This window comes from Urtica dioica, chromosome 7 (assembly GCF_054948205.1).
Source record: "Urtica dioica subsp. dioica isolate 48M chromosome 7, U.dioica_male_clone48M_v1_H2, whole genome shotgun sequence".
Classification (NCBI taxonomy): Eukaryota; Viridiplantae; Streptophyta; class Magnoliopsida; order Rosales; family Urticaceae; genus Urtica; species Urtica dioica.
In genome coordinates, this window is record NC_142762.1 from 40,194,852 (window position 1) to 40,266,940 (window position 72,089).

At 34.9% G+C, this 72,089-nt stretch overlaps 4 protein-coding genes, 1 long non-coding RNA gene and 1 pseudogene across 9 annotated transcripts; 4 read left to right on the forward strand and 2 right to left on the reverse strand.

Moving 5' to 3' along the window:
- Nucleotides 1-14,125: 14,125 nt before the first annotated feature.
- LOC149391561 (ethylene-responsive transcription factor SHINE 2-like) lies at nt 14,126-14,922 on the reverse strand. Its single transcript, XM_089620312.1, has 2 exons — nt 14,755-14,922; nt 14,126-14,670 (listed from the first exon to the last, which is right to left on the reverse strand). Exons 1-2 carry the CDS (start codon nt 14,832-14,834, stop codon nt 14,217-14,219), a joined length of 534 nt encoding a protein of 177 aa, XP_089476438.1. The 5' UTR covers nt 14,835-14,922; the 3' UTR covers nt 14,126-14,216.
- Nucleotides 14,923-18,691: 3,769 nt separating this feature from the next.
- On the forward strand, nt 18,692-20,269 carry LOC149391562 (uncharacterized). The gene is made up of 3 exons (XR_016300303.1): nt 18,692-18,895; nt 19,571-19,611; nt 19,971-20,269. It is a non-coding gene; the product is annotated as an uncharacterized LOC149391562 (long non-coding RNA).
- Nucleotides 20,270-20,327: 58 nt separating this feature from the next.
- LOC149391563 (phospholipase D alpha 1-like) lies at nt 20,328-25,018 on the forward strand. 3 transcript variants are annotated; one of them, XM_089619391.1, is made up of 5 exons: nt 20,328-20,761; nt 21,466-21,579; nt 21,722-21,775; nt 21,852-23,724; nt 24,409-25,018. In XM_089619391.1, the coding sequence occupies exons 2-5, from the start codon at nt 21,487-21,489 to the stop codon at nt 24,849-24,851; spliced, it is 2,463 nt and encodes an 820-aa protein (XP_089475517.1). In that variant the 5' UTR covers nt 20,328-20,761; nt 21,466-21,486; the 3' UTR covers nt 24,852-25,018. The 3 variants fall into 3 exon arrangements, with proteins under 3 accessions (XP_089475517.1, XP_089475518.1, XP_089475516.1); XM_089619392.1 differs by lacking the exon at nt 20,328-20,761 and adding an exon at nt 20,779-21,308; XM_089619390.1 differs by lacking the exon at nt 20,328-20,761 and having other exon boundaries at nt 20,779-21,579.
- A 5,234-nt stretch (nt 25,019-30,252) lies between these two features.
- LOC149391564 (uncharacterized) lies at nt 30,253-33,630 on the forward strand. Of its 3 annotated transcripts, none has more exons than XM_089619670.1 (5): nt 30,253-30,738; nt 31,932-32,199; nt 32,669-32,756; nt 33,033-33,099; nt 33,234-33,630. In XM_089619670.1, the coding sequence occupies exons 2-5, from the start codon at nt 32,067-32,069 to the stop codon at nt 33,285-33,287; spliced, it is 342 nt and encodes a 113-aa protein (XP_089475796.1). In that variant the 5' UTR covers nt 30,253-30,738; nt 31,932-32,066; the 3' UTR covers nt 33,288-33,630. The 3 variants fall into 3 exon arrangements, with proteins under 3 accessions (XP_089475796.1, XP_089475795.1, XP_089475794.1); XM_089619669.1 differs by having other exon boundaries at nt 31,937-32,199; XM_089619668.1 differs by lacking the exon at nt 30,253-30,738 and adding an exon at nt 30,763-31,494.
- A 20,954-nt stretch (nt 33,631-54,584) lies between these two features.
- On the reverse strand, nt 54,585-55,298 carry LOC149391565 (ethylene-responsive transcription factor 3-like; annotated as a pseudogene).
- Nucleotides 55,299-58,928: 3,630 nt separating this feature from the next.
- EBF1 (EIN3-binding F box protein 1) lies at nt 58,929-62,485 on the forward strand. The gene is made up of 2 exons (XM_089619011.1): nt 58,929-59,234; nt 59,784-62,485. The coding sequence occupies exons 1-2, from the start codon at nt 59,204-59,206 to the stop codon at nt 61,682-61,684; spliced, it is 1,932 nt and encodes a 643-aa protein (XP_089475137.1). The 5' UTR covers nt 58,929-59,203; the 3' UTR covers nt 61,685-62,485.
- Nucleotides 62,486-72,089: the final 9,604 nt, after the last annotated feature.

Genomic DNA, 72,089 nt, shown 5'->3' on the forward strand with positions numbered 1-72,089 from the left:
TATTATCTGAAAAACTCGTGTTTAATTCTTTGCTTTGGTTTCTTTAGTTTTGTGAATCGTCTTAAAATCCCACCTTTTCTTGGAATCAATTCGCTACAAGTTAGAGTAAATCGTTATAAATTGTTAGTCTTCTTGAGTTCGATATTCGTACTTTGTGTACACTATATTACTTGGGCGACACGTACGCTTGCGTGTGTGATTTATTTTGCAACAATTGATTGCCATTATAATATATTCGTAATTCTGGAAAAAATAATTACGTACAAGCTCGAAATTTCTCTAAATATTTTTTTTATTTTAGATCAAATGGTTATACGTATATATTGTATTTATCAAATTTATATTCGTTGTTTTAAGAAAAGTACATGCAAGATTTTTTTGTTTGATCAGATTAATTAAAAGTACACGAAGTATATAGCCCACCTTTGGTTAATTTCTTGTAAATAACCAAGTAAACTTATTAACAAATTAATAAAAGCCTTATTTAACACAACCAAACATATATTTTAGGTAGTTAATTGGCTGCCACGTATGCAAGTTGGCTATTTACAAATTATTTACCAAAGGTTGGCTAATTTACAATTCCTATAGTAAATGTGGCTTACGTAACCAATTTTTTGTAAAATGTATGTACATCGTAACTTGCACGTATGTCGTAATGAGTTTGTCTTATTAATTAATGGGGAAATGGTGGCAAAAATACTCAAAGTTTAGATAAAACATTACTTATATACTCATTTTTTTTCCTTGGACAAAAATACTCAAAGTTTCAAATTTAGTTACACGTAAATACTTTGCCGTTAATATTTTTGTTTGAAGTTAACGGTCCAAGTAGTAACGAACCCACTATAAGGTAACATGTGGTATTTTTGTCAAAGAAAAAGAACTTTGATTATATAAGTAGTATTTTGATCAAACATTGAGTATTATTGCCACCATTTCCCCTTAATTAATTGATACACATATTAATATTGTAAAGGTTGGATACGTGACTTATATATGGCTGTCCACTTTCCACTAAACATAATTGAACTCGCTTGAGCTATTAATATTTTCCAAAAGAAATGAAAACCAAACTTATCTATCGAGTTATCTTATTCATGGAAATGACATCATGAAAACCTTAAGTTTATTGTATTTTGTGAATAATGCATTATAACTTATAATTATGTGTATATATACGCTGAGAGAACCTGCTATAACTTTGACAAAAAGACGACATATAAAGAAGTAGAAGAAAAAAAATCTTTATATAGATATTTTTTTCCTCATAAAAAATAAAATCAATATTTTGAGTCTAATCCCACCGACAGTATAATTAGATGGTAAACCAAAAATCATTTAACATATCTATGTTTAGTAATAGTCTAGTAGAGTATGTAGATACAAACATGAAACATCTACCTGGAATACATTCAATAATATCTAACCTGATTGCATTCTATGCTTACAAAACTAACTAAAAGGGCAAACTTGCAACGTAGCCTTTTTGAAACTTGGTATTTAAGATCTAGCACATGTTTGGTAAATTTTGTAATCTAATCGTTTACTGAAATTTACGACTATGAAATATCGAATATACCATTGTGTGGTTTAAATGAGTGAAAATAAAACAGTAGCCAACGTTTGAGTCTTACTGATAAGAAAATCAACAACATTATCAGACTTAATACACGCTTGGATTCAAATTTGAATATTTAAAAGGAAAATCATTAATGAATATAATATAAAAAAAAACAAACTAAATATTGATTAAAATAAGTAACTTGTGAATCGTCAATAAATTTTCGTTAATTTTTAATTATGTGTAATAAATAAACGAAAATAAACCAAAATAAATAGTTGAGATATTCAGCCGACTTTTAAACAAAAGATAAACATGTAAATTGTTAAACGACTAATAAAAACCACATTATGAATTGTGACTATGTTTGAGACTTAACTGAAACATTGGTTAGATTGCAATTTTCACATTTCAAGTGGCTTAGTCCATATAATTTTTCTAAAAATGTGCATGCTAGTTAGTGATCAGGATATATGTCGTCACTTCACTACCTCACTGAAAATATCAAATTAAATTTGTATGGATATATTATTTATTTGAGATCTGAAAAAGACTTATCAACGTTGCAATTAGGTAAAACATCCGTCTCTCATTTAGTGCAGATATAACCAAGCAAGGCCAAAAAAAAAAGAGATTTATTAGTAACTAGCCTAGTTAGGGAGAGGGATTTAAAATTATAGCCAATCTATTCATTTATTTAAAACAATAGCCAACATAAAATTCGGTTACCCAAAATGCCCTCACAACCCTCGTCAAAACTCCTTGAGCCTATCTGAAGCTCTCCTCCGCTCCAAAATCGCCGCCTTCCTCGCCTCCGACACCTCCGCCGCCGATCTCCTCGCCGACTCCATTTCCGCCGTGATCCGCGCCCTAATCCTCCCCAACCCTCCCTCTTCCTCATCTCCACCACTATCGCCGTCAATTTCACCGCTCGGAGCCCGATTTTCACCGTCGATCCCGTCGGCACCTTCATCGGTGGCGCCAAAAATCGTTGAAATTACCTCCTCCTCTTGCCGATCGCCGTCGATTTCACCGCTACAAGGTCGATCATCGTCGTCGTCCTCGTCGGCGGCGACGGAGGATGAGTTACGGCCATAACCGATCCTCAACAAAGCTCTCTTCTTCTTGTGTCAAATCTGCCTGGAATACGCGGTGGGGCTGGGTTCGGCAATGACGATCGTGTGGTCGGAGAAGAGGCTCTCATCGACTGGGTCGGAGGATTCCGTGTCCAGAGTGGTCGAAGGAGATTCTTCGACGGCGACGACGGGACTAGGATCGACCTTGTCAAGATCACGAGGATCCCTCAGTTTTCTTGGTTATTAAAGTTCGATTTTGTTTTTGTGATGATTTTCAACAAAATGTTCAGAGAATTGAGCGATGAAGATGATAAACCAGCTTCTTCAGAGGCTCAGACTCTGCTCCGTCAATTCAACATAATATATTTCTTCTTTTCTCTTTTCAATTTTTTTTAATACTTTCGGTTTGGAACTTTTTTTTTTCTTTGAGGAACTTCTTGGAAGTTGGTAATAATTATTATCAATTAAATCATAAAAAATTTGTTCAATTTTGGTACCCATGTATATCGTACTTTCCCTTAAATGTTACAAATTAATCTAAAAAAAACTTTATATTTACTAATAATCTGTAATTATGATTTACTGTCCTCGATTGCTCACCGAAATAATTAGTAAATCGTATTTACTGTTAGATTAACTAGTCCTCATCTCTGATATGTTTTCTGTTAGATTAACTAGAAAATATTATGGTTAATCGTGTTTACTATTGTTCTTGTTACGATAAATAAGATTTACTATTGTTCTTGTTATGGTAAATAAGATTTATTTTTGTTCTTGTTACGGTAAATAAGATTTATTAGTGTTCTTGTTACGGTAAATAAGATTTACGTTTGTTCTTGTTATGGTAAATAAGATTTATTGTTGTTCTTGTTACGGTAAATAAGATTTATTGTTGTTCTTGTTACCGTAAATAAGATTTATTGTTTTCTTGTTATGGTAAATAAGATTTACTCTTGTTCTTGTTACGGTAAAAAAAATTTACAGTTATTCTTGTTACAACAAATAAGATTTGCTAATTTTTTTTTGTTATGGATGATATTATTTACTATAATAGTTAATAATATTAACCTAAGGGTATTATTGGAATATTGAAATATTGTCATGATAAATTGACTATTTTCCTAAATATGTTAATAGTTGGGCTATAATTTTAAAATAGGGGTGTTGTTTTGGCTACTTGTTTAGCCGGCCCAAAAAAAAACTGCCAATTGACGCTAAAACGCAACGCAAGTTAATTACTGTATCAATACTATCTCTCTTTCCAAATTAGGAAACTAAATCATGCATGTCAGGAAGGCTATAAAGAAAGGATATTGTTGTGAAAAACAGGAATTCACAATAAAGGATTTTGGATGTAAGAAACAAAAAGAAAAAAGAAGAGAATCATCCAAGAACCACTACTACAGAAAACCTTACAACAAATACAGAAACAAGAAGTACCGGAGTTTCAAGAAATACTCCACAGAAAGATACAAAAAGGATTTCAACAATTCGTATAGAAAACCCCAATTCAGGAAGAAATTCTTTAGGAGAAGGCCTGAATGGAAGAAAAAACCCCCATGCCCGAAAGGAAAGGGAAAGGACTGCAAATGTTGGCTCTGTAATGAGCAAGGACATTACGCAAATGAATGCCCGGTAAGAGCAACCCGGCACGACAATCAAAACTGGAAGAATAGGGTAAAATATCTAGAAGACTTAAGAATGCTAGACATATACCCTATAGAAGATAATATAATAGAGGATAAAGAAGAAATTCTCTACATAGATTATTCCGAGTCAGAAGAAGAAACTACAGAGGAAGAAATTAGAATCAGTCAGGAATCCACAGAATCCTCTTCACAAGAAAGCGAAGAAGATGAATAGAATCCATAGTATGCACAACATCACGAACCCTATTGAGGATCTAATAACCTCTACGTTTTTGTTTATCCTTTCTATATTTCTCCTAAGGTCTTCTGTCCTAAAGGGTTCTATTTCTATGTTTCTTTCTATGTGATTTTCAGGTGTTGAGGTAGAGAATTGTGGATCAAGAAAATACAAATAGCATGAGATTAATCACCAAGAAGGAGATTAATGACGTTTTCAATCAGATTGATAAAAAGAAAAGAAATAGTATAAAATTCCTACATGTAGGAGGAATAGAAATTCTCATAGAAGCCCTTTTTAGAGAAGGCTTAGACACACCCATAGGAGTGACTGTCAGAGATGGGAGAATCAGAAACTATGACGAAAGTATACTAGGAAAAATATCGGGAAACCTATGCTACAAGAAAATAGGGTTCACGGTATATCCAGGATATTCCATAGCTATTACAGACAGAAACATACAGGATGTTTTAATCCTAGATTACAACTTCCAAAAGAAAAACCTTATGAAAGAAGGCAATGCACCCATAACCATAAAATACGTCATGGGCATAACACTTAGCAACCAATCAGGTCTAGACATTAAGAAAGATCATGACCATTTAGAAATAAACGACATCTTTAGGGATATCACAGAAAAAACCCTACCTAATAGAACCTTCATAGAAGAGGAACAAATAAGAGAAACCAATAGGGAGCTCTTAGAGGAACTTAGACAAAGAAACACTAGACGGCCAACACTAGAAAGAGCCAGTTCTAGCAGACAAATTAGGTATAATCCTAGAGATCGTGCACTAGAAAGCCAACCAGCTAGATTCTCTACCTCAACACCTGAAAATCACATAGAAAGAAACATAGAAATAGAACCCTTTAGGACAGAAGACCTTAGGAGAAATATAGAAAGGATAAAAAAAAACGTAGAGGTTATTAGATTCGTCTATTCTAGTAGCGTATTCTTTCGTGATGATGTTATAATAAACGTGTCTTTGTCTTAAGTGTAGAGTTTTACTTAATTTCGTGAAAACTCCTGGTTGAAAAGTAAGTTCTTTCTTCTCGAACTTATGTTTGATTATCTCTTTAAATTTATCTTCAGTGAAGACCATACTTAAAGAGTATTCGTTCTGATTATCAATTTCCTCTGTGAATTGATTATCACTATTCTTGGTTATGTTTAGTAATTCTGTTTCCATGGCTCTGATACCAAAAATTCGGGTTCGGCGGATTATTTTCGTTTGAAGATAGTGTCGTCTTTTTCTTTGATAATTTCTTTTCTTATCTGTAAGATGTTTTGTATCATTTTTCTGAAAAATTCAATTTTCCTCTCTGTTAACATGTTTTGATATTTTAGTTCTTCTTTTGTCCAAATGTGTCGGACTTCGTTCTCAAAATTTTCTTGTTTAATTTTTATGGTTTCAATTCCTCTTCTTAAAACCTGTTCAAATTCTTCGTTTATTTCAAGGTTGTCCTCGAAATCAACATCGTTTAGTTTGTCAAAAACTGTTTCCATTATGAGGTTCGTATTATATACCTGAGACAATCTTCGTAGTTAAGAAACTAGAAGTCTAATTCTCGAAGGTATCCTCTTATATATTTTTGAAAATAGTTCAGTTTTGTTTTAAATTATTTTCCTTAATTGTTTCCAAAACTTTCATCATTTTGGTTATTAAGTATAATTTCCATGCTAAGTTTTCTTCTTCTTTTTCTCTAATAACTCCTGTTATTTTGTATGTCTTAATAAGTTCCCTTAAGTTACTTATTAGGGGTTGTTTAACTAAGTGTAATTCAGATTTGAACATCCTGTTGGTGTTCATGTTTGATTCAAAATCTATTTCACATATTTTTTGTACGACTATCATTATTTCTTCATACATGTTTTCTATCAATATATTCTAGAAGTAAAGATTCAAGATACTTACGGTATGTAGTTCGAAGCTTCTTCCCCTCTGGTACTTTATGCTTCTGTACTTTCCTGGTATCCTCCATAATTTTACTTCCTCCTGGGTTGATTGATTTGTATGATTCGAGTATATTTCGGTGTGATCTCAAGGATCTGGGTGGCTAAATGCTAGAACTTATATCTTTATTTCTTAAGAGAATATTACAGGGATTATTTTTCTTGAGTTGGCTTGTTCAAGAGAGCGGTGCCTAACTCTGAGAAATGAACTCGCTTTTATAGGCGAGGGATTGGAATCAAATAATTGAAGGGTCAAGTGTCCCTTCGGAAAAGTAAAGGCCATACTTGGCTCTTCGAGAAAGTAAAAGGTAAAAGGTGAAAGGCCTAAACAAAGTGGCCGACAAAAATAAATGGGCGTGGGCCCTTACAATAATTTACATTTAGTTTTACATCTTATGCGGATGCTTTTTATCGTGGTGTGGTCCACGTTGAGGATAAGATTTCATACCTTATCTTTTCCTTTGTCGTTCTTCTTTTCACCGACTGGTGGGGTTGGTGATGACGTTTCTTCTTCGTCACTAGCTGACGTTGTTGACGTCGATTCGTGTACCCTGATGCAGTAGAGGCACCGGTGGTCCATGGGCGGACTGTTCATGTCGTCCATGTCGTTCAACTTTACACATAGTAAGGCGCGTGTGAAAGTTCCTCCCATTCTCTGGTTGTTGCTGAGTATGAGGTCTTGAAATTCGGATATCTGTTCAATGGATGTTTCCTCTATCTTCTCTTTGCTTCCTATGGTCATCAGAATGTTTTCTGATACCAACTCGGCTCTGAGCTTTGTGTCGAGGTTGATCCTGGAGATTGCTCTGAGAATGTTGATGGCGGCTGAGGCTCTGAGTTCAGTCACCGATTCTGGTTTGAGATCTCCTTTTGGTTCGTTTGAGGCGGCGAGGGCCGCTGATGGTCGAATTTTGACGTAGAATACTGGTTCGATGTATTCATTGTCTTGATTGTTCCAGTCTGCGATGGTAGACATGATGTCCAGTACGCATTCCTTTCTTCGTGTGACTCTGAGAAACTTCTGGACATTTCTGATTATGCCCTCCGGTAGAAGTTGTATTTCCTTTGCGTTCTCCGAAACCTGAATCATCGTGATAAGACCGATGTCAAAGAATCTTCGGACTATAGTCGGGTCGACTCCTACACGGGTCTTAAGTCTGGATATGTCAGCTCCGTCTGTTGTTTGGACCGTTGCTGTTTCTCCGTTCGTTAGCTTCCGGATGCTGTTGGCGTCTTCGAAGAAGCTGTGGATTGTTGGTTTGGCTATTTGGATTTTTGGTTCTCTTTTTTCTTCTAGGTTCATCCTGTGAAGATCAATGAGTTGTTTGTTTCGGTTTCCTGGCCTAAGGCTTAGTCTTGGTCTAAGGCTTGGTTCTTCCTTGGGTTTAGGCTTTTCTAGTGCCTGTTTGTAGTCTCGTTCTTCTTCTATGATCTTCGAGAGACTGGTAATCTTCCTAACTTGGTTTACCTGTTTCTGGAAATCGTTTGGGGTAAGTAGTGTCATAGGTTTGACGGGTGTTGGAGTAGGCTCTTTCTGGTCTACTGGCTTTTTCTGGTCTGAGGTGGTTTGTTTTGTGTTTGAGGTAGTGCTTGATTTTCCTCCTCCTTCCTGGGGAATTTCAAACATCCTGAAAACTGTTGGGGTAATCCCCACCTTTCTTTCTAGGCGATGAACCTTCTGGATCAACGCTTGTCTTTTGCTGTTTGCGTCTATCATGAATTCTTCATATTCTTCTATAGCTCGTTCCAACTTTTGTTTAAGTTCGTCCATGTTCATTGTCTGTTTCCTGCGTTTAGCAATTGTACCTGTGTTAATCTCCTTCTCATCATAGCGTGAGATGATTCTCGACCAATTTTCATTTGTATCGAGGGTTTTTATAGACTTATCCTTGTCCTGTTTTATACCGTTTTCTCGGTGAATCGTATACGATCTCTTTTTATATGTATATTTGGGTTTATTAATACCCATAATTATTTGGACATTGTTGGTTATTATAAACCTAGTCCCCTGGTTTCCACTCGCGTGTTAGACAATCCGGTAGAGAATTGTCAGTACCTGCAATGTGGTTAATTTCGTATTGATACTCGGCTAGTTCGAGTTGCCATCGTATCCATCTGGACCTGGATCTTGCAGATCTTTTGTCAAACTTCATTTTCTTAAAATAAGTTAGGTTGTTATTATCTGTCCTTATTAAGAAAGGTTTTTGAATTATGTGTATTTCGAATTTTTTAACCGTCTTTAAAATGGCTAATAATTCTTTTTCATTCGAATGATAATTCAAGGTGGCTCCAGAGAAGGATCCACTTGTGTATTTGCACAACTGTTCTTCTTTGTGTATTTTTCCCTTTGAACTTTTTAATTCTTCAAAAGTTTTTTCTCCTGTGTAAGCTTTTAGACATCCGGCCCAGTATTGGTCCGAAGCATCTGTCTCAATGATCATAATGTCATTGGGTTTTGGGAAGTGTAGATTTGGTATATTTTTCAGAATCTTTATTTTGACTCCGTCAATATACCTGGTATCGGATTCTTTCCAATTCCATTTGTAGTCTTCTTTCAACATTGTTTGTAAAGGTTTTCTTATTTCTGAAAGATTCTTAATATATCCCTCAGCATAAGTAAGAATTCCTAAAAATCTTTGTAATTGTTTTTTATCACTAATCTTACTTGGAAATTCAGATATCTTTGTAAGAATGTGTGGTTGTAAGGTGTAATTTCCCTGTTTGATGGTTAGTCCTAAGTAATCAATTTCCTGTTTGATGAAAACTGATTTTTTCTTACTAAGGATAATTCCATCTTTTTCACAAAGGTGTAAAACGAATTTTACGTCTTTGTAGTGTTGTTCTAATGTATCAGAATAGATTAACACATCGTCTATATACACGCAACAGAATTGGGTGTAAGGTTTAAAGGTTTCGTCCATGAACCTTTGGAAAATACCTGGTGCTTGCTTTAATCCAAATGGTAATACATTCCATTGGAATAATCCTTGTGGGCAGCTGAATGCTGTGACTTCTCTTGAATCGGGGTGCAGTTGTATTTGCCAGAATCCTGACTTGCAGTCGATTGATGAGAAATGTTGTTTGCCTCCAATGTAGCTTAGTAGATCTTCCTTATGCGGGATCTTGTAAGCGTCCATTTTGGTTTTTTCGTTAACTTCTCTATAGTCTATGACCAGTCTTTTGTCTGTCGTATCCTTTTTTGCGACGTAAAAGGCTGGTGAACTATGTCGTCCTTTTGATACTTCTATCAATCCTTGGGATAAAAGTTTGTCAATTTCTTTTTTGAAGATTTCTGTATCTTCCTGGTTGACTCGCCTTGGTGGTTGGTCAATCGTGTCATCTTCTTCCTTTAGCTCAATCTTGGCTTGAAATCTCTTTCGTTTGATTGATTGATCTTGAGGGTTTTCCGAACAAAGTTTCTCGAATAGCTCCTCAATCTCATTTTCTTCTTGGCATTTGTTAAGGAACAAATGACATTCTTCATCAAATGCGTCCCAAAAACTGTTGTCGTTGTCGTTTTCTTCTAAAACGGCAATGTTTTCAGTTTTTACATTCTTGTTTTTCCTGTAGTCTTTAAGAAAATCTTGTCGTCCGATTTTCTTAGCTTCTCTGACTTTAGGTATGCATATCCTTGACTTGTCTTTTGTCAAGATAAAATGATCATTCGTCTGAATGGTAGGTTGGTGTTTTAATAGGAAGTTGTTTCCTACTATAAAATCCAATCCTGATTCAAATTGATATATCGTATCAATCGTGAATTCCATTCCCTGTATTTCAACCGTTTGGTTTACAATACATTTTGTGATCGCTATGCTTTCTCCATTGGCAATTTTTGCCACTAAAGTCTTCTTAGTGTCTTGCCAGGCTGATTCCGGAAATATGTGCTTTGATGCTATGCATAAAGATGCTCCTGTATCTATCAGGGCATGCACATGAAATTTCTTGTGTCCTTTGTGTTTCAATCCTACTGGTATGTAGATTGAGTTTGGGTTCGTGATGTTGTGCATACTATGGATTCTATTCATCTTCTTCGCTTTCTTGTGAAGAGGATTCTGTGGATTCCTGACTGATTCTAATTTCTTCCTCTGTAGTTTCTTCTTCTGACTCGGAATAATCTATGTAGAGAATTTCTTCTTTATCCTCTATTATATTATCTTCTATAGGGTATATGTCTAGCATTTTTAAGTCTTCTAGATATTTTACCCTATTCTTCCAGTTTTGATTGTCGTGCCGGGTTGCTCTTACCGGGCATTCATTTGCGTAATGTCCTTGCTCATTACAGAGCCAACATTTGCAGTCCTTTCCCTTTTCCTTTCGGGCATGGGGTTTTTTTCTTCCATTCAGGCCTTCTCCTAAAGAATTTCTTCCTGAATTGGGGTTTTCTATACGAATTGTTGAAATCCTTTTTGTATCTTTCTGTGGAGTATTTCTTGAAACTCCGGTACTTCTTGTTTCTGTATTTGTTGTAAGGTTTTCTGTAGTAGTGGTTCTTGGATGATTCTCTTCTTTTTTCTTTTTGTTTCTTACATCCAAAATCCTTTATTGTGAATTCCTGTTTTTCACAACAATATCCTTTCTTTATAGCCTTCCTGACTTTCTTCTTTTCCGTTATTTCTTTACAGGTCATGAGAAGTTTTCCTCTTATCGCTCTAATGGCTCCTCCAATTGTTTGGGGATAGGTCGAATTTGGGAAACTTGCCTTTAGGTCTATTCCAAAACCGTGTGGCATCTTATCAAATATAAGATCTTTATACCTGGGTTGTAGCGTTCGATCGCTTACTTTGTAGTAGTTCTTCAGGTATTCGCATATAAATGCTTCTAGCTCACAGAGGTTACAGAGCCTCATGTTGTCTAGTCTGAAGATTGCTTCCTGCTGTTCGATGCTATTTGTTTCCTCGAGAAAAGCATTATGATCTTTTCCTAGATTGTGGACCTAAAGGTTATTAGATCCTCAATAGGGTTCGTGATGTTGTGCATACTATTGCTTCCTGCTGTTCGATGCTATTTGTTTCCTCCATTACTATTCTAACCCTATTGAGGATCTAATAACCTCTACGTTTTTTTTTATCCTTTCTATATTTCTCCTAAGGTCTTCTGTCCTAAAGGGTTCTATTTCTATGTTTCTTTCTATGTGATTTTCAGGTGTTGAGGTAGAGAATCTAGCTGGTTGGCTTTCTAGTGCACGATCTCTAGGATTATACCTAATTTGTCTGCTAGAACTGGCTCTTTCTAGTGTTGGCCGTCTAGTGTTTCTTTGTCTAAGTTCCTCTAAGAGCTCCCTATTGGTTTCTCTTATTTGTTCCTCTTCTATGAAGGTTCTATTAGGTAGGGTTTTTTCTGTGATATCCCTAAAGATGTCGTTTATTTCTAAATGGTCATGATCTTTCTTAATGTCTAGACCTGATTGGTTGCTAAGTGTTATGCCCATGACGTATTTTATGGTTATGGGTGCATTGCCTTCTTTCATAAGGTTTTTCTTTTGGAAGTTGTAATCTAGGATTAAAACATCCTGTATGTTTCTGTCTGTAATAGCTATGGAATATCCTGGATATACCGTGAACCCTATTTTCTTGTAGCATAGGTTTCCCGATATTTTTCCTAGTATACTTTCGTCATAGTTTCTGATTCTCCCATCTCTGACAGTCACTCCTATGGGTGTGTCTAAGCCTTCTCTAAAAAGGGCTTCTATGAGAATTTCTATTCCTCCTACATGTAGGAATTTTATACTATTTCTTTTCTTTTTATCAATCTGATTGAAAACGTCATTAATCTCCTTCTTGGTGATTAATCTCATGCTATTAGATTCGTCTATTCTAGTAGCGTATTCTTTCGTGATGATGTTATAATAAACGTGTCTTTGTCTTAAGTGTAGAGTTTTACTTAATTTCGTGAAAACTCCTGGTTGAAAAGTAAGTTCTTTCTTCTCGAACTTATGTTTGATTATCTCTTTAAATTTATCTTCAGTGAAGACCATACTTAAAGAGTATTCGTTCTGATTATCAATTTCCTCTGTGAATTGATTATCACTATTCTTGGTTATGTTTAGTAATTCTGTTTCCATGGCTCTGATACCAAAAATTCCTAGGAAAAGATCATAATGCTTTTCTCGAGGAAACAAATAGCATCGAACAGCAGGAAGCAATCTTCAGACTAGACAACATGAGGCTCTGTAACCTCTGTGAGCTAGAAGCATTTATATGCGAATACCTGAAGAACTACTACAAAGTAAGCGATCGAACGCTACAACCCAGGTATAAAGATCTTATATTTGATAAGATGCCACACGGTTTTGGAATAGACCTAAAGGCAAGTTTCCCAAATTCGACCTATCCCCAAACAATTGGAGGAGCCATTAGAGCGATAAGAGGAAAACTTCTCAGGACCTGTAAAGAAATAACGGAAAAGAAGAAAGTCAGGAAGGCTATAAAGAAAGGATATTGTTGTGAAAAACAGGAATTCACAATAAAGGATTTTGGATGTAAGAAACAAAAAGAAAAAAGAAGAGGTTATTAGATTCGTCTATTCTAGTAGCGTATTCTTTTACTGTTAGATTAACTAGTCCTCATCTCTGATATGTTTTCTGTTAGATTAACTAGAAAATATTATGGTTAATCGTGTTTACTATTGTTCTTGTTACGATAAATAAGATTTACTATTGTTCTTGTTATGGTAAATAAGATTTATTTTTGTTCTTGTTACGGTAAATAAGATTTATTAGTGTTCTTGTTACGGTAAATAAGATTTACGTTTGTTCTTGTTATGGTAAATAAGATTTATTGTTGTTCTTGTTACGGTAAATAAGATTTATTGTTGTTCTTGTTACCGTAAATAAGATTTATTGTTTTCTTGTTATGGTAAATAAGATTTACTCTTGTTCTTGTTACGGTAAAAAAAATTTACAGTTATTCTTGTTACAACAAATAAGATTTGCTAATTTTTTTTTTTGTTATGGATGATATTATTTACTATAATAGTTAATAATATTAACCTAAGGGTATTATTGGAATATTGAAATATTGTCATGATAAATTGACTATTTTCCTAAATATGTTAATAGTTGGGCTATAATTTTAAAATAGGGGTGTTGTTTTGGCTACTTGTTTAGCCGGCCCAAAAAAAAACTGCCAATTGACGCTAAAACGCAACGCAAGTTAATTACTGTATCAATACTATCTCTCTTTCCAAATTAGGAAACTAAATCATGCATATAATATGTAGATTAAATCAAAATCACGGTTGCTTTACAACAATTAAAAAGAAGAACATGTAGAGTGAGGAGTTTTATCTCAAAATTAATTGGTATAAAAGACATGACTATATAGAACTTTGTTAGTTCGGGATTCCTAGCCTCACAGCTAAAATGAGACAAAAAAAAAAAAAAAAAACAGATGTAGAATATTAATCTCTATTCATGAGATGCATCATCAAACATCATGGTATACTTTAAACTTATAAATATTTTAGCGTGGTTATTATTTATCCCAGTTTCTGATCGATAGTCCAATAAATTTATGGTGTCACAAAAATTATAACATTGCAATAGCTTCTTCAGATCTCAATCGGTCATCGATGGCTGTTGAATTCAAGCTCTATATATATATATATATATATATATATATATATAAATAGCAAGTTATCATTACGAACAAATTAGATTTATTTGTTGATAAAAAAAAAAATTACATTTGTAATTAGGAAACGGGTATACAATATATACTGTAAAGTGTAAACACACGCGAATATTACCCCTAGCTAGCTAGAGACTAGAGTTCCAGGTGAGCAATTCCTCGATCATCTGCATTGCGATTCTGTCCTCGTCGTCGTCGATCTTAGCCGTCGGATAATGATCGCGCGGTGCTGACGAGGGTTGCAGATGAGCCGCAGTGGGCCGGGGAGCAGCAGATACAGAGAGGTCGATGCGCATGAGCCAGTGGGAGAGAGCGCGTGGGCCAGCGCGTTTCTGCCAGACGCCGATTCGCGAGCTGTCGTTGTCCAGTCGCAGACACGTCAGCGACGGCGCGCACCGCCTCCTCAGCTTCACGCTCAGCATCTCCGACATCGCCGATTTAATATTAACATTATTATTATTATTATTATGAATCGGGAAATTGGTCTTGGCGCTCTGACCGTTCATCACAATGGCCGCTTGGTCGTACGCCCTCGCCGCAGCCTCCGCCGTCTCAAATGTCCCCAGCCACACTCTTCTCTTCCTATATAATTAATATATATATATATATATATATATGATATTAATTATTAATAAATTAGGAGAGCTGTGTGTGAGCGTGACTCACAGTAATGGGTGGCGAATTTCTGACACCCAGGAGCCCCACTGTCGCTGCCTTACTCCTCTGAACTTCTTTGATTCTACCATTTTTATTTATTATAGGATCAGAGTGGTCTAGAGAGAGAGATGGAGAGAGTGGGAGAGAGAGAGAGAGAGCTCTCAATGTTTAGTGTTTGCATTTATGTTTAGTGTCCCGTGTTATAAATGATTTATTGTTTTGGTAGTCTTAAATGTTGAACGTGCGAGTTGTACGTACGATGTTGTCGTGCCCAATAATATTTTATGGAGAAGCAATATACGTACGTTATAAAGTTCATTACAATATTTATTACATGCATACGTACATGTTACAATACTCTCCTGTCTACTGTGCGAATATGACAAAATTACAATCAAAATTATGGTAACTTTAAAGACACTGGTTATATTCATTTTCGAAGGGTGATTTCGTTTGCTATATACGTATCAATAAGTGTAATAAATTGTGTTTTGATTAAAATATTCATAAATACGCCCACTCTCTTAATGATTTATTTTTTCCTTTCTCATCTCCGATGGCAGAGCTAGAACTTGTAGCAGGCTTTTCTAAATTCTCTAACAGGCGTGTAAGAAAAAATATTTATTTAGGAGAGGTAAATATGAAAAAATTATAAGGGCAATTAGGTCATTAATCTAATAATTCACCCTAAATTTGAAAAATAGTCAAAGTTTCATTTTATAAAAAAAAAGTCCATCTGAACGAAGTTAATTAATTAACTGATTTAATTAATTTAATTTACTTCGAAAAATAGCCTATCAGACTTAAGTAAATTAAATTTACTCGTTTAGTTAATTAATTAACTTCTGTTTAATGGGAAATTTTCTTAATAAAATAAAACTTTGACTAAAATCTTAAAAGAAACTTGAGAATTGGATGGTTACAATAAATTTTTCAAAATTATACAAGTTTTGGCTAAAAATGTAAAATTTTATGGTAAATTTTGTAAATTTATAAACGGTATGTAAGAAAAGAAAATTCAGGCAAATATATAAAATTATTATATACTTTTTGGCTAAAAATATAAAATATTGGGGTAAAAAAAATTTAGGGATAAAAATTTAATTTTAAAACTTTAGGGGGAGGGGGAGAGGGCATCCACCCTGAGTCTAAGCTGTCTCCGCCTTTGCTCATCTCCCTTCTCATTCTTCCTCTATATCTCATTCTCTCTAGTACAGAAGACCCCAAAATCAAATTTAAACATGAAGATCTATGGGTAATTAAGTTTGTTGATTTTGATCTTTCAAACATGAATATATATTCTGTGAAAAAAGAGCAAAAATATAAAGATTCCATAAATTTTGATGGTCACTATCAAAACATGAATACATATGTTAATGGTTCTATTTTAATATTTTAAAACTAATATAAATATAATCGAACAACAATGTTTAACAAGGAAAAAATCTGATTTAGTTGACACATTTTTATTCGATTGTAGTTTATTATATTCAATCTCTTCTTCTTCGATAGTTGTAAATAATTTCATAAGTGAAAGTAATAAATATTGGAAATATAAATTATATTTTTTTTCTTCTAAACGATATGGAAGATTGGTAAGTTAATTTTTTTTAGCTTTTGAATTTTAAATTCATTTATAAAATTAAAAAGTGGTAACTAGTTTAATCTAGTGGTAATTCTACACTACCTCAAAAGCAGAGGTTTTTGGTTTAATCCCCACCAACTGCAAATACTCTTAAAAAAATAGAAAAATTTGAAATATAGAGAGGGCAAAACTGAAAATACGCATTACAAATGAGTATTCTTAGAATTAAACTAGCTAACTAGATATTTTTGGAATAAGAATGAAAAATTTGGTAGTATAGTACAATCAAGCAGGCTTGGTCCATAAAGCATGTGGTTGTTTGTGAAATTTGTGTGATATGTGTTTTTTAAATTTATGGCCAGAGTAATGTCTAAATATTTTATTATTATATTTTAAATTGTAAATATTTTTTTTGTTGATGTTTATGATTTTTTAAAATTATTGATTTTAGTTTTGAGCCCTATTTAACATGGTATATAATTTAAAAATATTATACTTTAAAACACTTAATTTTTTTGGGGCGTAGTACCTCAATAGCTCATTTAAAAAAAAAAAAAAATCAAAGTTTTATTTTATTAAGAAAAGAGAAAATATCAACATTATCCCATGTGTTTAATTAAAATGCGAGATTCATCTCTTATGTTTTTAGAAATATCATATATCTCAATTCTGTTTAATATAAATGACACATACCTCCCTTAAACATAAATAATATCTCAAATATCAGCCTTTTCGTTTATTTAAAAAAAAAATTAAAATTTAAACTTCCCAAAATGCTCTTAACGAAAAAACTCTTTAGTTTTATATTTTTTCATATAAAAAAATTAAATCAGAATCAGAATATTTTTTTATAAAAAATTAAGGGCTATTTTGCTAACTACCCCAATCAACCTACTAATATTAAGAGAATAGCCAAAGTTTCATTTAATTAAGTTAATAGCCCATATTTTGTACACTACTTAAATTACCCTTGAAATCTCACTCACCCAACCCAACTTCTCTCTCTCTCTCTCTCTCTCTCTCTCACGATGTCGTCTACTTCTTCAACTATCTCTCCGCCGGCGAACGACACATCTCCGCAACCTCCGGAAGTGCCGGCCACGTCGAACGTGACTCAGAAGATTTTGTCGCCTCCGCCGCCACACCGCCGGCGAACGACATGTCTCTGCAGCCTTTGGAGGCTCCGCTGGAGGCGCCGGCCACGTCGAATGCGACTCGGAAGATTTCGTCGCCTCTACCGCCGCAAACGACAGTGATGGTCGACTCACTGCCTCCACCGACTCAAACGACGATGCCGGTAGATTTTCCGCCTCCACTGCCTCGCGTTTCACGCAGCGATCGAGCCTCCGACAGAGTTTCCGACGATGATTAGAGGTTTTCTAGGGTTTTCTGTTTTAAATTGTGGCTCGGGTTCGCTGGAGGTGGAGAAGAAGAAGAGGATTCGCCAATTGTGTTGATTCACTGTAAATTCGCGAATCAGTTAATTTAATTAACGTAATGGAGTGAGTTAGGTTAAATAATTAACTTATTGGTTGAATATTAGCTTAGGTTTTGATTTTTTGTGAGTAAAGTTAATTTACTAAATGATTGAATTAGTAATTATATTAATTAATTGAATGTTTTGAATATCAATTGACTTAAGTTCTGATTTTTGTAAATTTTTTGTGAATTTCAAATCCTTTACGAATCAGTTAATTAATTAACCTAACTCACTCCAGTACGTTAATTAATTAACTGATTCGTGAAGGAAGCAAGGGCATTAATATGGTCTGAGTCGAAAATATGAGCTATTTGCTTAATAAAATGAAACTTAACCTATTGTCCCAATAAGAATAGCAAACTTTGCTAGTTACAACAAATTTCACAAAAATTAAGGGTTTTTGTTTAAAGAGAGGTATTGATTTTTTATTTATATAATAATAAATAAATATTTATTTTATTAAGAGTATTTTGGGGAGTTCAAATTTTATTTTTGTAAAAATAAAAGAAAATTATTGTATTTGCAATATAACATATTTTTATGGGAGATATTTTTCATTTATATTAAATTGAATGAAGATGTCTAATTTTTTTTAAAATTGAGTGAATAAATATCGCATTTCGATTAAACACATGAGATAACGTTGATATTTTCTCTTAAAAAAATAGCCCATCAGAAAGAATTAAATTAAATTAATTGTTTTAATTAATTTAATTTATTTTTGTCTAATTGATTATTTTTTTAATAAAATAAAATTTTGATTATTTAAAAAAAATTAAATAATTGATTACTTGCAATAATTTATTTATTTTTAAATTTTCCAGAAAAAGTTCGAAAACCCAATAGAGAGTGTTAATTAAAAAAGGGCTCTATTTGAAGAAAATAAAAACAAAAGGGGCTATTGTCCGAATCTCAACCAGCCCGATTGTTTTCCATGTCTGAGCGCGCGAATAAACGTCCAAAGCGTTTTGCAGGGACGAAAGAAATGAATCAACGAAGGAAGATCGCAATTGATGTAGCACAAACTAAACGAAGGCGAACGCGAAATTATCGATCAAGAAAACACTCGCTAACATGGAGTCACTGTAAATTCCTTCCTTTCAATTCACTCACCTTCTACGTTTTTTATTTGTCTTCATAGAGATTGAATTTAGATGGTTTCTTGTCCTCTACGCCTTTCTGTTTTTTTTAGGTATCATCGAGTTTTTGGTTGGAGCTAGGTTTTCCTTTACGTTTGTAATTTCATTACGGCTACAGAGATGGGAATTGGTTTCATGTACCCAAACTTTTTGCATTGTCTCTACCTTTTCGGTTTCTGGATATTTACCATATCATCATTCTTTGCAAACAAATTACCCATAAATTACGAACTTGTTAGTGGGAATTCTTCTAAATGGCACTTGTGTTCTATAAAGTGTGAATTTCGAATTATTCTGATAATGAACGGGAAATTTTGGATGTTTCTGAAGTTTATAAGGTACACTTTCTTAAATTCGTATTAGAGCAGATACTGGTACTACTATTATCTAAAAAGTTCACATAAGAACTTCACGATCCTGATATTTTTGCTTGTTACTTCTTAAGATAGCTATGCCAAGTTCATATGCAGCAGTGGCTCATAGAAATTTTGCTTGAATTTAATTGATTTCGTGGTTTAATCTTTGGTGTGATTCAGATGCAAAATGCCTTGGCAAGATCGGCACACTTCTTATCTTCTGAGAACTGCTCTTGTTTGAATTTAAAATTACGGGTTGTTACAGGTTAAGAGTTTGAACCGGTTTACCCTATGAAAAATTTAGAGGTACATACAGAAAAACTCTGATAGCATGATGCTATTTGCTTGAATATGTTCCAATGTTGATAAGACATAAAACCCAAATCACAGGAGAATGGTGCGATATAATGCGGGTTAAATGGTATAAGAATATAATGAATGCAGTAAACGTTTCTAAGTATATTGTTGCTATCAATCACATAATCTTTCTAAAGGTGTATGTGGGTTAACAAATACAATTACTTCCCGACTTTTTATTTGCAATTTGGATTTTATATCAATTGTAGTAGAGAAGAAAGAGGTGATGTCTCTCAAATTCTTGCATTTCTATTCATTAAACTAAGCATGTTTTTCTTCATCTTCTTCTTATTTGTCTTTTCTTAAAGGTCATGTATACAGTTCTATGCTCGCGCAGTCTCGCTTTCTAACCATGCCAAACGATTCAGTGCAATGTCTCTGAATTTGATGTTATAAGCTGTAAGTGTCACATCAAGTCTAGTGATTTATATCTTCTAAGTTGTTTTAAAAGGAATTTCAGGTCGCCAGATTAATTGAGAGGGATTAAACTGCAATAACGTTGTGTACAATGCCTGCCAAAAAATATTGTTTCAGCAGATTCAGTTCTATCTACAGGACTGGGAAGGATCTCATAATTCTGCATAATCAATGTCATTTTACCTCGTGTATAGCCTCACTATTCACTAGTTTTTATTTTTATTTTTTTATTTTTTTTAATATTTTTTAAGTTTCTGATTAGGATTGCTAATCGATATAAGCAGACAATTGATCAGAAAGAAAGGCTTCGGTGATGTAATTTTTTTTTTCCTGTTAGTTTGATATGCACTGATATCAGCCGCATTGTGTCGTTTATTTATTCAATATTTAAAAATATAAACAAAATATTGCTACCCCACGCCTGTTTACTTGTCATGGAAAATAGCTCTGGTAAAAGGAATAATATTGCCAGACTACGCCTGTCATTTTGTTTTTAAGGCGAATTTGTTTGAACATCTCTTCTATAAGTATACTCTTGCCATGTCGCATGTCGAATTTTAATCTCTTATTCAACTGCAGGGATAAATTCAGTTGGTGTTAGAGATACTTTATCGCATGTGTTTCGTTTGATTTGGATCTCAATGGACGACGAAGAACGACTCGACTTATATCTCTACTTCAAGTCAGTGCATATCCATTTGAATCTACACCTAAATTTCTTATAATATTCTGTCATTTTAAACATGTCCATAAAGTTTAGTATCTCAATTTGTTTCAATATCTAATATATGAGCAAAAGACTTGTGAGTTTCGCTTTTGCTAAAGTGTCAAGCCCTTTCTCCAAAAAGGTATGATGTGGCTGGTTTTATTAAAGAATCTAAAAGAAGTACGGAGTTATACTGTTCCATTTTAGATTATAAGATTATTAATGGGAAAATTTGGCTTGGGCTTGATGGGCTTTTCTTAGAAGGAAAGGTGGGAATTGATTCTAGCTTGAATTCTCTTATGACATATCCCTTTCCCTTCTTTGCTTTCTACGTAACCAAAAACCAACACTCTTCCTCTTCCAATACCTATTCTCTGTCTATAATAACATGATTAGTCAAAGATCTTTCGTTGAAAATCCTAGCCGCGGCGACACCATTTGGTTCATCTGATCTTCGAACAACATCCTTTATCTTGGGAAGCTAAAATCTGAATTTTCACTTTTGAACAAGAATAAATCTTCAGTTAAGTAGATTCAAGTTCAACAATGTACCAATGTAGTCCGATTAAACCCATTCAGCTTTTATGTTATGCAAAAGGGATTTGGTTTTTGAAGAAATACCTTTGATTTCTGTACCGGAATTAAAGTGCGTTTATTTTTATTCCTTCCTCGAATTATAGCTTAGTAAACGGAGCAGAAAAATGCCTCATTTGCTTCACGGGACACTTTTCGCAACCATATATGGGATTGACAGGCTCCAAACTGGCTGCGGAATCAACATGTTCCAGGGGAAGGTAATTTGATCTTCCTCTTTGAATAAATCTGCTCTTTTTTTCTCTGAATTTATATTTATTCAATTGCATTGAAACTACTAAAATATATGTGTGCCTTCTTTTCAATTAATTTTTGGAATTGCCCACTTGGGACTCACAATAGTCTCCAAGAAGGTTCCTATCAAAAGTCAAGAGAACCGTACTATGTCGACCCGAGGTAATTTACACTAGCCAGTCAATTCAAGTCCGTCACTGTGTATAATGAGCCTAAATAACCTGTTTCTCATTTATAGCTTGTCGGAACCAAACTGTACGCAACAATTGATATAGACAAGACAAGAGTGGCAAGAACCAGGATGGTCAGCAAACACCCAAACAACCCGACGTGGCACGAGTCCTTCTACATCTACTGCGCTCACGTGGCCTCGAACGTGGTGTTCACCGTCAAGAACGACGAGCTCGTCGGAGCCACGCTCATTGGCAGGGCCTACCTCCCCGTCTCCGACATCGTCAACGGCGGCGAGGTCTACCGAGACGTTGCGGTAGAGGATGAGGACCGTAAGCCTATCGGGTCCAACATCCAGGTCAGGCTGCGTTTCATCCGAGCAGCCGAGGAGCCGAACTGGTCGTCCGGGATCGGGAGCCCCGAGTTCCAGGGCGTCCCGAGGGCCTTCTTCAACCAGAGGCAGGGGTGCAGGGTCACCCTCTACCAGGACGCCCACGTCCACGACGGGTTTGACCCGGAAATCGTCCTCTCCGGCGGGAAATTGTACCGCCCGGGGCGGTGCTGGGAGGACATCCTCGCGGCGATCTCCGGCGCCCGCCACATGGTCTACATAACGGGTTGGGCGGTCTCCACCGAGGTAAAGCTGACGAGGGAGCCCGGAAGCAGCCTCACTCTCGGGGAGCTCCTGAAACGCAAGGCCGACGAGGGCGTGGCGGTGCTGGTGCTCGTCTGGGACGACCGCACCTCGCTCGACGAGTTCAAGAAAGACGGCCTCATGGCGACCCATGACGAGGAGACCGAGGCGTACTTCCGCGGGACCAACGTCCGGTGCTTCCTCTGCCCGAGGAACCCGGACGGAGGGAAGAGCTTCGTCCAGGGGTTCCAAGTCTCGGCCATGTTCACTCACCACCAGAAGACCGTCGTCGTGGACGCCGACCTCCCGCCGGAGCTCTCCGCCGGCCAGCCGAGGAAGCGCAGGGTCGTGAGCTTCCTCGGCGGGATCGACCTGTGCCACGGGCGCTACGACACGCAGGACCACCCGCTGTTCTCCACCCTGGGCGGGGCCCACCGGGGGGACTTCCACCAGCCCAACTTCCCAGGGGCCTCCGAGCGGAAGGGCGGGCCCCGCGAGCCGTGGCACGACGTGCACTGCCGCGTGGAGGGCCCCGCCGCGTGGGACGTCCTCTACAACTTCGAGCAGAGGTGGAAGCGCCAGGTCGGCGGCGCCGGAGCCAAGTTCCTCCTCCCGCTCAGCCGGCTGGACCAGATCCTGGTCAGCCCCGCCTCCGCCGCCGCGTCCTACTCCGGCGACCCGGACCGGTGGAGCGTCCAGGTGTTCCGGTCGATCGACGGAGGGTCGGCCACCGGGTTCCCGGAGGACCCGAAGGAGGCGGCGGCGATGGGGCTGGTCACGGGAAAGGACAACGTGGTCGAGCGGAGCATACAGGACGCGTACATCCTTGCGATCCGGCGAGCCAAGAACTTTATATACATCGAGAACCAGTACTTTCTGGGGAGCTCGTTCGGGTGGAGGCCGGCGAGCGGCGAGGCGGCGGAGGAGATTGGAGCGTTGCATTTGGTGCCGAAGGAGGTGTCGCTGAAGATCGTGAGCAAGATCGAGGCGGGGGAGAGGTTCATGGCGTACGTGGTGGTGCCGATGTGGCCGGAGGGTATCCCCGAGAGCGGCTCCGTGCAGGCCATCCTCGAGTGGCAGCGTCGCACCATGGAGATGATGTACTCTGATATCGCGGACGCTCTGCGGAGGACGGGGATGGGCAGGGAAGCCGATCCTAGGGACTATCTCGCCTTCTTCTGCCTCGGAAAGCGCGAGGAGCGGGGGAGCTACCACCCGCCCGAGAGGCCCGAGCCCGACACCGACTACAGCCGCGCCCAAGAAGCCGCCCGTTTCATGATTTACGTTCATTCCAAGATGATGATAGGTCAGGCCTCCTTTCAACTAATCTTCCCCTTTTTCAATAACAGGCGTTGCAAGTCAGTATTTGAAATTCTGTATTGTTACTCAGCTTCATTTTTGTATTTGTTAAATAGTTCAACTTTTTGTAAATTTTAAGTAAATAGTCATTATGGTGAGGTGGTATTGTTGGGATGTTTTTAACATTCCATTTATGCCGTTGGAGTATGATGGTTTTTTACAATTATTAACAAATATTTATGACTATTAATGTCTTTTTGGCTTTGTTAGTAAAATTTCGTGACTATTTACTTAAAATTTACCAAAAGTTAGCTATGTGCTAAAATTTGAGTTTTCATATGACTATACACCTAGAGATCTCTAGGGCCAAAATATTATCACCTTTGATCTATTTTGACCATTTTCTTAGTACATATAGGCACCATTTGGCACGCGGTGATGCGTCAACGCTCTCACATATGTGGGACCCACTCCTCTCGAGGAGGGTTGCCCCGACAAATATATTTCTTTTCCCATTTAATAGTATTCTCACTTGATTAATCATTCCCATGAGATTTTCACCAAAACATTCAACAAGAGAAATTAAATAACGAATCTAGAACACTTAATAAACGGTTCATAACCCAGTTACTGTTTGAAAATGTGGTGAGGTAACAATTTTATTTATGCATTTATCAATTACTTTATGCAGTGGACGACGAGTACATAATCATCGGATCGGCAAACATCAACCAGAGATCGATGGACGGGGCGCGGGACTCCGAGATCGCGATGGGAGCGTTCCAGCCCAACCACTTGGCGGGGCCCGCGGCGAGGGGCCACATCTACGGCTTCCGGATGTCCCTCTGGTGCGAACACCTCGGCATGTTGGAGCAGCACCCCCTCGTGAACCACCCCGAGTCGCTGGACTGCGTCCGTAAGGTGAGGCAGGTCACGGACGATTGCTGGAACCTCTACTGCCAGGACCCATACAACGCCGCCTTCGGAGATCCCCACCTTCTCCCCTACCCTGTGGAGGTGACCAGGGACGGAATCGTCACTTCCTTGCCCGGCTCCGGCGAGTTTTTCCCCGACACCAAGGGAAAAGTACTCGGAACCAAGTCCGATTACCTTCCTCCTATTCTAACCACCTAGCATACTTCACATGTACGTATGTATTATAATATTCACCCACAAAAAATAAATGTGTGTATATATATATATCATAATATTTTATGGTAGTAGTTCACTTGATAAGAGTCAAGAAAGATTATTTGAAATCGATTTGGAATTTGGATGCGTAGATAAATATAAATATAAGCTCACGTACTAGTAGTATCAATTAGTGGACTTAGTATATAATCTGATTAAAATAAATTGGTTAATTAAAATAAATGTAATTTCCCTATATATTTTGATGGTGAGTCTATATAAAGAGAAACCCTAGAGATTGGTCACCTCAATCCATGACGTAATTTTTCTATGCCATCAACAAAAAACTCTCAAGTCTAAAGTCAAGTTGGCTATCGGAGGGTACCATCGATTCCGTGTCCGACAACGTGACTTTCCGAGTCGAAGTGGGAGGAAAATTTATGTGGCTTAACGATGGAATTTCCGTCGCACGAATTAAATCTTCATAGAAATAAGAAGTTCCAAGCTCTCAGCAGTCATTAATGGCAGACAAATCCAACGGCCCAGATTTAAAAAAAAAAAACCCGCGCAAAATGACTCGCCTTCCATCATCTTCTGTCGATACCCAACGTCACTTCTGCCTGTCATCGGAAATCGTTTCGTCATTTTCGTGCCACACAGAACTCCGTCAGACACTCAGCCAGTCTTGGAAGTTCTTCCTTCCGTCGTTCCGTTGCCAAATGCGCAGGTTGAGTCTAAAGAGGTCAATAAAGAAATATCAATTTCGGTGATTTCGCCACCGCTATCGTCGCTCTCGTCATGGATCAAGGTAGACTATCTTGATCTCTAATGATATGTGAAAATCATATAGCTCTAAGATTTTAGTTGTTTAGGATTTTTTAAATTATACTTACACCTCGTGCAACTTAATCTCAAACAAAAGATAAAGATAAAGTTAGTCCAAGGAATTTGGTATGTGTTGAGGTGCGAGGTCTAATTGATCCGTAGCTCTTCAAGAGTAAATTATGATATATTTGTGTTTTTTTTTCCTCATATTATCTTAACAATAATTTTTTTTTAGTATATCATGTAATTTTAATCGATAGTGTTAGTGTCGCTTGCGCTTGAACTGCTAATATATTATCTAATTTTGGTGAATAATGTCACTTCTAAAAAAACAGTAGCCTAAATATCAACATTCTAATTTTTTTTTTTTAATTCAATGTGATTACTCATTCGTATATGTTTGACATTGATTTGTGCATTTTGTTTATGGGACAAGCAAGCATGAAAGTGAGGGACGAGTGTGGCAATAGACGAGTGGTCCGATAGAAAAATAATTCAAGGGACGTTATCGTCAATCTAGTCGCGTCTCGTTTGTTAAATGAAACTGGAATTTGGATGTTCTAATTTGGATCGTTTTTTCATCAGCAGATATCTCAAGCTGTCGCTTCTCGTCTTATCCAGATCTCAAATGTATCCTTTGCGCTTTAATACAACAATTGAAAAAAAAAGGGACAACAAAACGGGTAATAAAATGTCTTTTGGCTCTTGACGTAAAAGAGGGTCAGGGCATGCCTATATATGTGTGACGAAAAGAATTGTCTAAATTTCGTATTTCCTTTATTCCATATGTCAATGAAAGTAGTTTATCTATATAAAAGAAGACACCTGAATATTATCAAGCTCAGTTGTTTTTAGGACAAAGGTAATCATAAAACTCTGGTTAAAAAAATGTTTACAACATTTTGGTGAAAAATAAAAACATTCTTCATGCCCATTTCTCATAATTTACAAGGAACTCGAGTTTCTATTTACTTATAGAAATGCAAAATCAATTACTTGAACGAAAAAATCTAAATGTGTGCCAAACTAAAATCTAAAGGCCCTAATTATTTATATATAAAAAAATATCGAATTGCAAAAAAAAAAAAAACCCAATTAAATGAATAGAAATTAAGGCATTCAATCATAGACAAATAAAAACGTATATATATATATATATATATATATATATATATATATTCACAACGTAAATATGAAATAAGATCAATATGAATATTTATTTAAAAAATCTAAAAATTATATTGAAGTTTAGAAAACTTGATCAAAGATTCATGTGAAAAGTCATTTGAATTTTGAACCAACTTCATTTATCTTATATAAGGTAGATGACGTAATCCTTCAAGTTTTAGCTAACTACTCCAATTAATTTTATTATTAATATCAGTAATGAGTATGCCTGTGCACGGTCCAGTCCGGTCCAAAATTTTATTATTAATATCAGTAATGAGTGCCAAAAAATCGGACCGGACCGTTCAAAACGGTCCAAAAAAACCCAAACCGGACCGGATAAAAAAACTGAAAAAATCGGACCGGACCGGACCGTTTTGAATCGTGTAGACCGGACCGGACCGTTTTGAACCGTTTGGACCGTTTTGAACCGTTTAGACCGGACCGTTTTGGACCGTTTTGAACCGTTTTACATAATTAAAATAAAAAAAAAAACCATTAATTTTCCACCAAAACAAAAACATATAGTCATGTATGTGAGAGAAATACATGCACAAATGCCTAATTTGGCTAATTGGACATTAATTTTTTTTTTTTCTATTTTTTTTAAATAAACCGGTCCGGTCCGGTTTAACGATTTTTAAAAAAAAATCGGACTGGACCGTTTGAAGTGAGTAGACCGGACCGGGGAAAAAAAACCGTTTTAAATCGGACCGACAGTTTAAAAATCACTGGTCCGGTCCGATCTACGGTTTTTATGGTTTTTTTGCGCCGCCCTAGTAATGAGAAATATATCATTAATGAAAGTCGTTTATTTCCGTCCAATGAATGAAAAAGTTGGTGAAGCATCCCAAACAAATATTTCTCCTCCGGGTGCCGTATCTACCCATCTAACTTATATTTATCCTTAAAGCGAATAACATATAAAGCATAATTATTTCCTCATTTCATCACTATTATCGTTCAGAAGAATAAAATACATTTAACCTTTTTTTCAACTTTTGAACAGTGAATATGATACTCTCACGTGTATTTGACAAGCCCCATATTGAATGTTGTAAATTAGAGGTTTTTTTTTTTAGCAAATGCTAAATCTTTCAATCTTAATTAATCAAATGCCCCATATTGAAATAGATTTTCATATTTCTAATGTTTTTTTTTTTTTTATTATTGATAGTCTTTGAAGTCATATTATTGCACAATAATACCCACTGAGAGATCAACACGCACCATTATTAACGAATATCCAATAACTTATAATAAATGATAGGTTGGTGAAAAATATAAAATATAAATACATCAAAAGAACTAATAATGATTTTTTTTTTTTGAGAAGTGACACTATTAACCAAAATTATATGATATATTGTAGCAGCGCAAACGCATGTATTACTATTTGCCAAAATTACATAATTTAGTATATGAACATTAAGCTAAAAGAGGATAAATCCTCCACTTGTAAAAATGCATGCATTTTTGCAGCACTCAACCGAAATATGTGTGGAATTACTACTAGATGAAACTAGGTATCACATAATGATAATTATTCAGTGGTTCTTAGCATATTCATCAATAGCTGCGATAGCTTTATTTTATTCATTTTCAAAACTAAACTCTACTTTATTTTATTTTAAATAAGGGCAACAATTAAATATGAAATGCACTATGATACTTGATCGTCGATGAAAAGAATATTGTTCAGATTGTCACATATAATGGCGTGCAAGAAGGCTGGCAAAAAAAACTCATGAGGCGCTACCATCTTTATTGGACTCTGTGTGTTGCGCATTGTATTGACTTGATGCTCGAGGATATGGCAAAGCGGACAAACATCGCCGAAGTGGTTAAGAATTCCAGAGAAGTCACAAAGTTCATCTACAACCACATAATAGTATTATTAAAAAAATGAGAGACGAAGGTCAAAGTGAGCTAATTTGTCCTGGTCCTACTAGATTCGCCACAAACTACTTACCCTTACAAGTCTGCGAAACAATCGATCTGGGTTGAAGAAGATATTGACTTCGGATTAGTGAGATCGATCTTCATTTCGTCCAACTGCAGCTGGGAAATTAGTGGAATCAAAAGTGTTAGACAACAACTTCTGACTACATATTGATAGCGTGTGCTAGAGTTGTGCACGGTCCGGCCCAAAGCCGGCCAAAAAATCAAATCGGACCGCTAAAAAAGGTCCAGCAAAATCCAAACCAGACTGGACAAAAAAACTGTGAAAATCAGACCGGACTGGACTGTTTTGAATGGTCCTGTCCGATTTAAACTATTTTAAACCTTTTAAATCAGACCGTTTGGACCATTTTGAACCGTTTAAACCGTTTTACATATTAAAAAAACCATTCATTTTCCACAAAAACAAAAAATATATAATCATGGAGGGAGACACACGCACGAATACCTAATTTGGCTAGCTGGAAATTAATTATTTTTTTTAAATAAACCGGACTGGATGAAAAAAGCCGTTTTAAATCGGACCGACGGTCTAAAAACTACTGGTTCGCTCCGGTTTACGGTTTTTACGTTTTTTTTGCGCCGGTCTAGTGTGTGCAAGGTGTTCGACCCTATGTACTATGCTTTGCGTTTGGTCGATACTGAAGTAGTTTAGACTATGAGCTTGCTTTATCACATCTTTGACTTAATGAAAAAGAAGTTTGAAAGCTTTCCTAACAAACAGTGTGTAGTGGATATTGCAGTTGAAAGATGGACGAGACAACTTTGTCATCCGTTACATCAAGCAGACAAACATCATTTCATTTATTGTTATCTAATTGTTATCTATGTATAATTTCTATTGTTATCTTTGGATGTTGTACATGTGGCTCACGACCTAAATCTAAAGTTTCAATATTGCGTGATTGAAAAAAATCAACCGAGTTTTATCCAATCGGAACGTTTATCAGGATTCTATTGATGTATTTTATTTTCTATTTGAGCTATATGTGTGTGGAACATTTTTATTTGATGATGGTTTGCAATGTTGTGGTGTGACTTAAACACTTATTATTTCATTCTTTGATACATTTTGTGGTGTAGATTTAAGTATGAAACATCTATGTTTGTTATGTATGATTTCAAGTTTTTTAAATTTGGACTTTATTTATAAATATATATGTATTAGTTTATTTTGTAACATTATTTCCGTTCGATTTTCTATCGGCAAGTCGATTTTTCATCGAAAACGACATTTCATTTGCCTTTTTCCACATTTTTTCGGTCGATTTTCTATCGACGTATCGATTTTCCATAAATCATGAGAATCGAAACGGAATCGGAAACGACATTTTTAACTTTACTATATTGTACAAAGAATGATATTTATTCAATATTGTCAATAAAATATTTATAAAAGATAAATAAACGAAGAATATATATTTTAATATTATTCTCACAACCCCGAGCCTTTATGTTATTTTTGTAATTGTTAATTGTACGCTTTTTTATTTATTTTTAATGTTAACTTTCGGTCTCTCTTCAGGCTCTTCTTCCGATCAGAGAGTTGGAGATTCGATTCGACGACATCGTTTGAAGCTCTCAAACATGTCGTTTTCAAGGCCTGAAGTCAACTAATATCTATAATCTCGAACCGTCTTACTCTCCCACACGCACCCACAGAACAGATTATATATTTACATATAACATACAAAAGGAATTTTATAATTCGTGCTGGGAATTTTTTTTCAAATATTTCTATCAGAGTGAGAATATGAGTGAGCCTGTATGTATTTGTATTCGTATTGGTATTCCTTTGCTTGTTTCGCTTCCCATCGTTTGTTCAGATTAACGAGGCGTGTCTTTCATCTTCGTGGATTGAGCTGATCGGAGCTTAGCAAATGCAAATCTGCAGATTCATTCCTTCTTGGATCTTTGACATTCTCGCTTGCATGGGGTAAGTTTTTTTTTTTTTTTTTTCCTTTCCAATTCTTCCTTCTTCATCGCACATCGGTGTTTTTGCTTTCTGTTTGGTTGCTCATAAGTAAGAAAATTTGCTCAAGCATCTGAGGTTTTGATTTGATTCCCGAGAAAGACAGAGAATCGGAAGTTGATGGAGTAGATTTGGGAATTTCGTCTAAAATTTTGAAATTCTGTGTTTTATATATATTAATTATTTTGATAGATTCTCGCGGACAAACATTCATAAATAAGTAAAACAATCTATTATGTTTTTTTTTCAAAAGTAGAAATTCATTTACTGTTCATCCAAAAGCGGATAGGTTTTTCCTGTTCAAGGTCTGCCAAAACACAGCTAGATTTATAGTACAACAAAAGTAGTCTTTTATTCCCTATCAGATTCCTGAACTTGAAATTGAAGCTTTTACAACTTTGGGTTTGCTTGTTTATGAAGCGAGCTACAATAAGAGAACATGGATTTGATTTGCAATTCTTTACTTCATGCCTTGGACATTTGATTTTCTAATATACTAGGATTTTCGTAGCCGTAGCTAGGCCTTCTTGGTTCTGTTTGGAATTTTTTGTTTTTATCAGAGCCACCATGTACACAAACTGTTGTTTTCTCTCTCAAACCGAGAGATGCTTCGGAAAAAGACCTTGCTGTTCTTTTTTGGTCTTTTCTGGGGCTTGTTTCCGAGCTTTCGCGCTCTTAATCTCAGAGAATTTCAAGAGAAAAGTCAAACATATGTTCAGTGTAAGAAAATCGTTATTTTTGCTTTATGATCTTCCTGTGCTATGAAGAAAAATATTTAGTTCTCGTAATCCTGGTCAGTGCTTTTACCTTCTGTTTCAAGGGATAATAGGGACTAGTTAGAAATGTTTAATGATTTTCTTAAGAGGTTGATCCGAATTCATTCATGGAATTTTTGTGCTTATAGATAATTGTCTCCAAGTTTATTTATTTTGTAGCATTTCCAGTGGCACTTACGCTTATGAGTTGATCAAGCGAATTATCATTATTTTCAAGATAGGGAAAGAAAGATCCAGTCACACTTCTTATGTTAATAGTTTCTGCTAGTCTCGTGGGCATTTCAGACTTTCAACATGGCGGGGGTCTCATAAATCTGCACATATAGTTGATGGATTTTGTGTTAATCGATGTATTTGTTGGTGAACCTGATATAAAAACAGTGCAGAGGTTGTCTAGGATGCTGTATCAAACCGTCACTGATCATCGCAGTTGATGAGCCTTCAAAGGGGCTGAGAATTCAAGGCCAGCCAGTGAAGAAGCCGAGTTTTTCAGACGAATTTTGGAGCAGTAGCACCATGGACATGGAGCACGGCGCTCTCAGATCACAGAGAAGCATCTCGTCGATAAGCACTTCGAATCTCGGACTCGATTCCCACAGTTTCACTTCCTCGACCAGCGCAACCAATCCTAAAGAATTCGTAAACCACGGCAAGTTTTTATAGCACTATGTTAGAGTTTTGGTGACCCCCCAAATGGGTTTGGTCGGCCCGAAAAAGTCTGATGTGCGAAAAGTTTGTTGTGGGTCGAGGGATCGGGCCTATATAGTTTTCTGAATTTTTCCAAAATCAGGTTCGCGGACCTTTGTAGTTTCCAGATTTTTGCCTAGGGTTTCATCACTTTATCTTTGGCGTTTCTCCCCCCCACGCTTGTACTCCCTCAAATTGTAACCATTTTTTTGACGTAGGGAATTCGTTTCCTCTGCCCGCGGTTTTTTTCTGTTTTATATTTTCCACGTAAATCTGTTTGTTTTTGTTTTCATATATTACTGCTTTACTGTATTAGAGTTCTAACAAAATATGTTCCATCTTGCATTTGATATCTGTTTTCTTTTTGGGGCATGGATCCGTTTGCTGTTTGTTCTCGTTTCGTAGTAATGTGAATCGGTGGATGTGTTTAGGTCTTCTTCTGTGGAACCAGTCAAGGCAGCAATGGCATGGAAATAAGAAGCCTCAGAGAATTGTTCAACGGCGAGAACCCCGGTTAAGGTAATGATCTATGCTATCCCACTCATAACATCTTTTACGAGTAATAGGCGTAATAATTTCTTTTCAAGGTTCACTATGTGATATGTTTCCACATATTGCTTGTATGCAATATGTGGGGCAATAAATTGAAAATATGAAGAAACATTCCTAGCTTGTAACTTGACTGGTCTTTTATAATTTGCTTCCAATGATCAGATAAAAAGAAATAGTCTGATTATGCAAGGAAAGAAAAAAAGGTTACTCTGCATAATCACTTACCAATAGTCTATTTCGCAGTTGGAATGCAAGTTATGAGAGTTTACTTGGAACCAACAAGCCTTTTCCACAGCCAATCCCTCTCTCTGTAAGTTGCTTTCGCACTCGGGTTTTCTTTTTCTTGCTAACGATGCTTTATGTATCAACCAAAAGTTTTGTTTTTACTACCATAGCTTGCTCTATTTCTTGCAATTTTATTTTATTCTTAATCTTGATTGTCAGGAAATGATTGAGTTCCTCGTTGATATCTGGGAGCAGGAGGGTTTGTACGATTGATCGAATGATACATGACACCTCGGTCTTTTTCTTCTCTTCGGTATTTCCATTTGCAACTGATGTTCTCTGTTGTGATTCATGTAAAGTGTTTTTGGTGCAAAAAATATTTCTATTGCAGCCAAATTATTGATTCTAGAGTTAGTCTGCACTAAATGAGTGTCAACATTATGTGTATTATAACCTGTCACTGTAAGAAACCTTCACAGATTTTAGTTTTTATAATTGTAATGTATACCTGATTTGGCTTTACCTCTAAGCCCAAAAACATCATAATTGGCCTATATATTTAACTGCTTGAGGCCTAGTTTGGTGATTCTAAATATCTAAACCCGGTATTTGATTTGTTCTCTGAGTCCAGTACAGAATGAAGGCCGAATCGAGCCGATGATTCGGGTCTTAGAAATCGCACTTTTGATTCAGTCTACTTTGAGCCCTGAAATCCGAATTCCATTCCACTCTAGGCTACTAGGAGCTATAAACTGAAATGTCAAATGATTGAAAAGAACTTGGCTATACGCTTGGACAGAGCAGATAATAAAACCAGCAACTGAAATGAAACCAGCTTAATAACTGCTTATTCGAGCTTGTTTTTTATTATTATTTACAAAATTCTCTCATATAGGATAAATATTCAACTTCTTATATATTTACTAGCCTTCCTTCCCTTACTTATTTAACTTGCATAAATTCGATAGCATTGAGCTGAGTCTATTTCCACTCAGGTTCTGTTATCTTGCCCACCTTTACTCATTTAAGAAAAAAAGGTGTCAAATCTATCTAATAATGCAAAGGAAACGAATGGCTCCAAAAATATATTGAGCATATTAGAAAGGTGTAATATATATATATGAAGAGGTGAGAAGAAGAGGCCTCCAATTTGGACTAAAAAAGTCAAGGAAATGCCTTTTCTATTTTCCTACCGAATAAAGTTATGGTTCCGAATTTGCTGTGTTTCCGTTTAGTGTCAAAATATATGATTCCGTCTAAAGGCAATAATATAAATAAATTTTATGTTTGTTTACATATATATATGGATATATATGTTGGTTTAATTTCTGATGTCATTTCATAAGCTATATATACATATATATATATATATATATATATATATATATCGCTTTGTAAATGGTCTCTTCTTCTTAGTGGAGACAGAACATTGAATCTAACAAAAGTTTTGTCCCGCGACTTGCAACACTGAGAGACTCACTTGGGCCATCCTGATGTGAACACATTATAAGATACAAGACTATTTTCAATGCATATGTTAATACCGACGGTATACCGTCAGAAAATAGGAAATCGTCATAAAATAAGAAAAGAAAACTGGGTACAAAATTTTTTATAACTCACTACCTACTGATATATTTTCGGTATTTTTTTTTTAATTTTAAATAAAATAAATTACACTTTTATCATGATCATGAGCTATTTTAAAACTATTAATACATGCACAACTGCATTTAAGGCTTCATTTGTACATACGATCTTTTTTATTTGCGCACATACATAAATGATCAAAAAATTTTGTGCATATATATGTTCGATTTTTCATTGTGAATACGATTCTTTATTTTGCTTTTATTATTATATATATATAAATTTGTTTATATATATATATATATATATAAATACATAAAAATACATATATCTATGTATATTTATTAGACATGTTGGTATATATTATATATATTTTAAAAAATAAATATACAATATATTTATAATTATATTTTTTATAAGATATTGGTCGGTATACCCGTCGATAAGCAATATATCAGTGATATCTCATCAGTAGTCAGTATGTATGTTTTTTATAAGATACCAATCTATATACCAGTTGGTAGTCGATATATCAGTAAAATTAGAACCTCGATATTGATATCGGTATTTTAATTCTTAATGTTAATCTCAATAATATATACGACTTTACAAAATATGGTATTTGACAAGATACACTTCCTCGATGTTTAAAACTATTGGAAATACTATTATTTATATTCAATTAAAAAAAACTGGAATTTTTTTTAGGGTAAGACTTTAGTATTGTTCTTATCAAACCAAAAGAAGGGAAATAACTATTATCAAATATAACATTAGGTCTTTAGCTAAATAGCCACAATAATCACAATTTGAGAAGCTCACACTAAACCACATCTATATATTTTCTACTAAAGAAAACTCCTGAAAACACTACAACTCATGAGATAAAGTTGAAAACTTTGAAACCACCCTTCAAATAAACTAGGTCGTAATATATATTGGAGGAGATGTTCTAGAGATGCATATTAAAACTCTGATTAACGGTGCATAACAACATATAAACCAAAATTTGTTGCTGTTGCTTTGATTCCTAGATAATGATTTAGTCTCAAACCTCGATTAATCGTAATTGGAATACAGATCTTGATCCGATTAACGTGGATCAAATGTGCGTAACTTCTGCATATACCAGATGTATCATGCTTACTAGCCTAAGAGACAACATTACAATTCACGCAATCTTACGTTGTAGTACTTTTTCCATGAACTTTTTGTCACACTTATATTAGTAATAACAAAATTCTTAAAATTTAAATAGTATGAAATTAATAATTAAAAACAATCAATTATATTTGTGACTATATACTAATCTTGTGAAATGCATAGAAAAAAAAAAACTAGATGAGAAGAGAGAAATAATGTTGAGAATTTTGAGGAAACTATGGATAGTGACTCAATGCTATGAATTAATTTATTTTGCATTACATTGTGTCAAATAAACTTACCAAAAATTATTATTTTTTTTTTAAATTACGCTAGCGGTTTGAACTGGAAACACGACTGAATAAGCTCAAAAATCAGTTTTGATTCTAATTTGATTCCTTAATAGTCCGGTTTGATTCTCGATTTTTTAATTTTGAGAACCGAAATATGATTCGGAAAAATAATACGTGACCTCTCATATCCCACACCCCTACTATAGAAGTTGGAAGGTTTTTCCATAAGATATATAGTTTATGGGATCTTGAGAAGAGACGGCGGTTCATGTCGACTGTGTTTTATTTGTGACGCGCTCACAAGGGCGGTCTGGTTTGCTTTTGCCTTACAAACGAGATCGGATACGAAAATATTATAATTGTCAAAATTTTGTATAATTAAAGGACGTTTTCGACTATTATTTTGTATAAATTATAGTAATAAAATTTATTTATTTTGTTGGTATATATCCAAAGACTTATGTCGTATTAATTATATTAATATCATCAATTTATTTTGTTGGTATATATCCAATTCTACACCCCCAAACTCTAATGAAGAACCAATATCCAACTTGCGAAATACAAAGCCAGCCAGAAAGCTTAAATGAACCCTCCTTTATTTATTTATTTTTTTTTGCTTAAATAATTCAAACCCGATTAGATTCATTGATATAATTGATTAGTGGGGAATAATATAAAATATAACTCTCGTGCAGCTAGAATTTGCTGTACTGTACCTCCCCAGTCTTGATTTTGGTGGTGCCTATTGAGTAAATAGTAATAATGATGTTTGCACTTTTAGCATTGCGTTGAATAAAAAATGATACCACAACTTGCTACTTCTTTTTCAGCAGGTAAATTATTTTCTTAACCCAACCAGGCTTAAACAATCGTAGTTAGCCTAATTGAATTCCCATATTATATCTACATTCGGTGCACTGGAAAAAAGATGCTTAATTAAGGGGACACAATTTATGTACAATGGTTGGAGACTCAGCAGCTTTTGATATGTGTCCTTTTAAATGCATTTAGTGTCATCAAACATTGGAATTTAAGAAACTGTCAGTTTCATTTATAGTTTTTCTGTCATATATCACTGACAATAAACTAAATATGGGGCCCTTTTTCGAAGATTTAAATACTAATATGACTCTAAAATATGTGAAGAAATAATTTGCATATAGATGAATGGAGTCAATGGACAATTGAAATTAATTTATTTCGGTGACAGTGGATGCTGCGCTAGATCGGGACCAGGGAGGATTCGGCGTGGGGTGCATTGCTCGCGACCACACCGGAAGGGTGATAGCCTCGCAAACGTTTTCCCAAGCTAGAGGGTTTTCCCCTCAGCTTGCGGAGGCGTTTGCGGTTCTCCAGGGCGTAGTTTTGGCTAGTAGCATCGGCGGGTCGAGATTGGAGCTTCATTCGGATTGCTCGGAGGTGGTGATCAAGGCGGTGGCCGGGGGAGAGATTCCAACGACTGAGCTCGGGACGATTTTGCACCACATCAAGAGAGAGGTAAATAATTTGATTGAGTTTAAAATTATGCATATTCCTCGTGTTTGTAATATTGCGGCTCACAATTTAGCCCGTTTTGCTGTTACTCAAAGTTCGAACTCGAGATGGATGGGGCTTGTCCCTCCATGCTCGGAAGAGGCTATTAGAGCCGATGACAAAGAGATTCAATCCCACATGTCGGGATAGGTTTTTTCGTGTTTGGTTTGCTGAGTTGGATGCGTGGTTGTGTTTTTGTTCCTTTTCTCTTGTAACCACGGTTTTCCTCCGCCATACGTGAGGGCTTTTTGTTGAAAGGATAAAGAAAGAGAGAGAATCGGAGAAGAGAGAGAGTGTTCCGAGACTTTGAATATTTCCTTATATTTAATATGAATTTGTATCACCTATTTATACATATGGTGGATACAAGAGAGTGTAATAAATACATGTAATAATACTATCTAGGAAATAGAAAGTAATAAATGTTACACAGAAAATAAGACATAGAAAATAGATGACAAATAAATGTAATACATTTTCCCATGTGAAATGAGTTCCAAGGAGTTAGGACTTCCGAGGTACGCTTGTCAGGAGGAAGGCACGCTTGTCAGGAGGAAGGGCGAACTGACGAACTGACGAGCTGCCGAAGTGACGAAGTGACGAGCTGCCAAAGTGACGAAGTGACAAGCTGACGAGCTGCCGAAGTGACGAGCTAGCACGAGAGGCGAACTGACGAGCTCGATTTCAACACTTTTTATGATATCTCTGTGGCACCGCCCACGTTTCTAAAAAAAAAAAGTATTTTTTTTAAAGGTACATGGCTATTTCAATTAACTAACAAATAATTAGCTGTTTAGCCATCTAAAACACTAGCAATTTGGTTTTAGCCAACCTTTCGTTAATTTCCCGTAAATAGCCATCTTGCTTACGTGGCAGCTTATTAATTGAATTAGTTTTACCTTTTTGTCCTTACGCTATTTTAATTAGGCAGTTTTTTTTTTTAATTTCGAATTAAATATTGAAACCGAATAGGGAAGTTTTCAAATTTGAAATTTGAATTTTGAGCAGATTTTGAAAGTTCTCAGCCCATTAATTATTATGTATTTGTAAATTTTCAGCGTTGACTTTAGCTAATTAGTTTCTATTTTCGTTGCAATTCATTATGGATAAAATCTGTATATATATTCTTCATTCATTGATATTATTTTGTCTTCCATATATTCATAATTTCCAGAATTTTCGTGCCCAAAATATTTCCAGAATTTTTTCAATTTATTTACACGAATATACTGTAAATAGGCTTTTTATTTACAGTGAATATACTGTAAATAAGCTTCGTATTTACACGAACATACTGTAAATATGATATCTATTTACACGAACATACTGTATTAAAAAAAAACATAAACTTCTCTCAGCAAGAAGCTTGTCGATTTGCACATGCGTTCCAGGAACAAGAATGAACTTGATTCCCATGTTATAAAGGAAAACAAAATTCCTGAGAACCAAAATTAGTCGAGAGTAAAATAAAATCATAGATCGTTGCCTTGAGACACGGGATCGTCGCCGCCACCTTCGTTGCCACCAGCAGCAGCCCCACGCCGCCCACCGCCGCGTACCCCAAAATGGCCCGCGCCTTCGTCGCCGTCCACCGCGATCGCCGCGTCACCTCTTCCACAGCGTCCTTCTCATATTCAAAATCGCCAGCGGGATCGAGGCCAAGCGCGCCGGTGGTGGGATCGATGTGGATCACCTGCGTGTCGCGGCGCCCCACTCCCTCGATCTGTCTTTCTCGACTCTCTCTCTCTCTCTCTCTGCTCTCTTTCTTCTTTCCTCTTTCTTTCTCTCTTAATGATCTTAATTAATGATCTTAATGACGTCCTTAATAACAGCGAGCAGTTATATCAGAATATTTTGTGTTAAATGTTTTATTTTCAGCATGTTAATGGGCGGGAACGGTTGGGAGGTTATTTTGGTATTTTTATTTATGTCAATAAATTGGGCTGACTATTAACACGAAATTAACTAAATGTTGGATAAATCCAAAACTGTCTAAACTGAGAGGCTATTTAGCTATATAACCCATTAACTAATTCATTATTAATTGTTAAATCTGAGTGGCCGGAACCATATAGGACCGAAATTCTGTTCTATTTTGGAAAAGAGAAAAAAAAGTATTGAAGCTATGTTTTGATTATGTTCATGAAGAAGATGATTCTGGTACGATTCTTCATATTATTTTGAACTTTTTTAATCTTTTAGAATATTATAGTAGAGTTTGATTTTTAATTTTATTAATAGTATCGGAACTAACTTACGTAGTGTTTGGGTTTGGCTAGAATTACCGGTATTATGCGAACCGGAACCTTCTGTTCCAATTGGAAATGGAATTCCGGAATGGATTTAGACGGATGTTTATAATTTGTAAGTATTTTACAAGATTGCCATTTTTTTAAAATTGTTTTATAAATACTACTAATTTCTTTGATCATTTTTGCAATGACTCGAACACAAACTCTTCATTTTTAATAGCTAGCTCCTCTTGTTATTACGCAACAACATAATATCAAGTTTGTAAATTATAAATCATTACACAATATCAAGCTCTTTTTTTTTTTTTTTAATTGATGTATATAGCATTTTGTATTTGTCACTACTCAAGTCCATCTCTTTGTTTGGAAGATTGGGTATTTAACAATGATCTAATCCCTCTTTCCGGATTGAAATATTTAAAAATAATTTATAATTTTCTAAATTAAAGAATATCAATCTTTGGGTCTTATTCCTTCGTATTTCATAAGCTAATCTCAGAAAGAAAAAAAGAAATCAAACTTTAAGGACCATTGGTAAAATTTGTCCAAAAACGTTAGGGACCATGTGGGCAATGGAATCATATTAGTCGACTTCATGCACAACATGAATGATGCTTTACATATATAGAAAGTAGTGATCACCAATTAGTGGGTCATAGTTGAATTAATTACATGTTGATATTAATGTAAAATTCTATGTGTCCTTTGGAATAAGACTAAGGATGTGATACTACTACTCACGATAATATACACTCCTCTCGCATTCACAATTCAGCGGCCAACTTTGTATGGCTATTATTTTCTCTTATCTGATTTGTGTCCATCTTCACTCTTGGACCTTTACTTTTTGCTTGAGTGGTTGTGTAACCAGAGAGAAAGAGATTGATCAAGAGAGAATTATGATCTCATCGATCCCTAAATATATAATTGTGCTACAATTTGTAGTACGAGTTAAATTGAGCAGATGAAGCAAACATTAAAGCAACAATAAAGTATGACTAACATGTGTTTGACTGATTTTCACTGAAGCTTAAGAGGACGTTGCATGAATGAACAAACTTTGTTCACTGCAAAGGAGCTTTATAGGCGTGATAGTAAGGTATTGAAAAGCACCAGTGACATTTTAATAGGCCAAGAATTTGCAACATCATCGGTGTTCGTAATTTTTTCGCATATAGTGATGAGCGATCGAGTTAATATACCTAATGCAAATTGCATATTTTCACCTTGGTCAAGAGACCAATAATGTCCATCTCCCCGGAAAGAAAACCATACACCAAGATAAGCTTGAATCCCAAGAAAGAAAACCATACACCAAGATAAGACAAGTTGATTGCTCTAGTGATTGACTAGGGCAATATATAAAAGCTTGAGGATAACTGCTAATGAAAAGAATATCATTAACATATACGAGAACAATCTGGGTAATGTTTGAGCCAACTAAGACAAACAAGGAATGATCAGCCTGCTTTAAACAAAAACCAAACTTCAACAGAACTTGAATTTCATCTGTAGTCAAACCTAGCTCTCTAAACTTGTTTGAGACTATACAATGACTTTTGGATAAGATCATAAGAAGAATCCATAAAATCCTTAGGCTACTAAAGATGAACTTCTTTTAACAAGTCTTCGTTAAGATATGCACATTATGGTTACTCGTTTGTTAGTTTATAAACTGAAGTAGGTCTTTATATTTAAAAATGAAAATTTGCACCTTAATATAGTTTTCAATAAGGTATTGTGAGTTTATAAACAACATTATTTTTATCATTTACTAAAAAACGTAATTTTGTCTAGTTTTTTTTATTTTTTTTTTATTTTTTTAACTGAGAATTTTTATCATTTTTTTATACTATTTTCATTCGTACATTCACATAATATATATACTTGATTGCATAGAACATTTAAGTTCGGATTACAAAGAAATTCTTTAAACTTCAAATAATGAAGACATGTCGGGGGATTGAACTCATGCCCTTACGCAAGAGGAAACCTCACATGTTGGAGGTAGTGTCACACAAGATGCTTGGGAGTTTGTCTAATATTTTTTATTACAAAAATATGTTTTTTTTTGTTGTTGTTAAAAACATTTTTTTTTTGTAAATTTATGATTATTTTGAAATTTGAATGTAAACTAAATAAAAGAAAACGAATATAATCAAAGGATTTCAAAATAGTTGAGATTTTAAATTCAACCCGAAAATATAAACAGTGCATATAAAAAGTGTCATTTTTTTATTATATTTGAATGATAACTATTATTAATTGTTAATGCGATTTCTCGTATCAATACTCGCGACACACATGACAGAGCGGAGGCTAACATGCGTCTTTTTGTAGTCATCAGTGCCATTTTCCCGATGGTCTCAAGAAGACTGTGGCGAAGAGGGGAAAAGTCCAAAGCGCCCCAATGACTAGAGAACTCTCGGGATCACAACATGGGCGATGGATCTTTTCGGGTTAACTAGAGATATCCGTGGTTGAGAGGAGAAAAAACCAAAGTACAAATATACTAAAGAGTCATCAAGACCATGTTGGTTTTTTTGAAATGATTCTTCTCTCGTCTCCGTCTCCATATTTGTTTTCGTCGGAATTTGGCCTCCTCAATGTCATTCACCTAAACAAAAGAAAGATAAAGTGAGCTAAAGGTGCATAGGGTTTTTCTCCTTAAACACACTCCGATTCTCAACATTAGTTTCGACAAACATGTGAGGCGGGGTCTTTAATTTGTTGAAAACGTGGGTTTCGCTTTTGGTCATTTCTTCTTGTTGGCGTGTCGTTTTGACCATGCAAAAAAGACGGCATAACATTAATTAAGAAAATGTTATAAATAAATCAAATGAAGAAGCTAAAATAAAGGGATTGTTTTTTAGAAGTCGAAATAGTGAATACGCATATATAAATTTTCGATTATATATATATATATATATATATATATATATATATATATAAATAGATACATATTTAGAATTAAAAAAACACTGACTTTAAACAGGGACAAACATGTTACAATTAAGCTGAATTAAACATATTTTTTGCTAGTCCTAATTTTTTTAATGGTTGATTATTTTTAAAACGAATAAGTTTTAAGTGACGTATATTGTGTGAATATAAAAACAAATAGGCAGATAGATATATCTTTGAATAAATATTGGCAAAAAAAATTATAAAAAGAAAATGCACACATTTATGGCCACTTTGTGACAACATTGTCCATTAAAATTAATTTGAGAAAGCTAAAATGTAACTTTGGAAAGCTAAAGTTATTTTTTTTCCTGTTAAACCGAGTTTTCCGTTTTGTTTAAGAGTCTATCAGATATGTAGTCATATTTCGTAAACATTAGGTAAATGATCACGTCCGTGTATTTACACACATAATTAAATTGACGTAAATACCACACATTTTATTTCAATGAAAGGGAAAAGCAAGAATATCACGTCATGTGTGTGATAATTTATCTAAAAGTGACTATATAACAATGTGAAAACGTAAATATGACTAATTACCTAATTATTTGTTTAAATTATATGTGAAGGTGGTTGTGCGGCCCTATTGTACAGCTCTAAGCATACCTATCATATCGTATCATATGTTTTTAATTTAATTATGAATATAGATATATTCAAACACACACGTCCAAATACGCGCACAAATGTTCATAAATATTCCGAAATAATATATGTCTGTCAAATCTATACACCTTCCCTTGAAAAAAATAAATTAAAAAAAATCTATGTATAGTATATGATAAATATAATATGCCCATGTCCAGACAGACCTGGTTAATGTGGACCCATTTCTCCTAACCCGTAAGGAGATTCACCCATAGCTATGGCCAGCCACTATTCTCTCAATTCCATATGCTTAAATATATATATATATATATATATATATATATATATATATATATTTTCTTTTTCTCTCTATAATAATTTATTTTATAATGTATATTTCTTTTCTAGTTCAAAATCAGTACACACGTAGATTGTTATTTTTGTTTAGTAGTTATCACAAAGAACAAAAAAAACTGAATATATATATATATATATATATATATATATATATATATATATATTCTTTTTCTCTCTATAATCATTTATTTTATAATGTATATTTCTTTTCTAGTTCAAAATCAGTACACACGTAGATTGTTATTTTTGTTTAGCAGTTATCACAAAGAACAAAAAAAACTGAATTTCCACATTAAGGATGTTATATAAATTGATTATTATTGTGAGCAAAGAAAATAAAATGCATTGAATATTATAGTTTTAACGGAAATTGATCGGTAAAAGGCATTCCTTGTGGATGCTGGGAAAATCTTGTCTAGGAATTTTTTTTGAAACTATACTAGTACAACAATTTTGACAACGGACTAATCAACTTCCAATTTTATTTCATTTTCAATGAAAATTACACAAATTAACTCAATTGAAACATTGCAATTATAAAATAGCGAATGTTTCAAGATTTAAAAATACAGTCAAATTTTAATGATGTGATAGTTAATTCAAAATTTGCATTCCGATGCCATCATTTCATTTTCACAACTGATATATACCATAAAATATTTTCATAAATTGTTGTTAACATATAGAGAGCAATATTAACCTTCAAATTTAGCGGTTTGAAGTTTTGAATAAGTTAGTTTTGTTTGTTTTGTTAGTTGGTTTGATTTATTTCCTCGTAGAAGTATTTATTTTCCTCGGGTTATGGGTGGCATTGATATTTCAGAAATCAAATAGTGCGACTTAAATTTCAGGAATCAAACAAGCGATTTGTCTTCATCTTTTTTTAATTTTTAATTATAATTGATTGTATAATCTATAACAAATTGAATACAAAGATCGGACTTTTCTTATATTAGACGAATCTTAATACAAGAAGCTCTCACGAAAGGTTCTCCATTTTTTTTCTATCAAAATGCAGTCATTTTTCCTCCTTTTATATCTTTTTTCCTAGGGTAAGTTGATCAAGACCCACGTCCTATGTCAGTTATTGTGTAACCATGCAAAATAACTTTCCTTCAGTTATTTGCGGTTTCTTTTGTGCTTACGTGGCCAAGTAAGCGTTATTTTGACGTCTATTATTGTGCCGATAAGCTTTTATTAGACTTAATCGGCATTGAAGCTTAACTTATGCTTCATTGTGTTTCTCATGCTAAAATACATTTAGTCGGTATTTTATTTAGTCTGTTCGGTGTTATTAATATTCCGATTATAACACTGCCCCCCCCCCCCCCCCCCCCCCCAGTTTCTTAGCGTTCTTGAATGATTGAGAAACTTTATTTCTTCGGAATTTTGTGATTTTGGAGCGAACGCAGAAACTGTAAATATTTCATAGTTTTTTAAATTTCAAAACATTTTAAATCTGTCGGCATTCTCCTTCTTCAGAATCAATCGGCCTTTTCGGGAGCATTGTGCATTTTATCATTCGGTTAGTAATTTTATACATGTGTAGAAATAAACTTAAAATACCGATCGCCTTAGAGAAAATTCCGAATGTCATGAAAAAATTAATTCGTCTTCACGAATTCTGTAGGACAGACCATGTCAACTGATTCCGCTGCAAACTTGGTCTCTTCGACATTAATATATTTTTGAGCCTTTAGGAGAATTTCGTTGTAATCTCTCGGACTTGTTTTTTGTAAAGACCACCAGAATGCCGAATCAGTACGCAACCCTGATGTAATGCTAGATAGCTTGAAATCTTCATTAAGGTCGTCCACCAAGATCACCTGTTCGGAATAACGGTTGATATAATCTTTCAAAGATTCATCTGATCGTTACCGAATAGCAAATAATCACTCTTTAGGTGTTCTTCCTGCCCGAGATCCGACGAATTAATCCATAAAGATCTCGCACATCTGCTTTCATGACCCGATTGAGTTTGGCCTTAACTTTCGATACCACTTCTTAGCGGTTCCAGAAAGTGTTATAGAAAAATCCTGGCACATTACTTGCGAGCTTGCGCCTTGTAAGGCCATCCATTATTTGTAAGTATCTAGGTGATCTCCCAGATCGGATCTGCCATCATAAGGCGGGATACTCGGCATTTTAAAGCCATGATGTGGGAGGTGTTCTAACACCTTCGAGGTAAAAGGGGAAGCAAAGTCTTCACCCCTAAATTGCTTTTTTCGTCCTAATGCAACTTCCTCTATTCGGCGTTCAAGCCTTTGGAAATTGGTTTAGTCGATATTCTTTGATTCCTCGGCTGTGGATCTTCGTCGGATGGTTGGAACTTATCTTCGAAGTGTCGAACAGGTAAATCGGAACTGCCAGTGTTTTCACTGTGCCTTTCCTTTTCATACCTATCCCTTGCATGCTTTTTTGTATTCTTAGATCTTTCTTCAGCATTTTCAACTTCTTTCTCAGCCATGTGGTGGGATCTGTCATCTTCTGGGGTCACAATTTCACTTCGAACGGTGACCTTTTTGGTTTTGAGTTGTTCTTCCAAAGCCTTATTTTTCTTTTCTAGGAGAGTGAGACGCTCTTGCATCTCACGAAAGATCTCATGAAGAGAAGACTGTGGAAGCATCTCTGTCATTTCGTCCGTCGTCAAAGGAAGCGTCATGTTGTGGTGTTCGATTTGCACTCGTTCGTCACTTTGAGGATTGCCTTCCACATTTGACCTTGGTTGCGCTGACGAACTTGCCATTGGTTCGACAGTTCCCCCCCTCCTTCTAGCGCCAAACTGTTGATGTCTAAAAATAGATACAACAATTGTCTCGACGATTGTATAACCTGTAACAAATTGAATACGAAGATCGTACTTTTCTTATACTAGACGAATCTTATCATGAAAGGTTCTCCCTTTTTTTCCTATCAAAATGCAGTCCTTTTTCCTCCTTTTATATCTTTTTCCCTATGGTAGGTTGATCAGATCCACATCCTATGTCAGTTATTGTGTAACCGTGCAAAATAACTTCCCTTCAGTTATTTTGCGGTTTCTTTTGTGTTTACGTGACCAAATAAACGTTATCTTGACGTCTATTATTGTGCCGATAAACTTTTATTAGACTTAATCGGCATTGAAGGTTAACTTATGCTTCATTGCGTTTCTCATGCTAAAATACCTTTGATCGGTATTTTATTTAATCTGTTTGGTGTTATTAATATTCCGATTATAACACCAAGTTTATTTTTGTTAATGAGTTATTCACAATATATACTAAACGTTGATGAGTTTACAAAACTCGAGTCTCAGCTAACTAGAGTACCATTTTTAATTATTATTATTGTGCTTGCTAGTACTTCATTTAGTCATTGTGTAATGTTTGTTTTAGCTTAGGCTGAAGATACAACAGTTGCCTTTAATTTCTCGTTATGGGATGATTATTAGATTATTGTATCCAAACTAGAAAACTATATTCTTCGTGAACAAAGGATCGCCATTGCTTAATCTCTCCATCAATTACTGAGGGTCATTAGAGATAGATAAGTTCTTGAATTTTAGTGTGCCTCTTGGCCTTCTATATGTCAGAATAGTACTATGAACATGTGTACTTAAGTTTTATTATTTTTTGTATTAAGATGTTTTACAAATTTATATATAAACTTTTTATCCGTATTCTAATAAAATACTGTAAATAAAAAATATTGGCAATGGACTCAGTAAAAAAAAAAAAAAAATTGTATTACAGTTTTGGACTAGTTGAGTATTAATTAAGAGATATGCATTGAGCTGAAGCCATCCTCGTGTATTTTGAGGACACCAATTGGGAAACTCAAGCTAATTAGTAATTAGGCATGTACGGAATTCGATTACTTTAAGGTGGGAAAGATTCAAAGGACCAAATACTTTCATAGGATTTTAAACGAGAAAGTGATTGCCACCATAAAAAATTAAAAAAAAACATTAAAAATAGAAGACAGAAGCAGGAGAAAGAAAAAAAAAAGTAAAACCTTAAACTATGTATTAATTAAAAAAAATAAAATAAAAAATTAACAATGTATATAATCTCTCCAAACATGTTAGGGTCACTGCTTTTTTTTTTTTTTTTTTTGTTTAATATCCGAATCTTTGTGCTACTTAAATATTAGCAAAACAATCCATATTGACTTATATTTGAAAATTAGCGAAACTTGTGAAGCTTCTAAAATATTATTGATTTTTATAATTTTTTTTATAATTAAATTTTAAATAGTACATTATGTTTCATAGGGATTGAAAACTCGCCCTCTCTTAGAGGTCACCTCACAGACAGGAAGGCTTGTCACCCAAACTAAGCCATTTGGGTTTTTTTTTTTTTTTTTGCCCGTTTGATCATGATTAATATATAAAAGTCAAATTCAATATTTATGACCACTATATATAAACAATTGAAAAAAAAAGAGTAGCTATCATTCAAATAATTATTTTTTTCAGCAAGAATTATTAATTTCATTAGAACTACTAATGAGAAAATATACAAACAAATTAAAATTTCATAAAATTAGTCCAACTAGACAAGCTGAATATGGTGTTGCCGAAAAACCGCCAAGACTTATTAGTGCATCACTGAACCTATCCGAGATTTACTAAGACATCTATTTATATAGAAATCGGAGATGATAAACTACTAGATAAAAAAAAAAAAAAAAAAAAAAAAAAAAGACAACATAAACAATCACCCAAGCACCAATATGTCAAAAAATGACTTCTAACCTCAAAAAGAGGATCCTCGCCTCCTTAAGTTTGACACTGGCAATCAAACGACAACGAGAACTCTAAATCTTGAGGCCGACGAAAAATGCACTGCATAAAAAAAGGGATCAAACACACAATAAACTAGATCTAAAATCGAGTAAAATAATGAACTTTGACAACCTGAAACTCTTGATCGTATTTTTTGTTTAAATTAACTATACAATTATATTTAACCGATCAAAATAGATAAATGATGGAAACTGCACCTCTATCAATATCCCACTTGCTGTTTTTTTTCCTTATATTTTAGCCAGAATATTATTTATATAAAAAAAAAATGCTTGATGAGAGAAGTACATATACATTCAGGCTGCATACATGGATACGTACAGCTAGATATCTGGATCCATGCAATGTATGGGAATTTCACCTTGGTGGGTTCGCTAAATACATTCGTGAATATAAATTTTATATTTATATACGCATAACTATTTATATGCAACTAGGAAGGAATATAACATGCGTTTTTAAAACGAAGCGAAAATAGGAAATCTAGGTCGTGTGTATAACTTCTAAGATGGATCATTGTACACATGCAATTCCACGTTGGATGAGTTGGAAAAAATTAACCAGGGATTTTTATTTATTAATTTAATACATAAACTTAGAAATTCCTCGTCAAGTTGAGACATGTGAGATTAATAAACGAATTAGATATATCTGAATGATTCAACGAATGTATACATTTGTAATTAAAGACAAAGAATACAATTGCCTAGTGTGCGTGCATATACTTAGTGCAAGCATTGCTTCTAAGGAATTTTTACTCTCTCTCTCTCTCTCTCTCTCTCTCTCTCTCTCTCTCTCCAATAATTCAATTGATTTTGAAAGTCATCGTGACTTGACTTCCAAATCAACCGCCATTGGCAGATTAATCGAACACTTCAATAGTAATTCCTTCGTGGACCATGGTTGATTTCAAAGAATAATGATATAACATGAAGATCAGCATTGCATGAATATATATCTTCTTTGTTTTAGATCTAAACAAGGTTTGAAATTAAACCCTTATATTATTAAATTTTAAATGTACAGGAAATACTATATAATATCAATCAAGTTGATAATTATATATATATAATACATATGTATATATATTTGCGTGTAAACTTGTCTCGAATATCGATCACATGATAATCCCATTTCAAAGTATATATTTCAGCCGCTCAATCTGACGTATAAAAATTTATCAACTTGTCTCCGTTTATTCAAAGAAGTATAAAAATTTCATAACTCTAATAGGCCTCCACAAAATTTGTAAAGTTGGCCAAAGTCAAGAGGCTCATTGAATCTTGAGAAGGCAATTTGCAAACTCGATCTGAACGCTTTGCAGACTCGAGAAATCTTGTTGGAGACAAAAACAATTCATCAGACATTAATTTTTTACGTCCTTGAATTGTACGCGGACTTCCTTTCGACACTTCTTTATCTCCAAATTAAGCTCCTCTCTCAAATTGAGGACTTGCCTTTCATTTTTTTCAATTTTTTTTAAAAGTGGTTGTAATTGTTTGGTATTTATTTTTTTGTTTTCATAATTTTATTGTAATTTTTGTCATCTGAAGATAGAATAGATATCTTTCATGATCTCTTGACGAATTATTATAGAGTTTTGGTTATATGCGTATTCTAACGTTTTTTTAGTCGATAGCTCCGAACCTAATTTTGAGACTCGAGGTTTTATCTCTTTTTTGTTCGAAAATTGTTTGAATCTATATTTATAACTATATAAGTATAAAATTTCCTAATCTAATAAAAAAATATCGTGTTGCGTTGTAAAAATTATTCATATTCACTAGTACAAAAATGGGCTTCGAAGTCACCTATATAACGTCACTGGCACATTAGAGCGACGCTTTACTTTTTTTTTGCGTTTAAAATTGACAAGCCATCTTTAGGAATGTGCCACGTGTACGAATCTCGGCGTCACTATGTGCACAACCGACGCCACATTTTTTAATCCCGCTAAAATGGGATTTTGCGTCGCTCTTATAATATTTAACGCTATATGATAGATGAGGATGATTCTGGTGACGACATGTGGCGGGGCATCATTCAATTTATAAGTGATGCAATAAGTTGGTGTGCATCACCTGTTTTGTAAGTGACTTGTTCGTTAAAGAGGTATCGTACCGATATGATTTCATTTGTCCGCATGAGGTCGCAATAGATCGTCGCGGTAGCGTCGAAGAGCGAGCAACTCACATTACATCGCGGTTATGCACATTGAGAGACACTCGCGTTCTACTAATGCCTTGGAATTATACGTAAGTTTATAACAATAATTATAGTTTATATAAAAAGTTATTCATCTTTTTTTTTAATCACTAATTCATTAAATTTTGTATTTGTTTAGAAAGCATTGGACACTTATCGTGTTGGACCGTGATGGTAATTGCTATTATCTAGATCCGCTCGGTAAAAAAACCATACCATCGGATTTAAAAAAAGTTTGTGCGAAGTAAGTAATTTCTAAATTTTACAAGATGATTTAAATTTGTCTAGTTGATTAAAACGTTTTATTTATCCAACTAAGTATTTAGAAACGTAAATATGTAGGGCATATGATGCTTATGAAGCATCTTTACCAGCCAAGTGGCATATCATCAAGGTACATTTTATAGTCTTTAAATAATATGTATGAGATATATATACATATATATATATATATATATATATATATATATTAATTATTTTGTTATAGGTACCAATTCAACTTTCGTATTGGGAATGTGGGTATTATGTGCTACTAATGATAAAGACATTTTTTCGGGCACGAACATATAAACACGCTCTTAAAGAAGTAAGTATATAATTAGCTATTGATGTGTATCTCAAGTTAGAAATATATAATCAAATAATACTAATTAGAAATGATGTACGATATTACAATTTCAGTTACCCTCATTGTCATATAATGAAGCGGATATGGAAGAGCTTCAAGACGAGTATTATCAGATTATTGTCAAAGGTATGTGTAGCTAGAACTTGAAAATGACATGTTATTCATGTGCTTGCGATTAGTAGTGCAACTACTGGCAATAACTTGTGATGTTGAATTGATATATAATTTGCCATGGTGATAATTAGATCAAGCCAAGATGATCGGTTATTTGGCAAATCTTATATCTCAAAACTGCCATTGTCATGCATATTTTATATAATTTATATCTCAAAACTGTCACTGCCAATAACTTGTGATGTTGAATGGATATAATTTATATTTTGCATACCTTTATATAGTTATAGTGGGAAAAAACTAATGTGTCATATTTTTAGTTTTGGTCAAAGTGCTTAATGATTTAAGATTGTGAGAAGTTAATTTTATGTATGTTATGTTTTTCAGAAATACTTGTATGGATATAAATTTTTTAAATGATTGCACATGCTAGAAATTAAATTGTTCAAGGACAAAATAAAATTGCTTTTTATTATATGGGAGATCACTTAAAAAGTTCGTATTGAGTTGAAAAGTGTGGTTTCAGGCTGCAAAAAAAAGTGAAGAAGACAGAGAAGAGAAAGGAGAGGGTACGAGACTCATTGCTGCTATTTTCGCCTTATCCAAGCTCCGAAGGCACAATCACACAGTGCGGTGTGAATCTAAAGCTGTTTTTTTCTTTTATTTTGGCTTGAAACCTGTAGCATTGCATGATACTGTTTTTTTTGTGCATATTCGGAATCAATTGCTACAGGTTTTTTATTTGCAAATCGAAATTATTTATATAAAAAAAAAAAAAGATTGGGCATCACTCGATAAACAAGTGATGCCGAAAAAAAAAATTAAATGCAACGGCCAACTCTATAACATCACTTTAAAATCAAGTGATGCATAGCTCTATAACATCACATAAAACTCTATAACATCACTTTAAAATCAAGTGACGCAGAGCTCTATACCATCACTTTTCAACAAGCGACACATCACCCAATCCAGCGCCAAATCCAACGTGGATCCACGTAGAGCGTCGCTTCTAAATAAGTGATGCTGTAGAGCAAGAGCGTCGGCCGATATAACGGCACACAAAAAGTGACGCAAATCTCCTATAGCATCACTTTTTGAGCGCCGTAAATGACCAGTAGTGATTAATGATCATAATTTTGCCCATTAGTATAAAGTAAAGCTGAACGCCCCAACTAAACGAATAAACGGAGTAAGTATAGAAGTAATATATTAATATATGATGATATATATAGTACAAAAAAAAAAAAAAAAAAAAAAAAAAACATATTGAAAGGCAAAGAGAGGGAACAAGGTGTTGTGCGCCTGTATTCCCTACCACGACGACTCTGTTTTACAAATGGCTTTGTGATAGATTTGAAATATGAAACCATGAATGGACATGGCTATGTGCCATTTTCTCTGCTATGGCCTACGTACGTATGATTAATATTATTGTTATTATTATTATTATTATTTTTATTATCTCTACGTGTGGTGAATGTCCAATCTACGTAGTTGAACTAGAAACACAACTTATAAAATTTATTATAATTCAAACACCATGTGTTTTTTTTTCCTTCCATTGGTAAAAATATCTATGGCTATATCAAATTACTCATATATTAAAGATTTTACCTAAAGTCCGATATCTCCCATAATATGATGCTTGCGTTTAAAAATATCTATGACTATATCAAATTGGCATAATTTGCGCCATTGTCGGGAAAAAGGGGCTAAGTTGTAATTGAGATTGTGCTTGTAATTGATTTTTTCATTTTTTTAATTGAGTTTTAAATTTTGGGTTGAAATTTGTTATAATCTAAGCATTTATAAGCTTTTATCAATATATTATCGTCCTTTTTTTAAAAAAAAAATGTGCATATATTAATCAACCTAATTTTATTTTATTTTCATAACCAGATTACAAAAGTAGAACAGGTACTTAAACTTTATACGAAATTTATTGTCTTTTGTAATATGATGTCTTAATGAAAAAAAGGTGTTCACGAAATATTATTTCGTTCTTTTATGACATGATATGACATATTTGCAACACCGATGAGTAAAAATGTGATTAATTTGAAAACGATGGAAAAAAGTTCGGCAAAAACAAAACATAGAAACCGACGTCACATTCATATGGTCCATTTGTAATTAAAATTAGAAGTTATAATGCATTGGTCCAGCACCAACGGCCGTTATTTGACCTGAATTGACATTTACTTTGCATATAACCAAGGGCGGACTTTAGGAGCAACAAAAAAAAAGCAAAAAAAAGAAAGAAAGAAGGACGTACGGATACAAAATACGTTACATATAAGTTATATGTAATGTATAGTAATATAAGTTAGGGCAAGTAAGCAAAGTAGCCTTTTAAAGTTTAGGCTATTACAAATTAGTCATAATTTGTGTATATGTTTAGATAAATAGCTAATGAACACAGTTAATGAATATAGTTGATCTAAAATACCCTTTTTTTATTAATGAATTGAAAAAGAAAAAGAAAATATGCTGCTTATAATTCGGGAACATAATATTATTCCGTAAATAAAAATAATTATATTCAACTTGATTTAGATAATTAAGTATTAAATATGAGAATTAATCTCATTTTTACCCCCTGGACTCGTACCTCGGTTACATTTCACCCCTAGACTCGGAAATGTTGCAGAACTAATCTCAGAACTTAGACACGTATTACAACTTGCCACTTCCGTCAGTATTTGGAAGTTAAGTTTAATTTTTTGATGACGTGGCAATATTTTAAAGGGTATAAGAGTATTTTCTATTATTCTAAATATTTTTAATATTTAAATATTGTTATCAGATATATTAATTGTTATTAAATAATTAAATACATCCATTTATTCTCTCTCTCCTCTCTCTCCTCTCTCTCTCTTTCCTTTTTTCTTCTTTTCTTCTTTGCATTTTTTTCTTTCCTGATTCGTGTGGGTTGTGTTTTGTTTCAGCGTGGGTTATGTTTCCTGCTTAGCTTATGAAGATTCAGGAAACAAGTATTAGACTGGATTAACTAAATCACCATAACTAAATTACAAGGAAACAAGTATCAGGAAACAAGTATTAGACTGGTAAAAATGGGATTTACCCCCATCAGAGACAAATCAATCATCAGAGACATAGAGCAGTTGCTTTAAGCTCATTGTCATCGCCTCCAAAGAACGAATCTAAGCCGTCCATCGCGGAGGGAGATTAAGATCGAACGGCAGCACTCTCCGAAACGTCGACGTCATAAGGCAGTCGTCACTGTCGTCGTCGTCGACTACCACGGACGAGGACGAATCGCAGTCGCTACGACAATCCTCCGGCGGGAAGACCGGCTTCACGGGTTTGGCGGATCGCGATTGGGCCTGGGCCGAGACTCTGGGCCCACTAAAGGACTCGACGGTGCTGCTGAGGCTGCTCGAAGCCTGAACAACATCTTTCCCGTGGACATCTTCGACGAGAGCATGGCTAAAGTTAGGGTTAGGGTTAGGGATTGGAGAATTGGTCTTGGCCTTGGGTCCCCGGAGAGAGATAGCGGCGACGTCGTAGGCTCGGGCGGCTTCCTCGACGTAGTTGAAGGTGCCAAGCCACGCGTGCCTTCTTCCACGGGTCTCTGATCTCCGTCGCGAATCAGCCCCAGGGTCTCTTTCCGGCGAGGCGGGGCTGCCGCAGCGTGGTCCTCCCTCCTCCGTTGGTGACGTATCCGTACGGTCTCGAGCTCAGGTCCCACCGCGAGCGCGGGAGGCTCGTTCTCAGGGCTGAGGTTGTGTCGAGGATTTTCTTGCGCGTCGATGACAGGCTCACGCTGCAGATGGTGAGCTTCAAGCCGAGCTGTGCCATCGCAGACCAGGACGGCGAGGAAGAAGAAGTGTGTAATGGAAGAAGAAAAAGAAGAGCTTGAGGGAAGACCGAGTAACTTTGTTCTTGTTCTTGTTGGGAACTTTCACTTCACGAGGTTCAATATTTTAATTTTGAACTGCATATAAAATGGGTTGTGTTTTCTTCTATTATGGTTTTCTCTCTATCTCTTCTGTAGAGAGTGATTAATTTCACAACCCACGCTGAAGCAGGAAAGAAAAAAATGCAGAGAAGAAAAGAAGAAGAAAGGAAAGAGAGAGAGAGATGAGAGAGAGAATAATAGAAATTATTTAAATATTTAATCTGATAACAATATTTAAATATTAAAAGTATTTAGAATAATAGAAAATACTCTTATACCCTTTAAAATATTGCCACGTCATCAAAAAGTTAAACTTAACGTCCAAATACTGACGGAAGTGGGGCCTTGTAACACGTGTTTGAGTTGTGAGATGAGTTTTGCAACATTTTCGAGTCTAGAGGGCGAAATGTAACTGATGTACGAGTCCAGGGGTAAAAATGGGATTTATTCTAAATATGATTTGTTGATTGACCAATTAATTAAGGAGGAGTATCATTCAAACACACTAAAAGAAAATAATATTACATTAATCAGACGATAAAAAAAAATTGTACAAAATAGTCATTTGAAACTTATTGATTAGCAAAATAACGAAGTTTCAATTTTTCAAAAAATTAGTCAAATTAACGTTTTCAATTTTTTTTTTGACCGGCCAAGTTACTGCATATTTTGGCTATTTCTCTATATTAAGACAAACTTTGGCTATTTCTCTATATTAAGACAAACTTTGGCTATTTTGCAAATTCATAACTTTAAATTGGTTATTTAGCTACATCACCCTTAAAAAAAATTCCGTTTACAAGTTAACGAGGGATTGCAAAAAAAGGAAGATTAATAATTGTATGTATGTTTGTATAAAAACGAACATTGTACGCTACTTTTGTTTGTATAAAAACTATTGAGAATGATTTTGAATTTTTTTTAGATGGACTTTGTTGGTTATAATTCAAATTAAGTAAGAGTAACATAATTAAGCAAAAAAAAAAAAAACCAAATAATACGAGGACCAATGTCATAATAATATTTTTGTTTAGTAAAGAGAATATCAATAAGAGCAAATCAATTTAAAATTTTAAAACTTTTAACGTTTAATTCTTTAACATTTTGTTCAAGGAACGCTTCAACCAAGTTGTTTTGATCTTCAAAACTCTTAACATTAAATTCTTACACTTTTTTAAACATGAAATCATCTTTATTTGCTTTGGTATATGTCGTTAACGCTCGCTGTCTATGAAGCATTGAAGCATGACGAGTTTGTCGGACTCAATTTCATATAGCTGCAAATTTTAAGTACACGTTCAATGTGTTTAGATTGGTAAGAGTATTTTGGATGCACTTTACGTGTAGTTGAATATTATGTTTATGATCGACAATGATTGAAGTTACTCTAACTCTCTTTTTGAAAATGTTAATCCGGCTACTCATGAACAAAAAAATGTTCCATAATTCAAATGAGTAATTTCGTATATAAGATAATTGAATACTTTTAAGCCACACTTTGGCGAACATTTATATATGGACCTCCTAATATATCACAACGATCCAAATAATGCAAAACATGCATATGTGTGAGATATATGCCTCGTCCTCAAGCTGTTGAATCCATGTAATTACTGTGTGTTGTGTGTATATTATATACACAGCTCGGATTAGTTGAGTGTCTTCATATAATTGATTTGTAATCAAAGCAAAAAGAGTGAGAGTGAGTGATTGAAGTTGTTGTTAGTGTCATAAAGATCAAGAGTCGAGGGAGGTCTTGATCTAAGGAACAAGCGCTTGATCCAAGATCGTCTTGGTTAGGATATGATTATCGTCTAATTGTGTTCTTATTGAAGTTAGTGGATCAATAAATAGAACTCTCTTGATGCTTGACTTGGATTAGAGTTGCTTTAACCTAAACTAATGATAAATAGCGTGTTTTGTGTTCTTGACGTTTAAAACTACGAGTAACTTCATGCATAAATGATTTCATAAATTGAATCAGAAAACCAGAACAAAACCAAGGTTTGAAATCTCGCGCGAGATGAGGGTATCTCGCGCGAGATCTCGTTTCTCGCACCTCTGCGAGAGCGAGATGAGTATATCTCGCGGTATGTATTAAATCTCGCCGTTTCTCGCAATTTCTCGCGCTTTCCGCGCAATTTCTCGCACTTTCCGCGGGAGAAAATGAATATCTCGCGAAAAGACTTAAAAATATGTTAAAAAATGTTAAAAAAATATTTAAAAAATGTTAAAAAAAAAATTTAGACTGTTTTGGGTATGCCAAAGTCATTTCAAACAGCACAAGATGCGAGATACCCATTTAGTATCTGCTAGCTGCGCCATTACCACAAGCACAAGATGTTTTTTCCCACACCCTCTCAAAGTGTATATGGTAATGTATTAGATTTTAACTTCTATCCTATGTTATATAGTCTTGGTTTGTACTTTGTACTATGTTTGGTAATGTAATTTGTACTTTTTCTTTTTACAATTTGCAAATTAATATCTAAGTGATATCAAAATTAATTTCGTGAAAGTACAATATTTATAAATCAATATCAAAATTACTCTAAAAATTCTAATTTACAAATTAATATCAAAATTACTCTCTAAGTGTAATATGTTTTAAATGATTTTTAACATACTAATAATATTTATAAGTATCAAAATTCATTAGGAGAAAATCAAACAATTTTTATTAGTATCCTAAACCCATTAATTTCACTTGCAACATATGTATGTATTGTAATTTTTTAAAAAAATTACTTATTGTCCAAATAACCCGCGGAATACCATTTTATTTGCGGTATACCTCGCGGAATGCGAGTTACCATGCGGTACGAGATACCCTCAACGTTCGTCAAATACCGCGGAATACCCTGGTACGAGACGAGATACCCTCAAAATTTAAAGTGCGGTAAGATTGCGAGATACGAGATTTCAATCCTTGGAACAAACACAAAATTGTGAAGAGAAGTTGAGATAATTTATGTGCACAAACACAAGTTATTATTACTTATAGGGAAAGAAAATGGTGCTCTCATTTATAAATTTTGTATCGTCATCATAAAATTATAATATTTGTCTCTTAAAATTTTAATATAGGACATATCGAGTATATTATTCAATATATCATTAGTTCATAAAAAATAAGATGTGTAAGTTTATTCAAATTAAAAAATTTGCATGAGAAAGTTTATTCAGTTGATTGTATGAAAATAGTCCGTAGAATTTTTCATGTTCATGCATTTATTTGCAGAGTAAAAAGGGAAGGCAAAGGGGGTCTGCACTTACTGTACAATCCCGGTGACCAAACATGCCAAAACTTATCTCAGTATCCAAACAGACCCGAATTCCAAAAAAAAAAAAAAAAACGGAAGGCGGTTTTGTGGCTTTGATTAGGTGGAAAAAAAAAAAGAATAATAGATGGGAATACCCCACTTGTGTGCTCAAATACATTGCACTTGGGGTTTTGATTGCGTGTATTTGGGCGCACCGTAAAGTCTCACACAGCTTCTCAAACAATAAATAAAATCTCTCAATATACTTACTACCAACAGCCTTTCATTTCCTGTTTCTTTATTCTTTCTTCTCTTCTTCTTCCTCTATTTTCTCTGTTCTTTTTTTGCCCTATTTGATAGGGTTTCTTTTCGCTTGACCTTGAAGCTCTCGTCTCTCTCATGTTTCCGTGCCTTGAAGCTCTAACAGTTGTTGTTTTGGTTGCCTTAATCGTCTTCGGTTCTCTCTTTTTTGCCTTCGTTGGAGGGTTCTTCGCGGGAAATCTCTGCGCTTTCCACCTCCCGGGGTTTTTTGAGAGACAGACATGTCGAAGATCTTCGGTTTCACTTTCACCGGTGAGTCTTTTGAATTTCTTAGTTAATTTTCCGCTTTCAAGCTTTTATTTTTTTAGGAACGTTCTTAGTTGATGTGAAATTTAGGGGTTTTTCGGTTAATATGTTGTAGATCGGATATGTGGATTAATTTAGGGTTGAGATTTGGCATAGGTACCTCAGACTTAAGTTGAGCAAATTTATGGTTTAAATTAATCTGATCAATTAGATATAGATGTCTCTCTTTTGATTTATCATTCGTGGATTTATTGTAGCTTTTGTCTGTATCTAATTATACATTTATCTGAAGTAGTAGTATATGCGATGTCTAGATGTTTTGAGATATTTGAGGGTGGTTAGTTTATGGCGTCTTGGATCATGAATTTGTGTCAAATCTCAACCTTGGGTATCTATTTTGATTAGAGTTTCTGCTGTGAAATAGGATTTGAATGTAAGAGAATGAGGTTGTTAGTAAAGAGGTAAGAAATTAGAAAACTGGGTTAAAGTTGAAGATACTTTGAAATTTCCTTTGGAAGATTTTGTCTGAGTTAAGTTTTTGTTCCGATTTCTCAGGTAACGATGACTTTTGCCCTGGGGGCCCGATCTATTCAAACCCCAAGGAGCCCAGCCTCTTTTTGTCCCTTGGTAGCCATGTGGATGTCTATTTTCCCTCTCGGAAGAGATCTAGAATCAGCGCTCCGTTTATTTGTACTGAAGAGAGAGTTCAGAAGAAAAAGAAGGCATCAATCGACATTCTTCCCGATGAATGCCTCTTTGAGATCTTCAGGAGGTTGCCCAGTCAGGAAAGGAGCGCTTCTGCCTGTGTTTCGAAACGCTGGCTTATGCTTTTGAGCAACATCTGCAGAGAGGAGCTGTGCAGCGAGGAGGTTGTTGTTGATGTTCCCGTGAAGAAGAGCAAGGATCAAGAGACTGAGAGCGATGGATTCCTTTCTAGGAGTTTGGAAGGAAAGAAGGCCACAGATGTTAGACTCGCCGCCATCTCAGTTGGAACCGCTAGCCGAGGAGGATTGGGGAAGCTTGTGATCCGCGGAAGCAATTCTGGTCGTGGGGTAACGAACCTTGGCCTCAAGGCGATTTCCCATGGCTGCCCTTCTCTGAGGGCTCTCTCTTTGTGGAACACCTCTGTTGGAGATGAAGGTTTGTGCGAGATTGCAAATGGGTGCCGTCTTTTGGAGAAGCTTGACCTTGTCCAGTGTCCTGCCATTTCTGACAAGGCTCTGATCGCTGTTGCAAAGAGCTGCCCGAATTTGACCGAGCTAACCATCGAGTCCTGCTCAAACATCGGCAACGCAGGCTTGCAGGCTATTGGCCAGAGCTGCCCCAACCTGAAGTGCGTCTCAATAAAAAATTGCCCCCTCGTTGTGGATCAGGGGATTGCAAGTTTGGTGTCTTCTGCTTCTTATGTCCTGGCGAAACTGAAGCTTCAGGCACTGAACATCACCGACACTTCTCTGGCTGTCATTGGACATTATGGCAAGGCAATCACTGATCTCGCCTTGACCAGCCTCCCCATGGTGAGTGAGAGAGGATTCTGGGTCATGGGCAATGGCCAAGGGCTCCAGAAGATGAAATCTTTGGCAATAGCATCATGCCAAGGAGTGACAGACTTGGGGATTGAAGCAGTTGGAAAGGGTTGCCCGAATCTGAAACAGTTTTGCCTCCGCAAGTGTGCATTCGTATCCGACAACGGCCTGGTCTCTTTTGCCAAAGCTGCAGGATCACTCGAGAGCCTTCAATTAGAGGAGTGCCACAGGATCACCCAGTTCGGGTTTTTCGGTTCACTTGTAAACTGTGGTGCGAAGTTGAAGTCTGTCTCTCTTGTTCACTGCTTGGGCATCAAGGACCTGAGCATCGGATTGACTCAAGTGTCTCCTTGCGAGTCTCTGAAATCCCTGTGCATTCGCAACTGTCCCGGGTTCGGTAACGCGAGCCTGAGCCTGTTGGGGAAGTTGTGCACTCAGCTTCAGCATGTTGAGTTCAGTGGCCTCGAGGGAGTCACCGATGCTGGCCTTCTCTCGCTTCTGGAGAGCTGTGAAGCGGGCCTTGCAAAGGTGAACCTTAGCGGCTGCGTCAACCTGACCGACAAGGTGGTTTCAGCTCTGGCCGAGTCACACGGTTGGACTCTGGAGACTCTCAACCTCGAAGGCTGTGTGAAGACCAGCGATGCAAGCTTGGTGGCCATCTCAGACAACTGCCCTCTGCTCAACGATCTTGATGTCTCGAGATGTGCGATCACCAACTCTGGGCTCTCAGCCTTGGCCCGTGCAAACCATCTCAACCTGCAAATCCTTTCCGTGTCAGCTTGCTCGCTCATCACCGACAAGAGCTTGGCTGCGTTGGCGAAGATGGGTCAGACCCTCGTGGGTTTGAATCTGCAGCAATGCAAGGGGATCAGCAACGGAACAGTTGGCCGGCTCACGGAGGAGCTGTGGAGGTGTGACATCCTCTACTAGACCACAAGGAAGATCTGACACACTCTCTCAGACAAGGGGGTGGGTAAAAAAAAAACAAAAAACAAAAAAAATAGTCAGCTTTTGTGAGTAGCAACCGCAGTTTGTGTTTTCGGGTCCATATGCTATGGGTCGTTTGTCTGCCAGTGTCCAGGTTTTCTTTTCCGGGGAGAGTCGTCATCATTACCCTATTTTTTTACAGGTTTCTTCAGAAACCTGTTTTTTTGGCTCTTGGAGACGAGATGTCTTTTTTTGGGTAACGACCGATTCTCCCAGGGAAGCCGCTTCTGGACACGGGCGGTTCTTAGGATCTTTTCATGTTTTGCTTTTGTATTGCTGAGTGTAAAAGGCTTCTGTTTTTTTTTTGCTTGCTCTGCCAAGCTGTTGTATTATCGGAAGACTCTACTCTTAGTTTCTTAGTCTGTCATGGTCTTTAAGTTTTACCGAGTCTCACGTTTCTACAAGGAATGGTTGGGTTGGGTGTTTTAATGTTTTTCCTAAAAGCAAAAAAAAAAAAAAAAAAGGGTAGTTCTTCAGGTTCTTGACGATGATGGTAATCTGTATCTCAACGGTTTTTGGTGCCTTTAGTGTATATTGGGGCTTGGCCATGGCAGCAGATTATATGTAAGCCTGCCATGACAACCTTGATTGGTTGTTTTTTAGTCTCTTACCAAGCCCTTCTTCAGAGGCCTCACACATTGAAAGACGACTATGAAAGTCATGTAATGGGATCAAGATCTACCCTTTTCGTTGTATCTTTTTCTTTTTAATCATGATGAATAAAATCTGTGTTATTATTGTGCATCTTACCTTGGTACATTTTGTTTTGTTTCATTAATGCGCGTCTTTCATTGAATAATGATGGTAGTTATGAAAATGGAGGTTTTAGTCTTCAGATAATTATTGTTCAAAGGGGCGTGTGCTGACCATTGTAAAATATCAATCTTAGCGTAAATAGTCTGAAATCTTATGATTATGCTATATTTTATCTCCAAGATTTTGATCTTTAATCAACAGCCCGTTCAATTTTTTGTAATATAATTATATTTTTTTTTATAAAATTAACTAGATGTTTTAGCTACTAAACTGCTTTAATTAATTTGAGTGTTAAATTTTTATTAAAAAATATATATTTTAGAAAAGGCATAAAGAAGATATTGGTTGCGTTGATTGAGGTTAAAAAACTCTATTTTTGTTTTTAAAAAAAACTAAACTGTTTATCCAGTGTTTGGCAAAACTGTTTTTATAAAAAACTTCAAAAGCGATTTTAGATTTTGTACACGAGATGGAAAAACTATAATTCCTAACTTTTGGAAAAAAGTATTTTTAAGTTTGTTATACAAATTACTGTAATATCTTCGTACAAAGTGTTTCTAAGTACTGTACTTTGGCAGTATGATATTCTAAATTATATCTCCCCTCGTAAATTGTGAGGATTTTTGTACCATAATACATAATTTTTTTTCTCTGTTTCATTTTTTTTTTTTTCTAAAAGTGAAATGTATTAAAAAATGATTAGTGCATTTTATTGGAATATCGTTGGTCGTTGGAGTCCAATAGTAATTTGTATTGTTACATTATCTTTTTTTTTTTTTTTTTTTAAGAAAAAATATTATTCATATATATATTCATATAAATAAGCATATTAATAATTATTATTTCATTTTTAAGAATAGGTCTATTTTAGTCTTTTTACTATAATATATTTATTTTACCAACACTAAATCAGCTTTTGTTATCAGCAACAACTGTTTTATAAACATTTTATCAAACACCTGTCAGTTTTTGAAAAAAAACTTTTTTAAAAAACTGAATCTAAAAGACTTTTTTAGAAAACAAAGTTATGCCAAACGGAGCCATTATATCACCATATCAGATTAAAATGTTGCAAAAAAAATTAGAGACCAAAACAGTATAACCACAAAATTCAGGGAGTACTTGCGCAAAATAAAAATGGTTTCCATAACGTCATATGAAAGCAAACTTATTTATCACATTCTTTTTCCGAGTGGCGTGACCGTGTTTCTCAATGCTTTAGCGGGAAGTTTCTTGCACTACATTCATTGAACTATAAATCCTTGAACGTTGCAATTGTATGATTATAATTTATTATATTATTAAAAATTATTTCCAAAAAAGATAGCCATGGTCCCAATAGTTTGGCAGTTTCTGGCAAAGTGCATAAAAGAAAGGGCAATCAGGTAATTTCAGATGTGAAGTCTAGTCCAAATACAAGGAACTTAATCAATAATAGAGAATCTCTAGGAGGCTATGCTTCGTATTTTTTTCATGTGCTTGAAAATCTTTGAGCTGTGGGAAACATACAGTTTGCAATATTTTATACCAAGTGAACCACAAAGCTTAATAATTAATACATGTAGTCATAAATACATTTGATAGATAGTACAAATAGAAAAGAAAACAAAATACATTTGAGTATCCAGATCAGGTGTTAACATTTTCTCATATGAGGTCTCTCATCAACAGAGGATTTGACGAGATTCTATTTTGAGGAATAATTGTTTGGTAGCCCTTGATAAAAGAATAAATGGTAAAGATCGAGTTTTTGAAAAGTGTAACCCCCCATTCATATCTTCAAAATATATTGTCCCATCTTCCATGCGAGATTGATTATCAATATATTAATGCGGATAGTTACACACATGCCTCGACTGAAAACGGAGTTTTCAAACTTTCCATAAATGACAAGTTTTTTTTTTTTTTTTTTTTTAAATTCACACAATTTTCATTTATTCTAAATGAAAGCTAAATTAAATTGCAAGCATTAAAAAAAATTGAAATAGAATAGTAAATAGCAAGAAAATTCTGTTAGGTATATTTATAAAATAAAAATGTGATAATGTAGAAATTGTGTCTGATTGTAATTTTTTATAAACGAATCCTACATCTCAAATAAATTTCTTTATAATTTAAAAAAAAAATATTTCCAAAAGGATTTAAAAATTTACTATTTTGGAAAATGTTAAAACTTTAAAAACACTACTATTAATGTAATTATCAGAACAAAAATAGGTATTTGGATAATCAAGTTTGATCAGGTAACAACTTACCAAATCTGGTAAGCGCGAAATGGGCTTCACATATCAGGCCAGGCCCATAAGATGGATCTGGCTCAGAAATCCGACGCAGAGCAATGACAGATTTTCATGAAAGCAATAACACATTATAGTTACCTCGCCATTATGGAAGGAATGGACATTCATGCATGGCTTGGTGTGTTTAGATTTCACGTGGGTACCACATGAATAGACGTTTGTGAATATGAATAATACGCACCTTTTCTGGCTCATACTTTTTATATCAATTTATGAAGTTTCATTTTAATAGCATCAATAATTGAAGGCAGATAGAAAGTGAGTATGTCCATTGTATTATTATTATTATTATTATTGTCCATAAATAATAGTAGGTAGATATCATTCATACATGTTGAAAATGGTATCAAAATAATGTGAGCAAGATATTGCGTACTTTTTTCTCCTCATTGAAAAAGTGATGAAAGCTACATTCCTTACCATAGTCATAGTTATGTACATGTAAAAGCTCAATACCTAAAGAAGAACGTGGGAAAGTTAATTAGAAAATATCAACTTATTTTTTTTAGGTCTATTGTTATTTGATGGAGTTCTGTAATTTGACAGCTATATGTAATAATAATATTTGTGAAAAACAGACCACTTTTATCAAATTGATCATATAAACCAAAGGTGTCGTCCGGGTTGCCAAGTGCCAACTCATATATATATATATATATATATATATATATACATATATATATGTATATGTATATATATATATGTATATATGTATATATCATGATTAGTTGGTGTTGATTGGTTGTGGTTATTTCGTGGTCTCGGATGTGGCCGTCGAAGAGATAATCGGTGGGTGATTGTGTGGGTATATATACATATATATCATGATTAGTTGGTGTTGATTGGTTGTGGTTATTTCGTGGTCTCCGATGTGGCCGTCGAAGAGATAATCGGCGAGTGATTGTGCGGGAGAGAGTGAGAGAAAATAGAAAAGATAAGAGTGGGATAAAGACTAAAACTCTAAATTTCAAAATTATGTATCAAGTACATTTTTGTCAAATTGCACATAATTTCTAAATTAAAACTATCTACCTTTTAAAAATCTAATTTTCCCACCTTAAACACATACTTTCTCAAATTTTCCTTAACGTCTAATACGCACAAAGGATTCCTCAAGATTCCACGTCGAAAAGATGATAAGACTTAAATTACGTTAATAAGATCATATGGTATTTCTCTCTTCTTCGGTTTTTTTTTTTTTTAAACAAAATAGCATAATTACTAAGATGACATCAGAGCTTACAAATCGATTAAAATAATAGAATTTGACTCAAGCTGAGTGCATGCAAACAATTAACAATTTGATAGCGTATGTTAAAGATCTTGTGTCAAAAAGATAAAGATCACTTAAATAGGTTTTTAAAAGAACGCGAGCTAATAACTAAGTCAGCCTTTACTATTTTCTTTTTAACCAACGTTTAGTAAACTTTAAGTAAATAGCCACATAAATGTCGACGGGGTATCATTTGGACTTTTTTTTTAATCTTTCATGGATTGCCCTTCCGTCAAATGAAAATTCAGAAATGGGATTTCTATACACGTTTGAATTTCAAATTTATTAAGAGATATTAAGGTTATTAATTTCAAATCAAACCCTACAAATTAGCAATCAATTGGTGACTTTTATTTCAAATTGGTGACTTTATTAGGCTACATTTCACCGCAGTTTTCATATTCAAAATTTTCGGGCGCCATTGCTTTAGGTACATTTTATTTTATTTTATTTATTATTATGTTTATCATGACATTTTTCGTTTTCTGGAGATTTCACAATGGCTGGTTTATATTTTTCTCTTATTGAACGAGTTTGTATCTTCTTCCATGTATTTACGATTAATCTATTTCTCTCGTCTTCTTCAACGATTTGGTGTATTTACACGTAGTTACCAGTTTTTATATTCGTTTTTGTTGTCACAATGAAGTTTTTTGAACATCAATGGCTTGAATCCAACAGTTCATCGTCATCCAACATAGATCAAGATAGTAATCAATCTAATTCACAAATTGTTATATATATATATATATATATATATATATATATATATATATATATATCAGACCACGATTTGAAAAACTTTACAATGAATGAACAATGAGTATGATTGCATTTCGAAATAATTTCGAATTCAGGGTCCAGAAATTAAGTAAAACAAGATATATTATTGTTGGTTCGATCCTGAATGTTGTTGAATGATGAATGCATCATTTGTGAAGTACCTTACTTAATACTGAAAAGCTATAGTTCATAAGCATAGGCAAGCATCGTCGTGGATCATTACCAAATATATTAAAGATGATTTCAGGGGTTCAATGGCTAATAAAATCACCCCATTGAGTGTTGTATGAAAGGGCGTGCATATGTGCTGAAGAACATCGTGGGGATTTCGACAAGTCCTATAGTCATTTTCCCATAGTTGGTGAAATGATAAAAAAGCTAAACCCATGTATTTGTTTGATTTTCACGTAAATATTGTGTAAATATAGTGTTTAATACACTTAAATATTGTGTAAATATATTTTTAATACGTTAAACTTTTACAGTGTTTTGATATTGATATTTACCTATATTTACAATACGTGGCTTTTTAAAGTTCATGTACTTTAACTGAAATCGATGAGGATAGAAGTTTTAAGTACTTTTTTTGGCATTCGGTGCTTCGATACATAGATTTCAGTTCTGTAGGCTTGTAATTTTCGTTGACGGCACTTTTTCGAAAAGAAAAACGCACTGTATGTTGCTCTTAGCTACTGCTCAGGATGGGGACAATCATTTTTCCGTTAGCTTTCAGTATCGTAGACTCTAAAAATGACATGTTGGAAGCAGTTCATGAGGCATATTCTAGATGTATATGGTAAATCATTCATTCAGCCCCTATTTTATAAATGTGCAAAGGCTTACACCACAAGAGAGTTTGACTTTTTTATGAATATACTTCCATGCTCCAATCTAAAAATTAAAAAGAATTTGCTTCAATCAAATCCCGAGTTTTGGCACAGAGCGATTTTCTAGGTAAAAGGTTTAATGTGCAAATTAGATATTTACAAAAACACATTGCTAAAGAATGAATTGTTAATGAGTTGTTTTTTTCCTTCCTTCTACCCAAAGATGATAAGGGTGTATTCAATCGTGCTTTGTTGTGCCACCTCATTAGCGACATCGTGAAACATACAGACTGTTGTTCATCACGAACGTTATTCTTTGATGTCATTTGTTGATATCTTAACATTCCCCCCTTGCTTCGAGTTGTCCCCATGGCATCACTCTATGTTTTTTTCCTTAGGTTGCTATAGAATTATTGAGAAATGGGCTTTGTGAGATATCGGCGATCTGATATTGGCTTGGTAGATGTCATGACTTGGAGCCTCTTCTCAAGAACTTTTTCGCGGACAAAATATAGATCAAATTCCATATGCTTTATGTGTGCGTTCTGAATTGGATTTGCATAGAGAAAGACTGAGCTAAGATTGTTGCACTAGACGATTGGGCTTTGCATCTTCTCAACCCGGAGCGTATGCAACACTAGTTTCAACCATAGGATTTCTATTGTCGTCGTTGCCAAGCTCTGATACTCAGTTTCCATCACCGAGATAAAGACAGTAGGTTGTTTTTTTTAAGACCAAGAAACCAAATTTCACCAAGATAAACACATATACCCACTTATTGACCATCTGTTGATGATATCTGTAGCCCAATATGAGTCTGAGAACTCGGAGATTATGAATGACAGTGATCGATGAAGGTACATGGTACAATCTATAGTATACGGTTCCTCTAAGATATCTAAGTATTCACTGTTTTCCAATGTAGTAGTAGTGGTGAGTGCATAAATTGACTTACTTTATTGACGCTGATGTTGATTTCAGGTCTGGTGATTATTGCATATTGGAGGACACCTATCACACTGCGATAAAGTGGGGCATCTTCAACTAGATCACCAACGCAAGTAAGCAGATAATCTGAGACCACTGAGCATTGAAGTTGGCACGGGATTTGCATCAAACATCTTCGTTCGTTGAAGGATCTCCATGATGTAGCGTCGCTGCAAGAGGTGCATTCCCCCGGGTGAGTACTGAACCTCAACGTCCAAAAAATAATAAAGGGTGCCTAGGTCTTTTAGAGAAAGGACATGGTTCAGTATTTGAATGAGACGATGTACCTCTTTATCATCACTTCCATTGATAGTTATATCATCACTTCCAGTGATAATTATATCATCGACGTAGAACAACAGGTACGTAGTTGAAGTTGTTTTAAAACAAACAAAAAGAGATGTATCTGCTCTTGATGTTGTGTATCCACATTTTAGGAGGGTATTGCTCAACTTGTTGAACCACGCTTGTTGTGATTTCTTCAACCCGTAGATGGCTTTGTGCAATCGACAAACAAGAGGTTGTTGGGAATGAACCTCAAAACCAGGTGACTGTAACCTGTAGACTTCTTATGTGAGTTCGTTGTTTGAAAATGCGTTGTTGATGTCTAATTGACGACCACTTCATCTTATGGCAAGGGAAATAGTGAGGACGACTCATAAAATGATATGTTTGACCACATGTGAGATCGTATCTTTATAATCAAAACCTGCGATTTGATCATAGTCTTTTGCAATGAGTCGGGCCTTGTACCGTGCCACTAAGCCATCTGAATATCTTTTGACCTTAAAGGCTCATCTTGAACCAAGGACTTTTTACGTCCTCTAGATGGTGTTGTGAAAAACCATGCTTGGTTTTTGTTGAGTGCTTCACGCTCAAACATCATAGTCGCCTTCCACTGTGGTGTCGAGAGAGCTGACTCAATTGACAAGGGTTCTGTTTCTAAAAGGTCAGTGGTTATCTTATCAATATCAATAACAAAAATCTGTGGTTTCTTTATTCCTACTTTCTATCTTGTGATCATGTGTTTATTTTGAAATTCATAATAATTTTGATTAAAAAGTTGATTTATCTCTATTAAGGCTAATTCAATAATCAAGAAAGAGATTACAGGTAAAAAATTATATTTGTAAACAAAATATGCGAACTATTAATTGTTAGTTGAAATATGATATATTTATTAATTGAATATAATAGAAATTTCAAGGTTTGAAATCTCGGGAATCCGGTCAAAAACTAGTCGGGAACCACAATTTGGACAAATTTCGGTAGCGGTCTATACAAAATCGGAGTTTTCCATGTAATCCATACCTGAAAACGCCATAATAATGTTCTTAATCAAATAAGTATTTCTACTAAAGCATAAATATAAATAACGATCGGCGACGACCCGTGACAACGCGCGGACAACTACCTCTTAAGAAACTCAAGTTAATAAAAATAAGATGCCATATTTTGCCAGATTGCCGATTTCCGATTTTTCCAATCTGTGTATGTCGAGACCCTATTTTCAAATTTCAGTTCAACTTTTTTAGGGTTTCTTCACCAAACCAATTTGTATACGCTGACACAATAGATTAGGGTTAAATAATGAAAAGAGAAACCAATAAGATTCTAGTTTTTTTTTTTTTTAACCTGAATTGGCTTCCTGATGGTATATATGCACGGATATGAGTTTGTTAATTCAATTGATTTGACTTGCTCATTCCGAAGTCTGCTAGATAAACGGAGCTTTGTTTTTGTGTTTTTCATTGGTTTGTTGTGCTGTGGCAGTTGTTTTGATGGACGACAATGATCGGAGGCCGATAAATTTTGGAGAACCACCGGCTATGAACAACGCAGATTGGCGGAAACACTTTCCGCTTGATTCTCGGCAGAAGATGCTCGACAAGATGTGATTTTTACTTTTTAACTGATTACACGAGAAAGTATAATTGCAATGATTTGTAAATTACATTTTGTGTTTCATAAATTGGCTATCTCCATCATGTCTTAGGACATCTTCAAGAATGCTAAAAGAGAGATAGATTAGATTTTTCTCAATGCATTGTGAAGGTTACAATTTTTTTTTTTGTTTTGTTTAAAACGAAACTCATCTAGCAACGTATCTGACAATGGCTGCGTTTGGTTGAGATTAAAATGCCATGTTTTTGCTTTTAGAAAAACTAAACTGCTTATCCGGTGTTTGATAAAAACTGTTTTTACAAAAAACTTCGAAAGCGATTTTAGATTTTGTACATGAGATGAATAAGCTAGGATTCTTAGCTTTTGGAAAAAGTATTTTTAAGTTTGCTATACAAATTACCGTAATATCATCGTACAAAGTGTTTCTAAGTCATCTGTATGATATTTTAAATTTTCTCCCTTCGTAAATTGTGAGAATTTTTGTACCATAATACATAATTTTTCTCTCTGTCTCATCTTTTTTTTTCTATCTAAGAGTGAAACTTGTTAAAAAATTATTTGTGTATTTTATTGGAATGCCGTTGGCCGTTAGAGTCCAATAGTAGTTTTTCTTGTTACGTTATCTTCTTGTCTCTTTGATTTTTTTTAGAAAATATATTATTTATATATATGCATAGAAATAAACATATTAATAATTATTATTTAATTTTTAAGAACATGTCTATTTTAGTCTTTTTACTATAATATATTTATTTTACCAAACGCTAAATCAACTTTTGTTATCAGCGACTGTTTTATAAACAGTTTACCAAACACCTGTCAGTTTTTGAAAAAAAAAACTAAAACTACTTTTTTTAAAACAAAGCTATGCCAAACGGGCCTAATGTATTTTGCGTATTGCATGGATACACTCAAGATGCATTATGGATGTAACGTATCTAGTCCAAAGGGATTACATAAATTCGAGGAAGTTGAAGCAAATATTTTAACATGCTTTGTTTCATATGAATATGTATATAATGGTATGCATTCATTGAATTTTGATTGTTCCTGGGTATTATCTGGAGTACATTACGTATGTGATAGCTAGTATAGAGACTGGGTCCCAAAATGCACTGTTTAAACACGTTCACAGTAGTAACCGACCTCCGGATATAGGTAAACCTTTTAAGTGAGGCGGTACAACGCTATGAGTTTGTCTTCTTCTACTTTTCTGCCTCTTAACAACATGGAGAGTGTCTGAGTTCGTATTTTATAGGCTTTCTTTGTGTGCTTTTTACCTAGCTAAAAGCTCTCTTTTTTTTATTTTTTTTTGTGGGCGCCACCTCTGATAGTGCTTAATCTTTGCTACATTGCGTAGGATCTCTGGGCATACAGCCCCAAGTGCAGAATCAGGCTCAGTCACTCGGAGTGGTTGGTCAGAATCCAAACATGCAAGGTAAAAGCAATTAATGAAAGTAACTCATATAACACTGCTGAATCGTAATGTATATATATAAGCAGCAGTACTGTGCCAA

Excerpts from the sequence above, each read along its gene's own strand:
- LOC149391561 (XM_089620312.1), bottom strand. The coding sequence starts at position 14,834 with ATGGTAGAATCAAAGAAGTTCAGAGGAGTAAGGCAGCGACAGTGGGGC. Across the intron at positions 14,671-14,754 it reads GAAATTCGCCACCCATTACT|GAAGAGAAGAGTGTGGCTGG; the intron begins GTGAGTCACGCT and ends TTAATTATATAG.
- LOC149391563 (XM_089619391.1), top strand. The coding sequence starts at position 21,487 with ATGCCTCATTTGCTTCACGGGACACTTTTCGCAACCATATATGGGATT. Across the intron at positions 21,580-21,721 it reads TCAACATGTTCCAGGGGAAG|TCTCCAAGAAGGTTCCTATC; the intron begins GTAATTTGATCT and ends GACTCACAATAG. Across the intron at positions 21,776-21,851 it reads CCGTACTATGTCGACCCGAG|CTTGTCGGAACCAAACTGTA; the intron begins GTAATTTACACT and ends TCTCATTTATAG.
- LOC149391564 (XM_089619668.1), top strand. The coding sequence starts at position 31,342 with ATGTACACAAACTGTTGTTTTCTCTCTCAAACCGAGAGATGCTTCGGA. Across the intron at positions 32,200-32,668 it reads TAAAGAATTCGTAAACCACG|GTCTTCTTCTGTGGAACCAG; the intron begins GCAAGTTTTTAT and ends GGATGTGTTTAG. Across the intron at positions 32,757-33,032 it reads CGGCGAGAACCCCGGTTAAG|TTGGAATGCAAGTTATGAGA; the intron begins GTAATGATCTAT and ends TCTATTTCGCAG.
- EBF1 (XM_089619011.1), top strand. The coding sequence starts at position 59,204 with ATGTCGAAGATCTTCGGTTTCACTTTCACCG. Across the intron at positions 59,235-59,783 it reads CTTCGGTTTCACTTTCACCG|GTAACGATGACTTTTGCCCT; the intron begins GTGAGTCTTTTG and ends CCGATTTCTCAG.